Here is a 71,941-nt window from a genome sequence, read left to right as displayed (position 1 = left end):
TGAGGTCTTGAGAGGTGAATCGAAGCTTCTAACCTACAAAATGTATGTGTGTGCACACATCTGTACCAGCCCATACACACCTAAAAGCTATAAAGTTTTCTGTAAAAAACTTTTTTAAAAAAAGTTTTCAATGAAAAGGGAATAACAGTATTAATAATGATATGACAGTTTTAGTGCTTAGAAACAAACAAAAATTACCAGGTAACGGGGTCATTTCCTCATCAACTGAAACTGACACTGTAAAAAAGAAAAAATAAGCTTAAAAATATGCATATCCTCAAAGTCACATATTTATATTCAAAGCTGAAAATGAACCAAATATTTTTTTCTAAGTTTAGACCCTAATGCTTTTAAAAAAGTTTTTACTTTAGTTTGAGTGCCAAAATACTGTTCATTAGGTTTTATTTTATTTTTTTTGGCCATTAAGTTGCATCAAAATGTAACAAATAGTGTTATGTGCTGTTTATTTTCCAAAAATTAAATTATTGATTTACTTTAAAAACTTTTTGGCCGTGCTGTGCAGCATGTGGGATCTTATTTCCCTGACCAGGGACTGAACCTGTGCTCCCTGCATCAGAAGCATAGCGTCTTAACTGATAGTTATCAATTTATTCAATTATCAGAAAAATTTTATAAATGCTCTGAAGTTTTGAAAGGAAGAATTCAAAACATTAGATTTTTACAAGGGCTGAAAATGAAATGAAGAAAATCAAGTAAGATTCCAGAAATATTTTTAGATAAGAGAGAGACCATATCTAATATTAAAATCCCATATGAAAGTATTCAGAAGGAAGCAAGGTAGGAAGAGTAACAATGGGCTTTATGACAGCATTTGGCTATATAAACTACTATAAAACTAAGGATTAATTTAGCAACAGGCATATGATTGTTACCAGGTGATGATGTCCATTCTGTTGAAACCAGATCTGTGGCTGCCAAAAAAATTTTTTCCAGTGAAAAGAAAGCATTAACATTTGAATTCATTGAAATTTTATGCTGTAGACCACAATTTAAAAAAAAAAGACTGTTTTAAGCTGTATATAATAGAATCCACTGTGCTTATTTATCTTGTGGACTTGTGCTTGCAGGGGGTGAAACAGTGTATATGAAGTTGGTCTTTAACAAGGTAGGTTAACAACAATTCCCATTATGAGCATTTACAATGTGTCATAATTTACGACTCTAATTCTTACCATAAACATGCCAGGTAAGTATTATCACTATTTTACGGATGAGGATGTGGAGACTCAGCTTATACACCTGTCTGTGAGTGCACGTGTGTGATAAGTCACTTCAGTCGTGTCCAACTCTTTGCAACCCTATGGACTGTAGCCCGCCAGGCTCCTCCGTCCATAGAATTCTCCAGGCAAGAATACTGGAGTGGGATGCCATGCACTCCTCCAGGGGGTCATCCCCACCCAGGGATTGAATTCTGCTGTAGCAGCAGGCAGGTTCTTTACCACCAGCGCCACCTGGAAGGCCCTGTACACATGCCTGGATCACTCACAATTCAAACCTGAGAGACCCCAAAGTACACTCTTCCGACACCCCTCTGCCTTTCAGGGCATAGGATGTGGGAGTTGCACTCACTCTTGCTCTACAAGGTGAATCAGGAATGGGGGGGGGGGGGCGGGGGTGGTGGTGGTTAGTGGCTTGGAGCTTCCCCAGCCTTTCCTGTCCTCTCTCCCCACCTCTGTTAGGGAAAAAGGAAGCGTCTCTTCTTGGCTGGATTCTTCCAGAAAGCCACTCACAGAGCTACTACAAAGAGCAGAGAGATACCTGGTGAAGAAGGAGCTTCGCTTGAAGTGGAAGTCATATCTGCAAACAAAGAAGGATCAAACTCGAGTATTAGTGAAAAGGAGATGGGATGATTTTTTTCAAAAACAGTGTGGTTGAAAACAGAAGAACGTGAAAGTGAAAGGCTCAGTCGTGTCTGACTCTGCGACTCCATGGACTGTAGCCCACCAGGCTCCCCCGTCCATGGGATTTTCCAGGCAAGAATACTGGAGTGGGGTGCCATTTCCTTCTCCAGGAGATCTTCCCCACCCAGGGATTGAACCGGGTTCTCCAGGCATTTTAGGCAGACACTCCCTGAGCCACCAGGGAAGTGGTGAGTGGATAAAACCAACACTATCACAGCCCATCCCCTAGTGGGTGTGTCTGGGTGAGGGGTCAAAGCATCGCCTAAATCATAACCTGACCACGCAGCAGGCGGAGGTGTGGACCCCCAGCCCTCTTGGGCACATCCAATTAAGACCACTGTGACAAGCAGAATGTGTTCCCCGGTGGAGGGACCATTTCTGTGTGCGTGAACGAGAACATGAAGCTTAATTTCTGTGCAAAGGAGGCTGGGACTTCTGTTTACACTGGGGCTTATTCTGTAGACAAAATATTCAATGTGTATGTTCACTTCTTAAACAGAAAGAGGGGAGTTTGAACTTAGGAAATGTGACAGGCAGAAAACATTACCAGAGGGGGTGTCCACTTCTGCTGAGTCTGAGGACACATCTGCACATGAACAAAGAGAACAGGACACTTAGCAAGGAGAAAAAAGATACTTTGTGTGTCTTTTCATTGGGGTTTACTTTGTGGCCAAAATGGTCCTTAAGTGGGCTTGTTTTCTAAATAGGACAGAAGTAAGAAGCTAGTCTGGTTCATTTAAACACCAGAGAGAGCATTTACCAGATGGAGAGGTCATATCTGCTGAGGTTGAAGAGAGATCTGTAGAAAAAGAGATAAAGAAACTTACATACCAGTGGAGAAGACTCCTGGGTTTCTGTTTTTTATTGAAGCTGTGTTGGGTACAAAATATCTGTGCAACAGCCTAGTCTGATAAATGGAACTCCAAGAAGAGACACTTATGGGACACTGGAGAGTGTTTTACCTGGTGTGGAGGTCACACTGGCTGACAACGAAGCTGCAGATGAACAAAAAGAACAAGGCAGCCATAAGACAGCCATACCAGGCATGCCTGTTTCTATAAGATGCAGAAGACGTAAAAATGGCCAGTGAAGATCAGTATGACTGACTTGGCTTGTCTGCCTACTGTCTAGACAGGAGCTATAGCAGGGCATCTCCAAATCCTCTACTGCCCCAGGCCACCCCTCTATCCCCTGGGTCTCCTCTTCGCGACCCTTCCCTTCTCCCCTTGGAGGCTACCTGTTGGGTAACAGGTAACCAATGGGCAACAACCATTGGTCCAAGCTTCTCCATTGTACAGTGTTCATCTAACAAAGATTCCATAGATGGGGGACTTGCTTTTCCCTGCCTCCCCTTAAATGAGTGGGAGACCTCTGCAGACTGGAACTTTCCCTAGGTAGGCTGTCTCAAGATCTAGACTGAGGGTGAGGAGGAGTATAAAAAGTCCATTTGTCTCATACATCTCTTAGCTATATCAGTAATAAAGACCATATTTTGGTTCTGACTCTGATGCTTTATGTTATAATTACTTCAACACCTGGAGTAGTGTAGAGCATCTTCTTTATTGTCCTCCACCCAAATAAATCTCTAACACTATTTGTCAAATTATTAAGTCCAAAGTCACACGGGTGAAAATATATGGGTTATCTTCAAATCTCTTTTGATACTGGTTTCTAACATTATTTCACAGTGATAAGAGAACAGACTCCATATGAGTTCATTACCTTCAGACCATGAAATTTTTGCACCTCGTTTCGTGTTCTGGGATATGTTCTAGTGTTTTCTAGTTTACAGTCTGTGGCACCTTGAATAGAATTTCTATCCTATTTGTGTGAAAATTGTATAAATCTTAATTATGCTGAATTGCTTCATGGCTCTTTTCCTTCTAGTTTTCTGTATATTCATTCTATTAGTTTTTGAGAGTTTGATATTCAAGCTCCAACTAAAACTGTTAATTTATCTACTTAAAAATAATTGCAATATATAGTAGAACTATAAGTAACTTTGTCCTGTACTTTCCAAGTCTCCTGTAAATGTGTTATCATACTTTCATAATTTAAAAAATAAGAAAGAGGAAAAAAAACCAAAGTTACACAGTCACTCCTCAGATAATGGCATCACTCAAAGTCTAACAACATCCAAGAGGAGAGCTATTTGTTAGCCTGGTCAATTCTGCATCCCTCACTACCTTGGCATGTGGCCATCTTCACTGAATGCTGATTCAGAAGGATCAGTAAAAGCCGTGGTCTGACTCGCCACCAGCCTGACAACACCGACCTTCTGGCTGGTGTTCAGGAGAAGGTTCCTTCATGGACAGTTGACATTCGACCACCAGTCAGTCCAGCGAATGAGTCACTGCTTGTGTTTGGCTGAATTGGCTGGACTAATTTCCCCCTTGGCCCACGCAGTTAGTGTGGCCTTTTTTGAGTCAGGTCAGTGTAAACATATTTTAAAGCTTTCAAAGAATTTATCATAAACATATTTTAAAACTTTCAAAGAATTTATCAGGACATAAACAGTTATTTAATGAGCTCACTGGAAAATCAAATAATTTATAAGCAAGTAATTTATAAGAGAATAATTCAAAAGACAGACGAAGCCCGAAATTAACATCAAAATTAGTACCTGTTGAGGTGGTTACAGCAATGCTCAGAGATGCTGGAGATAAGAAAAGACAATTGATTAAAACTTTCCAAATGGCAAAAAATAGTTGTATGATAGTTAATTTTCTTCTCTCTGTCCCTGGAGCATGGAAACCATGCGTGCATGCGTGCGTGCTCAGTCACGTCCGACTCTTGTGACCCCATGGACTGTATTCTGCCAGGCCCTCAGTCCATGGAATTTTCCAGGCAAGAACACTGGAGTGAGTTGCCATTTCCTACTCCAGGGCATCTTCCCAACCCAGGGATCACAGCTGAGTCTCCTGCATTGCAGGTCAATTTTTTTTTTTAACCCACTGAGCCTTTGGGGAAGCCTACAGAAACCACAGACATCATTTATTTAATCAGTAAGTCTTGATTCATTTATCTATTCTGGTAGGCACTGTGCTAAATGCTGGAGTGGGGCAATCAACGAAACTAGGTATGGCTCCTGCTCTACAAAACTGCACTTGTGACAAGTGCTATGGAGAGCTGTGTGGTGCTATGAGAACCTGCAGCCGATGAGCTGACCTGGCCAGGGAGATCCCCTCTCTGCCTTCCTGACCCCTTGAGTCCCCAGGCCTACTGCAGGGTCTGGCCCAGATGAGGCACTCTGCTCAAAAGACAACAACAACCTGACGATACACCTCCCCCAGAGCTGTCCTAGTCTCGGCCCTGGTGGCATGACAGAGGCAACCTTGCTGTCTCATCCGTCTACATTTGCAGTGGGCAGAGGGCATTACCAGGTGAAGGAGTCACTTCTGCTGAAGTTGGAATGATGCCTGAATATGAAACACAAACAGCAAAGTTAGTCCGTGGATCAGAAAGTTCTTAATCTTTTTCTAATATACACAATCCTGCCTTTCCTATTATCTCATTAACCAGGCTTTGCTATTGGAAAAATTTAAGTGTGAGAACTAATTGTTTCCCACCCTCTTGAATAAAAGTTTAAGTACCTCAATTAAAAATACATGAGTGGTGTGTCCCCTGAACTGCTGTTTGTACACACACAACAGTCAACCAAAGTGGAAATACACACTGTAGTCATTTCTCTGTTATCAGGCATTGCTCTGAAGTTAAATGTTTATTAGGCGGTTTTAAATCTTTTCTATTCAATGATAATTGACACCTATTGCCATTTTAGTACCAAAGTCAAATTATCTGTTGTATTCTGTGTTAATTTTTTCCTATTTTGTTGTCTTCCTAACTAAAGCTTATCACTTATCCTATCTCTTCAAGAGAAACTGTACATTTCTCTGTCTCTTAAATACAGATCTTCTGTTCATTAGAATATCGGAGCCTCTGGCAAAATGACAAGAGGGATGGTATGAGTAGATACAAACTATTATATATGGGATGGATCAACAACAAGGTCCTGCTGTATAGCACAGGGAACTATCCTGTGATAAACTATAATGGAAAAGAATACAAAAATATGTTTATATGTATGTAACTGAGTTACTAGCTGTACAGCAGAAATTAACACTGTCAATAAACCTGTGAATCAACTATCCTTCAATAAATTTTTTTTTGGATGGCAAAAATAAAAACCGCACATGAGCTGTTATCAATTAAAACTCTCCTGAAAGGAAACAAGTCTCCCTGTCCTCTCAAATAGAAGATATTGGTCATATTTTAAATTGCATGATTCAGGCTCATTAAGAAGAAACCCTTGCTGTTCAAGGTTGTATTAAGGAGGTATCTCAAAGGATGTTGAGTTTAGTGGGTATTTTTGCTTCATGTTGTGATATTTAGAAAGGCTGGTGACACTGATTTTCTGAACCCTTCTGTGGCTGTCTGTTAGCATTTCCTGCCCTTACCACTGCGGCTCTTCTATGAGGTCTCCCCCTCCCAGTCTCTGCACCCCCTCCCTAATCTGTTGTCTCTCATAATACATGATCAGCGGGGAGACCAGAGAGCCAATTGTTAATGTGGATTAACAGCTGACTCTGTGGATCACTCCCAAGTGTATGCAAGCGCTTTCCTTGAATGTTGGGACCTCAACTTCGCTGTATATTTGTCTATTTCTGGATTCTAGTCTATTTTCCAAGGGATTAATTCAGCCAAGTGACCCCTGGGCCAACAGTACTCTTTAGGTAGAATTTCAACACATCAATATCTCTTAACATTAGTAAGAGGACAAATCAGCAGAAAACTTGTTACCAGTCGTAAGGACCAAATCTGAGGCTGAAACTGAGGCAGGAACTGTCAAAACAAGCACAATTTATAGAAAACTGTAATTAAATACCACTCTTTTCAATCACGTTCATTGGTAAAATTTTTAAAAGAATGACCCTGCTTACAAATTATATCATATTTGATTATGCTCTGTTACTATTTGATTCTCCTGTCCTCCTTTCCATTAAGCTAAGGGAAATAAATAGTGGGGGAGGGGATACTTGGGTCTGGGACCCAGGAGATTTGGGTTCTAGTCTCTTCTCTGTGTGTAAACAGGCATCTGACTTTGGACAAGTTCCTTTGCATCTCGAAACTTCAGAGGATGCATCTGAAAAATGGAGTCCATGGACCAGCAGCATCTGTACCATCCTGTGAGAAAGGCAGACATTTAAAACCCCACCCCACCCCTCACTCTCGCTTAAGGAACTGAATTGAAATCTGCATCTTAACAAGATCTCCAGGTGATTTATAGACACATTAAAATTTGAGAGGCACCAAGCATCCAAGTGGAGATGACTCCAGGTCCAGAAATAATTGGCACGGGCCAGGAGGAAACTAGACAGACAGCACGTGCCCATAAAGGGAAACCGTCCCCTCTCTGCCCTGGACAATCGGTGCCCTGTGAAAATTCACACTTGTATTTCCCAGCCTCTGGCTTTCCCATCAAAGCTTGAAATCTGGACTTTTATATGAAATCTCCACTTTTATATGAAATCTCCTACTTTTAAAATGTGGTATTAAAAAGAATGAAACTTTGCATAGGCAAAACTCTGTTGTCTGAAACAAAACCCATCCACAGGTCAAAACTGATCTGCCAGCTGCATCTTTGTAACTTCAGGTCTGAACAATCTCTAAGATTTCTTCCAACTCTTGTAAAGATGTTACACTGTGATGATGTCATATTGAATTTGTCCTTGGCTGAGAGATCTGGTAGCTGATTCTCGTAGATCCAACAAGGAGACATATTTGTTTCACATTCTGATTTTCCATAGAATGTCCATTTCTATCAAGTTTGGCCGAGGGCTCCGAGACTTTAAAAATAGGAATCGTGAGCTACTTACATAACTGTTTACAGTTCAGAGAATATTTGGGTTGAATTGACTTGGGTTGAGATGATATTTCTCCAGTTTGCTTGGTTGTATATTGATCAACTCAGGTCCTAAAATGATCCCCAGTGGCCACAAGAGGAAGTTTACAAAAGGACACGTGAGTTGCTCACCTAGAGAACCAGGCAGGTCCCAGGAGGTGGCAGCACACATATCCCTCAGGGATGCGACAGCAAGCTCCCATCACCAAGAGCTTGCCCAGGAGTGTGCCGCCCAATCCTCGGACAAGTGCCACCCTCCCATTCTGCAGATGATGAAACAGAGGCTCTGAGAGGGAAGGGGACTTGCCCAGTTGTCACCCAAAGGTTTAAGGCTGGAGCCAGACCATAATCCCAGGTTCTCTGGCTCCAAATTCTATAATGCTGCATTTCTACTCAAACCCGGAAGATCTCAGCAGTCAAAGAAGTTTGAGAAATGTTGGATACAGCCGAATTTAAAGAAGATCCCTTATGGTAGGGCTTGTCAGAGCTTTAACATTTTAATAGACTGAATCCTCAAGAGAGGGGTATTATATTTCCCCAACTTATTATGGGCTTCCCTTGTGGCTCAGCTGGTAAAGAATCTGCCTGCAGTGCAGGACCTGGGTTCCATCCTTGGGTTGGGAAGATCCCCTGGAGAAGGGAAAGGCTACCCACTCCAGTATTCTGGCCTGGAGAATTGCATGGACTGTATAGTCCATGGGGTCGCAAAGAGTCGGACACGACTGAATGACTTTCACTTTCACTTTCAACTTATTTAGCCATGCAAATGCTTTTTTTTTTTTTTTTTGACTGCACAGCAAGTGGGATCTTAGTTCCTGGACCAGGGATCGAATCCTCGTCTACTACAGCAGAAGCGCAGAGTCTTAACCACTGGACCACCAGGGAAGTCCCGTAAATGCTTTTAACAGATTCGCCTGTCACTGGATTGGTGTGCTATGCTCATGGGAGTTGTGGGACTCGATTATTTCCTGAAAATGCAGATTAGAGGTATATTTTTTTGCCTGAGATGCCTGAAGCCCTGTGAGCTAAAAATTAACTCACTGAATTTCCAAATGTGTGAACACTGTTGTGAATACGAACAAAGCTCCTGACTTCTCTACTGTGGCACCAAGGACTGAAAAGCACGTTGAACACAGTGCCTTATGTACCAAAAGTATATAATCAGTATCTGTCCAATTCACTCCTACATTACTCAAGAAATATATGAGTACTTTATGTTAGTTTGATATGAGCTTGATGTTTATCTTCATATGAGGTATAACCTTTAACCCTAACCATATGCAAGGCAGTCTATATAAATATGATTTATATCAAGCAAGCAAGAAAATAAAATTACCAGGTGAGGTGATCATTTCTGTGGCTGATGCTGAAATGATAAAAACAAACCAGAGACCAAAATAAGACAAAATCCAAACAAAAATCCCACCCACGTATAAGAAATTTGGAAGATACTGTTTTATTAGGTTGGCCACAAAGTGCGTTTGGGTTTTCTGGTTCCAGCTTATGGAAAACCCTAAATGCACTTTATGACTGACCGAATATTTTAAAGATTTGTACCTCAGATATGCAAATTAGATACAAAATGACCTGAAATGTGACATCAAAGATAAAGCCTGCTGGGATGAGACTGGAACAGAGACAGGGATGCATGCGGCAGGAAGTGGGAAGCAAACATTTATTGTTGTGGGAACAGTGTGATCTCCCTGGATGGATCAGAAAGCCTGTTTCCTGGATGCAGGGAAGAGAAAACATTTCCTAGAATTGCAAAGTACTAGGAACCTTCCTGGGCTTCCAGGGTGGCTCAGTGGCTAAAGAATCCACATGCAAAGCAGGAGATACAGGGGACACAGTTTTGATCCCTGGGTCAGGAAGATCCCCTGGGGAAGGGGACGGCAACCCACTCCAGTATTCCTGCCTGGAGAATCCCATATACAGAGAAGCCTGGTGGGTTACAGTCCACGGGGTTGCAAAAGAGTCGGACATGACTGAAGCAACTGAGCACGCACACACAGGAACCTTCCTAATCCTGACTTTAGGTTTCTAACATTGGTTTCTCATCTTCATCCAACAAACTAGCTTATAACACAGTACTAAGTTGTCTAAGTGTTAGGAGAAAGTGGGTGTTTAACACAATAAAGGGGATTATGAGCCCCGATTCAGTGTTCATTTTTTCTTGTTAATGATCTATCATGGCTGAAACACAGACGTGACCTTGAAGCCTCGCACTGGAGTGTAAGCACCCGAGGCAGGATGGCTGTCTGCTGCTCTCGTTACTATATCCACCTGAGTCGTGTCTGGTGAATATAAAGCGCTCAGTGCCCAGTGCTCAGTCACGTCTGACTCTTTGCGACCCCATGGACTGCAGCCCACCAGGCTCCTCTATCCATGGAATTCTCCAGGCAAGAATACTGGAATGGGTTGCCATCCCCTTCTCCAGGGGATCTTCCCAATTCAGGGATCGAACCCACATCACTTACATCTGCTGCATTGGCAGGGAGATTCTTTACCACCAGCACTACCTGGGAAGCCCAAAGTGCTCAGTAAATATCTGTTAAATAAATGGATGGATGAACTAAATCCTATTTTTTTGGTCCTTGCTCTATGAAAATAAGAGAAGCTGGGCAGTGGGTATTTGCATTTCACCTGATTTCCTTTTCTATTTTACATTTTTTGGCGGTCTCGTATAGTACATAATTGGGCCGAATTAACAGAAGAAGAAAGGGAAACTATCTCAAATCATTGGGGCCAAAAGAAATAGCGTTGATGCTTTCACAAGCGGCATAGGTGAGAGGAATCTGGTTTTGTTCATGGAATTTCCCAACACAGCACTACTAAGTCAGCTTTAAAGCTCACAACAGATCATTTCAAGACACAGGAAGTACAATGAATTACCCCAGTGGGTGGATGACAGAGGGGACCTGGCAATTCCTTGAAGATGGGAGAGACTGGACTCTAAAGTGAACTCAAGGGTGTTGACTCAGCATTGGGTAGATCAGCAAATGAAGAGAGGCTAGGAATGACCCAGAGGCCTGCTGAACAATATTGAGAAGGGTCCTTGACCTTGTGTTTGGGGGACCCTGATGGGACTCAAGCTTCCCCATAAGTTGTTTGCCTGCCCTGGAGCCCCAAACACTGTGGGGCTGGCCTGCTTGGCAGATGAAGCTCTGCTGCTTGGGGAGGATGCTGGGTCTCAAGGTAGGCCTGGTACCTGCACAGATGGCCCCGGCATAGCCTCGTGGGGTCCACAGTCGTGGATAGACAGGCCGAGGTGCCAGCACTGGCCCAGGTGGGCCTATTGCCGGTGCATGGCACATGGTCCAGGGAGATGGGGCCGAAGCCATCACCAAACAGACTGCTCCTCGGGGCTGCCAGCCCAGCTGCCGGCACAGCACCTGGGTGGCCGGCAGGTCCCGGGGTCGTCACACACTGTCCCCCAGGTGCCGTGGTGGTGGATCTCCACGCGGCCCTCACACCTGCTCCTGCCACTGGCCAGCCTCACCACGGGCAGATCTACAGGGGCCCAGAGCCCGGCCGCCTTGAGAAGCTTCCCTCCCTTCTCAAATGAGAGGGCTTTCCATCTAGAGAATCCACCCCAGTTTGCGGGCGCTTTACAAACATTGATGGGAATGACATGTACGGAAGAAAGAAAAGGACTGCTTTTCTGTATCTGAAATTTAGCACAGACTCTGCAGTGCTATCCTCATTGGGCAGTTTCTTTATGGGAACACAAGTGACCTTGCTGGCTTTGTAGCAGGCGTAGTATGTGTATGCGTGCACGTGCAGTCACGTCCAACTCTTTGTGACCCCACAGACTGTAGCCCACCAGGCTCCTCTGTCCATGGACTTCCCAGGCAAGAACACTGGAGCGGGTTGCCAGTTCCTTCTCCAGGGGATCTTCTCGCCCCAGGGTGGAATTTGCATCTCCTGAGTCTCCTGCACTTCAGGCAGATTCTTTACCACTGAGCCATCAGGAAACCGCCTTGAAGGAGACACACACACACCTAAAAATAACCTTCTGGGAATTTCCCTGGTGGTCCAGGGGCTAAGACTCCATGCTCCCTATGCAGGGGATCAGGGTTCAATCCCTGGTCTAGGAATTAGATCCCACACACCACAGGTAAGGCATGATATGGCCAAGTAAATAAATTATAAAGAAAGAAGAATAACCAGCCTTCATCCTCTCTGGGGTGTCATTTCTCATGTTGTTTCTCTCAAAACTAAACACAGTTCAGCTGAAGGCTTAGGATTCAGACTTTGCTTTTCTAGCCCTGATCTCTCAAAGTATATTATGAAATTTTCAGGACAAAATTATTTTCACTTTTCTTGAATTTGAAAACTATATTCATTGGAGAATGATGGAGGAAGTCAGAGGTCAGGAGAATAAGCAGCAGAAGAGATGGTGTCATTGCGCAAGAAGGTAAAGGATTTGGTCAAGTGACACTGAGCCCTGAATTAAAAGCAGGTGAAGTCGATCCTCAGATTCTGAGTCCCAGAGTCTGGGGCTGGTTGGTGGGCTCCCTCTTTGAGAAGGACCCACCAGAGCTCTGTGTGGGTCAGGGCCTTAACAAGGCCTTTCCTTGACTGAGGGCAGGTGGGTTATTTGTTCTCCCTGAAAAGGTCCCTACATGAGGAACACCCACCTTCCTTTAATGAGCAGATTTCACCCATACAGGACTATGAAAATAATGTTGGCTACATTTCTATTGACCACTAATGGCAGGACCCCAGTCTTAGAAAAAAGGATACAAAATATAAGAATGGAAACAGTACCTATTGGTTGGTAAACATGTGACTCTTCCCCAGGAGTTGAAGTAACTATAGAGATAAAAAAGAAAATAGGTCACCATGAGGACATTTCAAACAAGCACAGTGAAATTTCATATTTTTCTAAGTGAAGTGAGTTAGTCGCTCAGTTGTGGCCAACACAACGTGCCACGCTCCTCTGTCCGTGGGATTCTCCCGCAAGACTACTGGAGTGGGTAGCCATTCCCTTCTCCAGGGGACCTTCCTGACGCAGGGATCAAACCCAGGTCTCCTGAATTGCAGGAAGATTCTTTATTGTCTGAGCCACCAGGGAAGCCCATGTTTTTCTCAGGTACCATCCTAATCACACACATGAGTTTGCTTTTAAACCATCCCTTCTAATCTCTCATCAAATAGTTGCTATTTAAAACACGATAGTTCGTAAATGTGTACACATCATTCTGGTTAGGAATAAGGAAACAGCAGAGATAAGAATGATGCTATCCCTGATAGGCATCCTTGATAGCTCAGTTGGTAAAGAATCCGCCTGCAATGCAGGAGACCCCAGTGTGATTCCTGGATTGTGAAGATCCTCTGGAGAAGGGATAGGCTACCTACTCCAGTATTGTTTGGCTTTCCTGGTGACTCAGTTGGTAAAGAATCCACCTACAATGCAGGAGACCTGGGTTCGATCCCTGGGTTGGGAAGATCTTCTGGAGAAGGGAAACACTACCCACTCCAGTATTCTGGCCTGGAGAATTTCGTGGACTCTATATAGTTCATGGGGTTGCAAAGAGTCGGGCATGACTGAGCGACTTTCACTTTCACTTTGGAATCATGCAGATATGGCCCCCTAGGATGGGGGCGTCTTGTTAGTGCCACAGAATTCAGGGGCAGCATCCCGGGCCCCAGGTAGGGGTGCTCCCAGGGGAGGAGCCACTTCTTCCCAGGCCCACCTGCCCCCAGACCTTCCTGTCTCTGGCCCCCACGGCCTCTGCAGCATGAGCCACCATTCTGGGTCAAGAACTAGTGTCTCAGAATCTCACCGAAATGCAGCTCTCACATGCAGAAGCAATGACGTATCAGCATGCTAACACCCAGGACAGCCTCTCCTCTGGGTACAAAGCAGGGCCCCCACGGGACTGGGGGCAGCTTCACATTCTGGGAGAGTGGAAAGGTCAGGAGCTCAGAGCATCATGGTTAAGGAAGGTTAAGACTGGGAAGGAAGACCAGCGTGGGGATCCTGCACCAGATGGCTAGTCACCAATCAGCAAGTAAAATGGATGTGAGTGCACGAGTACCTGGATTCCCAGCAGCTGCAGAATCTGCAGAGATAAAGGAAACAGGAGGATGGATTAATAGAAGCCAGGGTGGTGGAGTGGTTCAAAGATCACGGTCTCAGTTAGCATGCTGCTCAACAGGCCTGGTAAACAACTGTCCTGAAGCATCCAGGGCTGCGCCTCTGGGTTTTCACAGCCAGCTGTGGGCTGTTTCACTTGGCTAAAATCTCTGAGTTAGTGATTCTGACAGAGTTTGCCTTGGCAACCAAAATACCACTGCCAACAATAAAATAATTAAAGTTTTTGCACATTTTTTTGTGTGTGCGTGTGTTTAGTCACTAAGTTAGGTCCAACTCTTTGCGACCGACTGAACTATAGCCCGCCAGGCTCCTCTCCCCATGAGATTTCTCAGGCAAGAATACCGAAATGGCTTGCCATTTCCTCCTGCTGGGGATCTTCTGGACCCAGGAATCTAACCCAGATCTCTTGCATTGGCAGGGGGATTCTTTCTGTACATTGACAATGTGTCATATGCTTGACTATGTATTCTACATGGAATATTTCACTTAATCCACCCATCAGCTTTATGAAATAAGTACTATTAATTTTTTTTTATTTTACAACTGATTAATCTTTGCAGACACTCAAGCTGGATGGTGTCCTCCCATGTGTTAAACAGCTGGCATATTTTTCAGAGTTAGAATAGAAATCTGCCATCTGGAGTACAGCGAAAGGTTGAAGGCATGGAGGAATTCCAGACTCAATGTGCCAATTCCAGTCTTGGCTGGGGCAGCCCCATGCCTGGCCCAGAAGACACCTGTGCTCACCTGAGCAGACGACACCAGCATCTTCATGGTGCCCGCAGTTGTGGGTGAACCAGCCGCTGTGAGGGCACTGCGCCAGGGAGGACTCACTGCCCGTGCATTTGACATCGTCCAAGAGAATGCTCCCTTCTCCGGGGCTGAATCTGGCCCCCGGGAGGGCAGACACGGCCCGGCCACAGCCAAGCTGCCTGCAGACCACGTGGGCATCCTCGATGGACCAGCTGTCATCACACACAGTGCCCCAGGTGTTGGCATGGCAGACTTCCACTCGGCCCTCACACCGGCTTGACCCATCAGCCAGCCGCAGGCCCAGACCTTGGTGGACAATCCAAACAATGACCTCCATCAAGGCTCGTCCAGAGAGGCCACTGGAAGAGTCAGTATCTCTTGGAAATTGGGCACTGACCATGGATGATAACAAATCTACTCCCCACCTCCATTTTAAGTTCGCCCTGGGTATTACTTTGTGTTTTTTCAGCATTACAGCTGGCTAAGAAATGGTTTTGCTTCTTAGCCAGCTGCTCCAGAGCCCTGCCTCCTGACATAGCTGCCCCTTCTTGCTGTGACGTCTTGGTTTATGGCACTCAGAGGGTTTGTTGGATTTTTCATGAGAAGCTATCAGGCACACACTAATTGGTGTGTGTGTGTGTGTGAGAGAGAGATTCTCTGAGAGCCTTGTACACACTGATCAAGTGACAAGAACAATAATTTGCATCTACATTATCCCCAGGATCGGGTGTCACCACGTGCAGTGATGCTCTGGGAAGTATAAAGGGCAGTCGTCGCAGGCTGTTCCCCACAGTCAAAGGGCGGTGTTACAAAAAAGAGTAGAGGCTGGATATGCTCAGAACACAGCTGAGGGGAGCTCACAGCAGGACTGGGTGGAGATGTGGGGTCAGCCAGGTACTCCCATTCCAGCCTTTCTGGGTGCTGGCTTCCACTCCGGTTCCCACAAGCCATCCTGCATCTCACAGCCTCTTTCCTCTCCCTTTCCAATCACAGATTTTCTAGGTGAACCTGGACTTCATCAGCCCTTCCTTCAACAGTAGCCATGTGTACGGCCTGAGGCTGCGGAGGAAGGTGCTTTCTGAAGGGACATTTTCTCCCATGGTAATGCTGGAGCTTTTCTGACCTAAAACTGTGAAAGGGAAGGCAGTTGAAGAAAGTGGGAAAGATTACCTGTTGATGTGGGCACCTCTGTTGGCACTGGAAAAGATGCTAAGGACAGACAGAACATGAAAGAAAAAATTATACAACAGCCTCTTTAAGTGTCAAACATATTTGACTCTCAGTCAGAGCTTGAGGGGCAGGGCTCCCTTACTTGTAGATTACCTAGTTTCTAACTTGATTCGCTTCCCAAGTCCTTTCTCTGTGGGGAGAACACACCAACTGGTGTGTCTGGAAGGGTACAAGCCAGCTCACACAAGCTCAAGAAAATAAAAGCATGGAGTAGGGGGGTTGATAGATGAACAAACAGTAGGTATATTTTAAAGTCAACAAGCATCCTTTGGGGATCACTGCTCTTCAGTATAACCTACTCTAGTGCTCATTAAAGGCTAGGGTTCGCTTTTTTTTTTCTAACTCTTCTCAGCATATTTTATTTTATTCTTAAAGACTATGGAAAAGGAGCTGACCTAATTCAAAATGTGACAATGTCTGGGCCAATCAGAGTCAGGGACTTAAGGAGTGGTGATTTGGGCTCCTTCATGTACAGTTCTGTCAAGCAGAAGGCAATATTCAGAGGCAACACCCTGCAGGGTGGTGGAAGGGAGAGGGTGAGAAGACAGGAAGATGGAAGTGGGGTTAAGGAGATAGCTGACGTCTGACTGGTGAGCCCCACACAGCAAGCACCCCCCTACTCTACGTAGAGAGATCCAGTGAACCCCAGCCTGGCTTTACGATACCAATGCTATGATCTTCCTTCTCATCCTTAGCCAGAGGAGGAAACCGAGGCATGGAGAGGTTCAGGGATTTGCTCAAGGTCCCACTGCTGGTGAAGGTGGAGCCAGGGCAACAGACCCAGGTCATCTGGTCCTTGAATCACAACCCTGTCTCCCATGGTGACTTTGCCAAGGCAAGTTATAGCCACTTAGTTCAGAACAACTGCAGGTACCTGAAGTTGCGTGGCCCACAGCCGCTGACGGTGTTGAGTAAGGCAGGGAGGCTACAAGAGATGTAAATCAAGAGACATGTAAATCAGATTACATCCCTTGATTCTTCTTAAACCCAAGGGGGTAGATTTGCTTGTTTGCAGCAATAAGGTGTATGTCTTGTCTGGGGAAGAAACTGCATCCCATCTGGGCATCTGAGAATGGCCCTGAGTTGCCATGGCTACAACGTCCAAATGTCCTACTTGATTTCTGTCCCATTGCCAGAAACTGCAGCATCATTTTTGTGGATTTTGGTGGTGGGTGGGCGGGTAGCAAACAGAGGCCACAGGGATGGTTGGCTTGTGTGGAGCATCGATCTTGCCAGTTGGTTTGGTTTTGTAATTCTTCCTGGGTGTGGGCTTGCCTCCCAGACTAAACGTCAGTCTGCAAAGGGCAGAACCATGTTTGTCTCAAGGACATACACTGGCAAGGTCAGCACTGGGAAGGAGCAGACGAGCCCCAGAGTGGGTGGTGGAGCTGGGACAGGCCCCTCTGCGACCCCCCTCTGCCACCTCCTGGGTACCCAGGGCTCTTGCTCCAAACCTTCCTGCCCTGTAGGTCCCCAGCCTTGTCCTCTGATGCTACAGCTCCTGCTTTGCTGAGAGCACTGATTCTGCTCTTCACTTCTCTCCTCCTCTCAGAACCTTTCAGGCCTTTCACCCTCTGCTTGTTCTTTCCTCCTGTCTCAAGCAGTTGCTGCCAGTCTAGCTGATGAACCAGTCTGCCTTTTGCCAGCCAAAGCCAGAAGGATGTGGAGATAAAGGGGGGCTTTTGACTCCAAGTACTGAATTTATCTGCAGAGGCTCAGCTGGGATACAACTGAGGAGTAAGGATGCTGGGTGAGGAGCTGGGCTTCCAGCTCTGTGACTTTCAGAGCATCCCTGGTTACCTGTGAAACTGGTGGGGGTGAGGGTCTGAACCAAAGAGACCATTCCCAAGGCATCACTCATCGCTGGTGGGAGGCCAGAAAATCTGAGGTTTTACGACTTCTATTTTCAGAGTCATGCATTCATTGAATTAAAATATAAAAGCTTACATTTAGTTCTGTTCCGCTTAAGGATATTTTCAGATGTAGGTGGTTGTGAATTGGTTAGATAGTTCACTATTTATTTTTAACCATTTTAACTTTGTTTTATTGCTGCTGTATTTATTCTTATGCATTTTCTATTCATGGCAAGTTATCCTGACCCTCCATATGGTGGTAATATAAGTTTTTCTTGCAAAGCGAATTCACTTGAGTGAAAAGAATAGAGCTGATATAAAGAAAAGCATTAAGAAAACTCGACTGTGGGTATATCACATGAAATGCCAGGCTGGATGAATCACAAGCTGGAATCAAGATTCCTGGGAGAAATATCAACAACCTCAGATAGCAGATGATACCACTCTAATGGCAGAAAGTGAAGAGGAACTAAAGAGCCTCTTTATAGGGGTGAAGAGGAGAGGGAAAAAGCTGGTTTGAAACTCAACATTCAAAAAACTAAGATCATGGCATCTGCCCATCACCTTATGGCAAATAGAAGGGGAAGAAATGCAAACAGTGGCAGATTTTCTTTTTGGGGTTCCAAAATCACTGCAGACTGCAACTGCAGCCATGAAATTGAGACTCTTGCTCTCGGAAGAAAAGCTATGACAAACCTAGACAGCGTATTGAAAAACAGAGACATCACTTTCCCAAGATCTGTATAGTCAAAGCTCTGTTTTTTCAGTAGTTATGTGTGGATGTGGTGAGAGCTGGACCATAAAGAAGGCCGAGCACAAAGGAATTGATGCTTTTGAATTGTGGTGCTGGAGAAGACTATTGTGAGTCCCTTGGACTACAAGGAGACCAAACCAGTCAATGTGAAAGGAAATCAATCACCAATATTCATCGGAAGGACTGATGCTGAAGTTGAAGCTCCAACACTTTGGCCACCTGATCCAAAGAGCTGACTCAGCAGAAAAGACCCCAGTGCTGGGAAAGACTGAAGGCAAAAGGAGAAGGGGGTGGCAGAGGATAGGATGGTTAGGTACATCACCGACTCAATGGATATGAATTTAAGCAAACTCCAGGAGATAGTGGAGTACAGAGAAGCCTGTTGTGCTACAGTCCACGGGGTCATAAAGAGTCAGACATGACTTAGTGACTACAACAACAAGAACCATGGGTAGTGGGTGCATACGACGGGGACCATGCAGGGCTGAAGCTTGGGAAACAGGGACCATCCAGGACTTCCTCACGGCTCTAAGTACACTTGGGTGAAGACTCATGCAGCAGGAATGTCATTTCGCCCACCCCAGGCCCCAGCATCAGGCCCACCTGAGCAGATGACGCCAGCATCCTCATGGTGGCCACAGTTGTGGGAGAACCAGCCGCCATGCAGACACTGCCACAGCCTGGCTTCAGTCCCCACGCATTTCACATCATCCAGGGCAATGGGGCCCAGGCCTCGGCCGAATCTAGCCCTCCCAGGGGCTGACACTGCTCCGCCACAGCTCAGCTGCCGGCACACCACCTCGGCGTCCTGCAGGTCCCAGCTGTCGTCACACACGGTCCCCCAGCTGCCGTTGAAGTGCAGCTCCACGCGGCCCTCGCAGGGCTGGCTGCCATCGACCAGCCTGATCACCGCGTCTAGGAAACAGACACACCTGGGTCACTGCTCTGCCTGCGAGGAGGTTCTGTGCCTCTCCTCCGAGCTGACAAGCTTCCTGGGGCTCCCTTCTCATTCTAGTATGGGACTGAGGTGGGTTAAGGAGCCTACAAAGGTACTTTGGGTTTCATCATTCAGGTCAACGTGATTTGGGGTGGTGTATGCTTTTTTGAGGGCTTCCCAGGTGGCTCAGTGGTAAAGAAACCTGCCTACTATGCAGGACACACAGGTTGGATCCCTGGGTTGGGAAGATCCCCTGGAGGAGGAAACGGCAACCCACTCCAGTACTTTTGACAGAAATCCCATGGACAAAGGAGCTTGGCAGGCTACAGTCTATGAGTTTGCAAAAGAGTTGGACACAACTTAGTGACGAAACAAAGCAACAACAACATGCTTTTTAAAGCTCTTTCCCAGACAGGACTGCCTGCTCACAGAGACCAAAGGAGGTCCCCAAGCTCCCTGTGTGATGTGGGGAGCACAAAGCTTGGGGACCCTGGCTGCTGCTGCCCTAGTCAGGACCCACATCGTCTAGGCAGGCATTCTGAGTGCGAAGGCTCGAGGACAGCATCAGCCACGCCCCCTCTCACCTGGGGTCACGTGCTCTATCATCAGAAGATGTATGTGGACATGTGGTTTCATGGAAGCACTGGGCATTCAACCACTTTCTCTAGCCAGATCTGGAGGGTAAACTAAGGCACTTGGGACCCCTTTCCCCAATCACAGAGTCAGTCATCCGCCCTTCCTGTCATTGCCAAGCAGGGCCGGGGGCTAAGATAATCTGAGAACCTACCAGTGTTGTTCTCATCTTGCAGAAGAGCCTCGTAGGATGCAGAAAAGCCAACATTGCTGACAATGGCGTCGCTTTGGAAGACCACGGTCAGGCGATTTGCCGAGGAGGTAAATACCAGGGTTGTGCCAGAACAGAACCTCCCCAGCGAAAAAGGTTCACTTTGTGGGCCATCGAAGATTTCAATGAAGTCATACGGGCAGTTGTAAAAGTTTTCCAATCTGTGAAGTCATGACAGCGTTCAGATCTAGCCACAGACTTTCCCCCAGGAGGCACCACCTAGACTGTTCTAGGAAGGGCTCTAGAAGAGCTGCCTGAAACCTACGTCTCTTCAAACAGGATGGAGGAAGCCATAACCCCATTGGTGCCAGCAGTGCATATCTTCCCAACTCTAAAAATCTTCTAATTTTTTGAAGTTTTCATTCAATTGTATTTTCTGAATATGCATTACAAGCATAAAAAATACAGTTTAAGTGGTAATGGTGGGCACATGGTTAAAAGCAACTTTTCTTCCAGCTCTGACTAGTTCCCTTCCCACAAGCAGCTCCAATGAACAGTTTCTATTTGTTTCCTTCCAGAGATGGTCTATGCATAATGTCAGTCCCTATGCTACTGGCCATGATCTTACAGATCATTCCATAGCAATACACCCTACGTGTGAGACAGCAATCAAGATTGCTGGGAGAAATACCAGTGACCTCAGACATGCAGATGACACTACCTTTATGGCAGAAAGCAAAAAGGAACTAAAGAGCCTCTTGATGAAAGTGAAAGAGGAGAGTGAAAAAGCTGGCTTAAAATCCAGTCTCATCACTTCATGTCAAATAGATATGGAAACAATGGAAACAGTGGCAGACTTTATTTTCTTTGGCTCCAAAATCACTGCAGATGGTAACTGTAGCCATGAAATTAAAAGGCACTTGCTCCTTGGAAGAAAAGCTATGACCAACCTACACAGCATATTAAAAAGCAGAGACATTACTTTGCCAACAAAGGTCTGTCTAGTCAAAGCTATGATTTTTCCACTAGTCATGAATAGATGTGAGAGTTGGACCATAAAGAAAGCTGAGCACTGAAGAATTGATGCTTTTGAACTGCGGCATTGGAGAAGATTCTTGAGAGTTCCTCGGACTGCAAGGAGATCCAACCAGTCCATCCTAAAGGAAATCAACCCTGAATAAACATTGGAAGGACTGAGGATGAAGCTGAAGCTCCAGTACTTTCGCTACCTGATGTGAAGAACTGATTCATTGGGAAAGACCCTGTTGCTGTGAAAGACTGAAGGAAGGAAGAGAAGGGGATGACAGAGGATGAAATGGTTGGATGGTATCATCAACTAGATGGACGTGAGTTTGGGTAAACTCCGGGAGTCGACGATGGACAGGGAGGCCTGGTGTGCTGCAGTCCATGGGGTCGCAAAGAGTCGGACATGACTAAACTGAACTGTGTGACAGCAATAGATAGATGTACCAAAATCTATTTAACTGACCCCCTACTGGTGGGCAATAAAACTGCTTCTGACCTAGTGCTACTATAAGAATGCAACCAAGATTTTTCTCAGTGCACATGAGATTTTATCTGTGGACCAATTTCCTTGAACTGGAATTGCTGGGTTAAAAGATCTACATGTTTAAATTTTGATCTGGGGACTTCCCTGGTGGTCTAGCAGTTAGGAATCCACCTGCCAAAGCAAGGGACACGAGTTTGATCCCTGGTCTGGGAAGACCTCACAAACTGAGGGGCAACTAAACCCGTGCACCAGAACTACTTGAGCCCGCGTGCCCCAGAGCCTGTGCTCCACAGCAAAAGAAGCCTCCACTGTGAGAAGCCTGCATGTTGCAACGAAGAGTAGCCCCCACTCACTGCAGCTGGAGGAAAGCCCACACAGCGACGAAGATCCAGCACCACCAAAAAGAACAAATAAATAAAATTTAAAAAGCTTTTTTGATCAGTATTACTGGATGGGTCTCCAAGGCCTCCCTTACTCTTGAGAACTAAATATGAAAGCTGACTTTTTTGGCGAGAGTGGGGAGTGGGTGGTGGTGGTAGCAGGCAGTGTAATCGAGTAAAGAGGAGAGCGGAAGCAGGAGCTATTTACTCACTTTATCACTTCGAAGGTAAGTCTGACACGCGCCCTGCTATCCACTTGTATGTCCCAGGCACACACCACATTTGTGGGGTATTTTTTCGGATACCAAGGGCTGGAGAATGAGCCCGAATTACTTGTCAGCAAACCGCCACAATGGATATTTTCATCTGCAAGAAACAGTGAAGAAACCCCATCAGAAGGAGGCACCAACCTCTGCTGGTGTTTTTAGAGGGATCAAGAGGGGATAGGAACAGAATAAGAACTTCCAGAGCTGCTTTTGCTTGTAACTATTTTTTAAAAATAGCTTTGGAGGCTCTTGGAGTTTCCCAAGTTGCTCTTTGTTAGATAAGATCATTACCTGTGTCCTCTCAAGCTTATTGTGTGTGTGTGTGTGTGTGTGTGTGTGTGTGTTTTCTTTGCCATATGTACAGTATGTGGGATCTTAACTCCCTGACCAGGTATTGAACCCGGATTGGAAGCGTGGAGTCTTCACCACTGAACCGCCAGGAAAGTCCCAAATTTATACTGTTTTTGTGAGGAGAAATGATCAGGACATAAGGCCGAGAGGGCTTTATGAACCCATATACACTGACAAGTCTGAGCACATGTTTTAATGAAAAGGGAGCAAAGACGATGCAAGCCAAAGGCTCCCTGTTCAATGCAATGTGACTCTGTGCTCACAGAACAGCTGTGTTAGGGGACCCTTTGTTGTGTTATGTCCAAACCCCAGCTGAAGTCAAGACCACAGTTACTTAAAGCATCCACTTTGTGGCTGAAATACTGTCTTTGAAGTGGCTTTTCTAAAGGGTTTTCTGTGCTGGAGCTTCTCATATGTAAAAGGAAGCAAGAGCATTCATTCGGTTGCTTCAAATCCTACAACTGAAAACAAAACAGACATTAAGTCACGAGAAACTTTAAATACAGCTGAAGTACCTGTAGGGGAGCTGTCATCAGTCGAGCCTGTGAACATACAGAGAAAAAAATGATACTGTAAGCAAGGACTTTTATTCAGAAAACTCCTTTTAAGTACTCAAAAATATCCATGTGCAGATCTGTGACTGCTCGTGCGGAAGCGGACAGAGATACGCCTTTGCTATGAGAGGCTGGGTGTCTGGACAACAAGTATGCAGACAAGTGTAGCTTGATACAACTTGTCGAGGGCTGACCCTGGGTTTCTGTTTCCTTGCTCTGCACATAACTATTGCATGATCACCAATGCAGGCAGTTACCAACCCCACCCCTACGGTGACTCCACGCCACTGCATGCAAACACCGATTCAGGAAATCCCAGTGACCAGGGACTACATTTCTGGTGAATCTGAATTTTCCTCCCCTCCTACCTGTCTCTCCTCTCACCCTCTGATGCCTCCCACCCCCAAGCCCCACCATTTTGCCAACGCTGATGGACTGCCTTGCTCTTGTTAATTAACAAGAAATAATTTAATCAGATGGTGTCCCAATTACAGGATGAAAAAGTAGCTAGGATTCACTCATACCAGAGACCTGTCAATGGGTTAAAATGTTTGGAAGTTGGTCCTGCTTTGGGGTTGCCATCAATGTCTTTTCCAAGACAGAATAAGAGATGGATTAAGACAGTCACACAAAGGAAATCAGGCTTTTTAAATTTTTTATTTGCCTGTTTTTTTTTTTTAATCAAATGCATTCTGTTCTGGGCAGCTAGGAGTGTAGCACTAAATCCATCAGGGTCTTGGAAAAGACCCTGATGCTGGGAAAGATTGAAGGTGGAAGGAGGAGAAGGGGGCAGAGGATGAGACAGTTAGATAGCATCACTGACTCACTGGACACGTTGCTGTTGTTCAGTTGCCAGGTTGCGTCCAGCTCTTTGACTCCATAGACTGCAGCCTGCCAGGCTTCTCTGTCCTTCACCATCTCCCGGAGCTTGCTCAAACTTATTTCCATTGAGTCAGTGATGCCATCCAACCATCTCATCTTCTGTCGTCCCCTTCTTCCCCCACCTCCATTCTTTCCCAGCATCAGGGTCTTTTCCAAAACCCTGGTAATATAACCCTCTATGCAACCAATGAAGCTTTCTTTAAAAAATATGAGTGATCTATGACGATTATTTATTTTTTTGCCATGCAGCAGGTGGGATCTTAGTTCCCTAACTAGGGATCAAGCTCATACCCCTTGCACTGGAAGCCTGGAGACTTAACCACTGGACCCCAAGCAAAGCTCCTCACCACAGGTTTTAAGGTGGGACTTTGAGCATTTTCTGGCTTCCCTTGTGGCTCAGCTGGTAAAGAATCTACTTGCAGTGTGGGAGACCTGGGTTTGATCCCTGGGTTGGGAAGAACCCCTGAAGAAGGGAAAGACTACCTACTCCAGTATTCCGGGCCGGAGAATTCCATGGGCTAATATATAGTCCAAGGGGTCACAAAGAGTCAGACACGACTGAGTGACTTTCACTTCACTTGAGCATTTTACAAGCACAACGATTCAAGAGAATCTCTTCAGCAAATTGACTTAAAAAGACGGCTTGTAGCCCACAGCTCCGATTACTCCCAAGTCACCCCTCTTCCCAGAGGCTCGAGGGGTGACTCCCCTCCACCAAGGTGTGCTGTGTCCCGGGGGCTCACCTGAGCAGACAACGCCCGCATCCTCGTGGTGCCCGCAGTTGTGGGAGAACCAGCCGCTGTGGGGGCACTGCCACACCTTGGCCTCATTCCCCGCGCACTGCACGTTGTCCAGGATGATGTGGCCGGTGCCTCCACCAAAGTAGCTCTGCTTCGGGGCCAACAAGGCCTCGCCGCAGCCAAGCTGCTGGCACACGACCCTGGCGTCCGTCAGGTCCCAGCTGTTGTCACACACGGTGCCCCAGGTGCCGTTGTAGGAGACCTCCACCCGACCCTCACATCTGTGACTGCCATTCCCCAGCCTCAGGGACTCACCTGGGGATGGGAAAGCAGAGTCTCCTGAGCTGTGGGGCTGTGCCCCATCTCTCTGGAACCTTCTGTCCAAGAGAGGATCTCTGACATTCTCCTATGGGCACCTTTCTGCATAGCCAGCTGCTGCACTCTAGAGAGGGAGACCCTATGTCTTGATGTGCTAGGAATTGTTCAGTCACTAAGCTGCCTCCAGCTGTTTGTGACCTCTTGGACTGCAGCACACCTGACTCCTCCACTATCTTCTAAAGGTTGCTCAGATTCATGTTCATTGAGTTGGTGATGCTATCTAATGATCTCGTCCTCTGCCACCCCCCTCTTTTGACTTCAGTCTTTCCCAGCACCAGTCTTTTCCAATGAGTCAGCTCTTCGCATCAGGTGGCCAAAGTACTGGAGCTTCCACTTCTGTATCAGTCCTTCCAGTGAATATTCAGGACTGACCTCCTTTAGGATGGACTGGTTGGATCTCCTTGCTGTCCAAGGGCCTTTCAAGCATCTTCTCCAGCACCACAATTCAAAAGCATCAATTCTTCTGCACTCAGCCTTCTTTATGGTCCAACCCTCACATCCATACATGAATACTGGAAAAACCAGTACTTTGTCTCTACAGACGGACCTTTGTTGGCAAAGTGATGTCTCTGCTTTTTAATAGGCTGTCTAGGTTTGTCATCGCTTCCTGGTTTATGACTGGGGTAGGTCAGTTAGTGCCTGTTGAATCTGCCTGCAATGTGGGAGACCTGGGTTGGATGCCTGGGTGGAGAAGATCCCCTGGAGAAGGAAATGGCAACCCACCCAGGTATTCTTGCCTGGAGAATGCCATAGGCAGAGGAGCCTGGTGGGCTACATACAGTCCACGGGGACACAAAGAGTCGAAGACGACTGAGCGACCAACACTACTACTGGCAATTGTTTCCGAGTCCCTTTTATACTCTCCGAAGTCCCCTGACGGAGGGAAAAGTGGCACAGCATCTGCCGAGAGCTCTGTAATCGTCTTCCTATCTTGTGTAGGAAGTGGTCTGGATGGTGGTTTCTGCATTGAACTCGGCTGGAAACAGGTGGGCTGGCAGTTGAAGTTTGAGATGGTTTTCTCCTAGAAGGATCTGCTTTATTGCATTTCTGCTTCCTTTGGAGAAGGAGGAGGCTGTTGTCATGCGCCCTCCCTCAACACGCACGGCCCTGGTAAGACGTGAGACTCGGCTCTCTGTCTCTTTAGGGGGACATCTTGGTGGAGGAAGACGACAGTGAGGGGCAGAGCAGGGGGAGGGGTGACCTGGGGGCTGTCAGTGTCAGAGTGCTGTCACTCAGATGTCAGTAATGCGGGTGGAACCCACAGGTCAGATCCTTTCTTAAAGGGAAAGGGTGCACATTAGACCGGACATCCCTCTGAAGTCTGCGTTAGGATACCCACCGCTCTCCCTTTCGTTCTGCTGGACGGCACTGTACAGGGCGTAGAACCCCATGTTCGTGATCCTGGCATCACTCCTGAACACCGTGGTCAGGATGTTTGAAGAAGAGTGGAATGTGAGCTCGGTTCCAGCACAAAATCTGCCCAAGGAGAGTGAGGCGACTTGCTGTCCATCAAACACTTCGATGAAATCGTAAGGGCACCCGTAGACATCCTCTAAGCTGAGGAGGTGAAAGCAGAGTTAAGCTCCCCAAGGAAATCTGCCAGAATGTTATACATAAAGTCAAAATTTTGCATCACATGCAGCCAGAAACTGCAGTCTCCTGCCAGTCTCCTGCATCTCCTTCTAACCACACATCTCCCTCGTGGACTTGACCCCTCTGATGCTGTCTGAGTCTGCTGCCCTCTCGGTCCCCTCCCTGTTGGGACTGGTCCAGGTCAGCCAGTCTCTTGTCTTTTCTGGTCTATTTCAGCTCCCCCACCAAGGGGGGATATGAGGAATGAATGAACTGAGGGTATTTAATATGCAAAAGAAAAGTCTTAGTAGGAACAGGATAGAAATTTTCTGAAGAGGAAGATGATCTCTTGTGTGTAGCACCAGGTGGAAAGATAAAGGTCAGAAAAGGTAATGACGATGAACAGACTGGGGTTCAGCCAGAGGAAGAGGCTATGTCCCAAACGGAGCTGGCTGAGAGTGGAGGGGTGGGGTCTTCATGTGTGGGTCACCCCAGCTGGGGCTCCCTCCATGATGGCGTCAGGGATGCTCATGGGGTCTTCTCCAACTGCATGGGAAGCTGAGCTTAGTGATTACAACTCCTTAAGTGATACTGGAGCCTATTATACAGAGTGAAGTAAGTCAGAAAGAGAAACACCAATACAGTATATTAACAGATATATATGGGATTTAGAAAGATGGTAACAACAGTTGGACTATAAAGAAAGCTGAGCGCCGAAGAATTGATGCTTTTGAACTGTGGTGTTGGAGAAGACTCTTGAGAGCCCCTTGGACAGCAAGGAGATTCAACCAGTCCATCCTAAACGAAATCAGTCCTGGGTATTCATCGGAGGGACTGATAGTGAAGCTGAAACTCGAATACTTTGGCCACCTGATGTGAATAACTGACTCATTTTGAAAAGACCCTGATGCTGGGAAAGATTGAAGGCGGGAGGAAAAGGGGCTGACAGAGGACGAGATGGTTGGATGGCATCACCGACTCAATGGACATGAGTTTGCATAAACTCCGGGAGTTGGTGATGGACAGGGAAGCCTGGCATGCTGCAGTCCATGGGGTTGCAAAGAGTCGGACATGACTGAGCAACCGAACTAAACTGAACTGAACGATGACTATATTCGAGACAGCAAAAGAGACACAGATGTATAGAACAGACTTTCGGACACTGTGGGAGAAGGCGAGGGTAGGATGGCTTGAGAGAATAGCATTGAAACATGTATATTATCACATGTGAAACAGATCACCAGTCCAAGTTTGATGCATGAAACAGGGCACTCAAAGCCGGTGCACTGGGATGACCCAGAGGGATGGGATGGGGAGGGAGGTGGGAGGGGGTTTGGGATGGGGGACACAGGTACACCCATGGCTGATTCATGTCAATGTATGGCAAAAACCACCACAATATTGTAAAGTAATTAGCCTCCAATTAAAATAAACAAATTAATTTAAAAAATAAAATACAATCTGAAAAAAAAATAAAAAAATAACTCCTTAAGCTCAGATGACCAGACCAGTTTTCACCTAACATGTGAAGGGATTTGTCAGATGGTGCTGTAGGCAGAAGGTTTGTGTCCCCTCAAAATTCATTTGTTGAAACTTAACCCTCAATAGTAATAGTCTTAGGAGGTAGGGCCTTTGGGCAGTGACTAGGTTGTTAGGGCAGAGCCTTCATGATGGGATTAGTGCCCTCATAAAGAGGCTGAGAAAGCTCCAGGTCCCCTCCCTCAACTGAAGTCATAGTGAAATCCAGCCATCTGTGAGCCTGGAAGCAGGCCCTCGCCAGACACTGAGCCTGCTGGTGTACTTATCTTGGACTTGCCAGCCTGCACAACTGTGAGAAACAAACTTCTGTTGCTTATTAAGACACCCAGTCTATTATATTTTTGTTCGTCATGTCACGTCATCTAGTTACTCAATGGTGTCCAACTTATGCAACTTCACGATCCACCAGGCTCCTCTGTCCATGGGATTCTCCAGGCAAGAATTGCCAGTCTCTTCTCCAGGGGATCTTCCTGACCTAGGAATCGCAGCTGGGTCTCCCACATTGCAGGCAGATTCTTTACCATCTGAGCCACCAGGGAAGCCCAAAAGATAGATAGGTCCCACAGAGATTTGAACTCTGATCACTGGATTCGAAGTCCACAGTGCTAACCATTACACCATGGGGCCGCCACAGGAAATAAACTTCTGTTGTTTATTAAGACACCCAGTCTATTAAATTTTTGTTATAGCAGCTAATGAGTCAGGCACTTGGAAAGGCAACCTCTTGGGGAAAGCACGATTCAAATCCAAACCGGCCCTTGAAACAGAGAAAGACACAACTGCTTACTTCAGGGTGGGGATCGTCAGCTCTACGCGGTACTTCTCAGCCAGGTGGATCACCCAGACACACTCCACGTCAGTGGGGTAGTTGGTTGGGTACCGGGGACTGGAGAAGGATCCTGACAGACTTGAAATGACACCCCCACAGGAGCTACTTCCTCCTGTGAAAACAGGATGAGGAGACCCATGGCTGGAGTCTTCAAACAGGTACCTTACCTTTTCCCAGGTATGGAACCCAGAATCCCACCAAGCTCAAGAGTGAATCACAAAATGGGAAGGGATCATGCTGGTGTAGACATAGCCGTGGCTGGAGTGTGGTCGAACCCCCAAGGGGTGAGGGTGAGGGTGGAGGAAAGATGTGTGATGGGTAGGCAGGACCCTAAGATTGTAGGTGAGGCTGGAAATGGATTGGATATATACATGGCAGCTGCGGGGTGTCAAGGACACTTCATTAATCCTGTCCCAGCTTCCTGTCATGCAAATCAGCTCAACTGAGATGCAGACAATCCACCCATTTGGGAGGGCTCCATCCCCCGCTTCCTCTCCCTCATGCAACCAGGACAGCGGATGTCTATTCTACTTTTATGAATTATCACCACAATTCTAATTCATAAAAGCAGAAAAAATGGTTGGATGGCATCACTGACTCAAGGGACATGAGTTTGAGCAAACTCCAGGAGATAGTGAAGGACAGGGAAGCCTGGCATGCTGCAGTCCATTGGATCGAAGAGTCAGACATGACTTAGCAACTGAACAACAATCATCATTCTGTCCTTTAGGGGTTATACTTTCAATGCAAGAGTGTTACCTGGTAGGACAGGCGCTTGGGGAACAGCAGCTGCAAAAATCAAAACCAAAGAAAATCAGGAAAGAGATTCGCCCGATGACATCACCTTCTACTTAAGTGCAAATGAACGAAGGTGCTACTAGTCTTGAGTCTCAATACATGGTGTGGACACACTCATTCCTCTTAGCTCCCCGACTGAGATGTAGCTACTCCCCTTCTCTTGGTGATTCACCAAGAAATCACAGACAACGCAGTCATGTGATTTGTTTTCTCTTCTGCGCTGGGCCCACCAACCCAAGGGCTGTCCTGAGAGTGACCAGTCATGAGGCATCACTCACAGTCACAGCACCAGGCTCGTGAGCATGCCATTGTCCCTGCAGACATTTATCAGGTGCCAAAATACCAAGGGACAAAACCTGGGAAGCTGAGAGCCGTGGTGGGGAAAGGCAGGTTGGACAAGGAGTCCAGGGAAGTAAGACGTGCCCCTTCCCACGGACCCACCTCTGCAACCCACACCAGAAGGCCTACAAGGGATGGTGTCTTCCACCTGGGATGCACTCGGGACCTGGACTGGAGGAAAAGAGGCCCCCACCAAGTATCCCTCCACGTGCGCCATAGCGGCGCCAGCCAAGGATTGGGGCAGTTGCTGGCCACCGTGCCTGGCCCCCAAACACTGTGAGGTGCACCCCTGGCCTTCCCCAACCCAGACTCCCACGGAGGGCACAGGGTGGCAGCAGTCACTGGGTAAAGCTGGGAGGAGGCTGGATGGGGCCCAGGGTGCCAGTGATCAGGGAAGCTGGCAGCTAAGAACTTGTTCTGCAGAGGCAGGCATGTGCCAGAGGCTCTGACAGCTGAAATCTCCAGTGTTGGGGGCTGCAGATCACATGGATTTTGAGTAGTTTACCTGAAGAAGGAGTACCTTCCTCTATCCCTGCTGTGTTGGCTAAGCCAGGAGGCCCACAGAGGAGCCGTAACCGTTTTTGCTTCTCACGCCCGATCTGCTCTTGACCCACTGGGAGAGTTTGACATTCAGTGTGTCTTTCTTTGCCTGCATACCTTGATTCTCTAACTCGTGTTCTTGAGAGGTAGACCTTCCCACCTCCTCTACTCCACATCAACCCTCTGCTTGGCTACTGCGATGGGACATCCTCTTTCAGTCCCTCCTGCCCCTCCCTGATCTGCCGTCCAGAGAGGAGAGTGTCGGATGCTATTTCCTTTGGGCAACATGAGTCTCAGCTTCTCATACAAGCCGCTGGCTCTCAGCCTTGGCCACACACTGGAATTACACAGGAAGTTTTAAATATCACCAATGACTGGGTGAGACCCAGAGGTTCTGATGTGACTGGTCTGGGGTGCAGCTTCAGTATCATAAAATTTTAAAGCTCCCTGGGTGATTCCATAGTCTAGGTCACTGTCCACCTCTGTTGGGATGCTGAAACAGGTTGTGCATGTTAGTTGCTTGGTTGTGTCTGATTCTTTGCGACCTCAAGGACTGTAGGCCCCCAGGCTCCTCTCTCCATGGAATTCTCCAGGCAAGAATACTGGAGTGGGCTGCCATTCCCTTCTCCAGGGGATCTTCCAGATCCAGGGATCGAACCTAGATCTCCCTGAAAGAGGTTATATTTCTTATTTACTTTGCAGAGATATTGGAAATGCAGGGTCAGACCTACCTGGGGGTGCAGGAGTCATGTCTGGAGCCCAGTCCCCTGCATCTGCATGCACTGAAAAAGATAGATTTAGGAAATCTGTGTTAAATTATATCAGGACAAGTGGTGATTTTCCGCAGGTCCCAAGCAGGCAGGTTTCCTGTTACACAAGCAAGAAAGGGCGTGTTTGGTAAACAGCTCCAGACCCTAGAGGAGCTGCAGAAAACACGCCTTGACAATTATGCGGCCCTTGAGGGTGCGTTCCCAAGAGAGCCCAGTTCTTGGCATTCTCTGTCAGCCTGGCTGAAGGGACACCTTCTGCCAGGTCACCAGCCCTGCTCTGCACACACCTTCTTCCATCCCTGAGCTGCTGAAAGATCAGAAAAAACCTGCCCCTGGAAGAGAGAGCCAGGTAGCTGAGCAGACGACGCCAGCATTCTCATGGTGACCACAGCTGGGGTCTGACCAGCCGGAACTGGGGCACTGGCCAAGGCGGCTCTGGCTCTCGCTCCCCGAACTCTGCAGGTTGTCCAGGAGGATGTCTCCAGAGCCCAGGCTGAAGTGGGCCTTTCCTGGGGGCAGCGATGGCCCGACCCCACCCCAGCTGCCAGCACATGACCCCTGCTTCATTCAGGTCCCACAGTTCGTCACACACAGTGCTCCAGGCTCCCTGGTGCAGGATTTCCATACGTCCGGAGCACCGTTCAGAACCATCCACCAGCTGCAGCTCTGGCTCATCTTCCAAACAAAGCAAGATTTTACCTTTGAGTTTAGGTAGTTTTAAATAGGAAGGATTTCTAGCTCCCATATTTGCAGCTAGGTCAAATAAATGCAAGAATGAAGCCTTATTAAGGCTGTCTCAAGTCTGTAATACATGAGAGAGGTGGGTTTAGATTCCAGCTCTCCTGCTCCCTAGTTGTATAACCTTTGACAAATTATCTCCCTGGGCCTCAGTTTCCTCATCTGTAAAATGGGGTGCCAAGTCAACAACAGCATGCACACGAAGCACAGCGCTCAGCCCCGATACACCTTGGGTCCTACAGATCTTGCCCTGTGCTTCTGTGGGTCACAAAGCTGGGTTCCTGGGGCAATGGGCTCCTGGCTGCTTCTCTGGGCAGGTCCTGGACAAGTGTTTGGATAAGCGTAGATTTAATCCCCTGAAGGCACCTGGCCACAAGGGAGTCTATGACTCCATAAAGCCCAAAGGGACTGGCTTTTTCTGAGTTGACAGGCTGTGTCCTGCTGGAATCACCTGCTGTCCCCTGGCGACACCTGGGGACATTCTTCCCTTACTGTGCTCACAGGCTTGCCTTCTTTCAGTTTCTTTGACATGTCCAACTCTTTCCTCCCTGAGAGCCTGCGCATTGCTCTTCTCTCTGCCGAGAATGCCCCTTTATAGTCACTCCTCACATATGGCCTGCTCAGCAAGGCTGTCCATCCCTTTCAGTCCACGGTAGCAGCAGCTCCATCCCACGTGGCTCTCTGTTCCCAACCTTATCACCAGCCTCACATCATCTTGTTTATCTGCTTGTCTGCTGTGTCTTGATCCTCCCCCACTCACCCATACCTGCCAGACCGTAAACTGCAGGGGGGAGGGCACTGTACTGTTGGTTGCATGGGGCTGGCACACAGTAGGACCTTAGTGAATACTATTGGATGAATAAATGATGATCCTGAGTCAATGAACCATCTGGATTTCAACTCCTGGACTTTACTTAGCCTCTCCAGGGCAAAATCTCACACATGCCTTTGGAAGGTCAAATACATAAGGAATTCCCTCATTCAAAAACACCCTCCCAGCCCCCCACCCCCCAGCCTTAAAATACAAACTGGAAATTTCTACCTGAATTCCTAGCGACCTGAGTTACTGTGGCCCCACAACTGACAGATAAGTATTTTTTGGGGTGCAAACTGGACCTGGCTCTGGAATGATGAGCTATAGGGTCTATCCATTAATGAGTCCCCATAGTCAAGGCTATGGTTTTTCCAGTGGTCAAGTATGGGATGTGAGAGTTGGACTGTGAAGAAAGCTGAGTGCCAAAGAAATTGATGCTTTTGAACTGTGGTGTTGGAGAAGACTCTTGAGAATCCCTTGGACTGCAAGGAGATCAAACCAGTCCATTCTGAAGGAGATCAGTCCTAGGTGTTCACTGGAAGGAATGATGCTAAAGCTGAAACTCCAATACTTTGGCCACCTCATGCGAAGGGTTGACTCATTGGAAAAGACTCTGATGCTGGGAGGGATTGGGGGCAAGAGGAGAAGGGGACAACAGAGGATGAGATGGCTGGATGGCATCGCTGACTCAATGGACATGAGTTTGAGTGAACTCCAGGAGTTGGTGATGGACAGGGAGGCCTGGCGTGCTGAGATTCATGGGGTCAAAAAGAGTCGGACACGACTGAGCGACTGAACTGAACTGAGGCCTCTAATGTGGTGAGTCTAGGGTTCAAAAAAGGCAAGATGTAAAGTGAGCCATCTGGTGGAGGGAGGAGGATTCTTGGAAGACAGACTTTACCTTTCAGCACCCTGGACAGTAACAGGTCCAGGGTGGTGGGCTGTGATGGAGGCAGCCGTGGAGAGGAGCTGCCTGCCCGTTCACATATAGGCTGCACATGTGCTCAGTGGCTTGGTTGTGGCTGACTCTTTGCGACCCCATGGCCTTTAGCCTGCCAGGCTCCTCTGTCCGTGGGATTTTGCAGGCAAGAATACTGGAGTGGGTTGCCATTTCCTCCTCCAGGGGATCTTCCTAACTCAGGGATGGAACCTGCATCTCCTGCATAGGCAGGTGGGTTCTTTACCACTAGTGCCACCTGGGAAGCCCATCACCGCTTTATTTCAATTGCCCACGAGACCTTCTTAGTGGAAAAAGCTAGCAGTGATACAGCAGGGCCTTTCTGGCTAATTGTAGGGGAGCTTTTAAAACTGAAGCCCATGCTTCTGCTAATAGGAGAATCCCTTAAATTAGAAAACTATTATTTTTTTTTCAAGGCCAAAAGCCTACTTGAAGCTTCTTACCTGACTCTCTTCTGCCCTGGGGTATCGCATTGAACAGAGCATAAAAGCCAGTGTTGGTGATCATGGAATCACTCCGGAACACCACAGTCAGGATGTCAGAGGAGGAGAAAAACATCACAGCCGCTGAGGCACAGAACTTCCCCATGGAGAGTGAGGCGATCCTGGGGCCATCGAAGATTTCTACTGAGTCGGACGGGCATCCAAGGATATCTTCCAGTCTGGGGGAATCATAGCGGAGGCTTAGCAGCTGGTTAGGGCTTCCTAGATTTTTTTTTTTAATTGCTTACTTAGGTTTATTTTTGTTTATTTATTTTTTGGTTGGGCTATGTGACATGCTGGATCTTAGTTCCCCCAATCAGGGTTCAAATCTGTGCCCCCTGCAATGGAAGAAGATTGTTAATCACTGGGAAGTCCCAAGGCTTCCTAGATCTTAAAGCTCGAAAAGTATGACACGCACAGAATTAACTACTTGGATTATACTTTGAATCGCATATTAATACATAAAATATCAGTTAACCTTCTCAGATGCCTTATTAGCAAAACTTGTTTTATCTCTTTCTGAAGAATGTGTGAGGTTTATGGCCGCAACTCAGTAATAGAAACTTAGAAATCATACTGATTTTAGCCAATCACAACTTACACGAAACCTCGGGAGACGGTCATCCTGACTGATCAACATGTAACTGACATCACAGCCCAATTTTCCTAACTCTGTATTTCACAACATTCTTCACACCCAAATTCTTGGGGAGGAAAAACTTGATTTTGAAATAAAAACAATGTCAGCATGTGGAACAGTATTTGCACTTTGGTAATTATTCACAGGGATGTGTATGAGGGCTGATTGGTTGTTGTTGGCCCCCGCCACATGGCACATGGGATCTTATAGTTCCCCAGCCAGGGATCAAACCTGGGCCCCCTGCATTGGGAGCAGAGTCTTAACCACTGGATCACCAGGGCAGTCCTGAGGGCTGATTTTGAAGAAATGGATAACTGATAACATGATAGATTTTAGAGGTGTGGGTTCAAGCTTCTCACCTCATTATGGGCTGTATCCTTAAGGTTTCAGTTGACAAAGATAACACGTTTCTAGAATAGTCTTTGTAATAGGGCATGTCTGAGTCCATGGGCCGAGCAACAGTGGAGTGCATATGAAAGGGGGATTTTCATAGCATTTCACAGTATTGCTGTGTTTGTTGCACGGTCTGTGTCATAGTCAACAAGGAGAAGGGCTTTGCACAGACTCCCCTTAGCGTTGTACACTGGTGAAGAGCGGGGCCTTTGACATCCAATGGACCCAGAAGGTTGGCCTTTGGTGAATAACCTCTCTGAGTCTCAGCTTCTTAGTCTTTAACTGGGATGATAAGGACATCTTTATTAGGGCTATAGTGATGCTGTAATGTGACAAGGCGTACAGAATGCACAGTACAGAGCCTGAGCATGCCAAAAATGTCAGTTTTTATTTTATGAACTGACAATAAAAGAATGGCAGTGATGTAGAAGAGTCTTTTTATGTCAGAGATGAAGCATTGACTACCATCTCACTTCATTTTAAGGCGACATATAGAGGACGCAGGGCTCGTGGCTGGAGTAGTCGCCTAATGCATGTGTAGGTAAAGCTTCTTACTGCTTGCTTAAAACTCAGATTAAGAAAAAGAAAGTCTAAGAGGATAAATACTGGTACCCAGTGTACAATGAGGGCAAAGCTGAAAAGGACAATTTAAAAAAATGAATTAAAAAAAAACTCCTCATAGTAATGTTAAGTCAAATATGTGAATTAAACCACTTATTGAATTTTTCAAGGCAATATTCTTATTTAGGTAGACTCTTCTTTTAAAGGGGGCTTCCCATGTGGTGCTAGTGATAAAGAACCTGCCTGACAATGCTGGAGACCTAAGAGACACGGGTTTGATCCCTGGGTTCAGAAGACCCCCTGGAGGAGGGCTTGGCAACCCATCCCAGTATCCTTGCCCGGAGAATCCCATGGACAGAGAAGCCTGGTGGGCTATAGTCCATGGGGTCACAAAGAGTCGGACATGACTGAGGTGACTTAGCATGCATACACTTCTTCTAAAGAGTTGTTTCCTTACTTCAGAGTTGGAATCATGAGTTCTATGCGGAACTTCTTATCCACATGGATCTCCCACACACACTGGATGTCTGTTGGGTAGTTTTCCGGATACAGTGGACTGGAAAATGAGCCAGAGAGACTAGAAATGACCCCTCCACAAGAGTTCCTTTCTCCTGAAACAGCAAGAAAAAGGATGTCAGGATATGTCCCCATGGCATCACTTCTGTCATCCCACTAAGGACCTGGTGGAGTCAGGCTGTAGTCTGAATAAATAGATCTGTAGCCTAAGCATCTTCTGGGAAGGACAGCCTATTCAGTCTAATTGTGATGGGTCAGAATGCATTCGAGAAGGAAATGGCAACCCACTCCAGTATTCTTGCCTGGAGAATCCCAGGGACAGAGGAGCCTGGTGGGCTGCTGTCTATGGGGTCACACAGGGTTGGACACGACTGAAGCGACTTAGCAGCAGCAGCAGCAACAGAACGCACTGATGCGAGAGCTCCCCACCCTCCTCCCTCTGTCATCCAATGGGGAAAATATTATCTCTGTCCTGTTGACTCTTTCTAAAGTGGAAGGTCTCATTTGCTGGGAGATAGGTGGAGCTGATCAGCTTGAGGGTTTGGGAAAGAGAGGCAGAGACAGAGGTGGAGCTGTACGTGGTGGGGAAGGGGTGACTTTGAGGATCTGAGGGTCTGAGGAACTGAAGACAAAGGCAATGGGGGTGGTGTGGACTGTTCTGGGAGAGTGTGACTGGGACATCCCTTTAACTACTTTTTCACCAGTTTTTCTGGGTAGGTTGCCTTTCCTTCATCTCAATATCTACTCCGACTGGAGCTTATAGGTTTTGGACTTTAAAGAATTAAACAAGTGAAATCTAACTCTTCCATTCTGGTTGTCATATTAATATAACTATATTATTTAATATAATAAATTTATACACACACACAAACATATAAATTTGAAACAGCACACCACATGAAAAAAGCAGAAAGCTTAGAATCATCAAATTATTTTAGAGGAAATTTGAAAGCATAACATTTTATTAATCTTGCACCCAAACTATGAAGATGCTGAGCTTTCTTCTTTCTTCCCTGAGCACCTTGCAATCATCCTGGAATCTCACAGATTCCTGGTCTTTCCCACAATGGAGGATGGGAAGTGGTGAGGGACACAGGCAGCCCAGGGAGCTGGTGTGGACTGCTGTTTGTCGGTTACAAATGTCAGACTGACACTGAAACCCCCTGGGACTGGGTTTCCTGAAGCCTCTACATATTACTTTGCCAACAAAGGTCCATCTAGTCAAGGCTATGGTTTTTCCAGTGGTCATGCACGGAGGTGAGAGTTGGAATATAAAGAAAGCTGAGCGCTGAAGAATTGATGCTTTTGAACTGTGGTATTGGAGAAGACTCTTGAGAGTCCCTTGGACTGCAAGGAGATCCAACCAGTCCATCCTAAGGGAGATCAGTCCTGGGTGTTCATTGGAAGGACTGATGTTGAAGCTGAAACTCCAATACTTTGGCCACCTGATGGGAAGAGCTGACTCATTTGAAAAGACCCTGAATGCTGGGAAAGATTGAAGGCAGGAGGAGAAGGGGACGACAGAGGATGAGACATGGCTGGATGGCATCACCGACTCAATGGACATGAGTTTGGGTAAACTCCGGGAGTTGGTGATGGACAGGGAGGCCTGGTGTGCTGCAGTCCATGGGGTCACAAAGAGCTGGACACGACTGAGCGACTGAAATGAACTGAACTGCACTGCACACGGCGGGTGGTGATGGGCTGGTACCCTTCGTGGGCGCCTATTACAGGACTGTGCCCACAGGAGGCGGGCTGAGATGGGCAGATGGACTGAGCCACGTTTTCTTTGAGTCCCTTGTCCCCCTCCTGCCTACTCTGATCTGGGCAGATCCACACGCCCCTTCCCAGCTGCTGCTTTTTTAGTTAAAAAATCAGTGTTTCCAGGCATTGGCCATACTAATGCCACGCCCCTCAGCAAGGTGAGAACAGAGGGGATCCTCAGGCTGAGTCCTGGCCGCCCCACCTGATCGTGGGAGGGGCTGTGGCGGGTGTAGCTGAGGCAGCAGAGGCAGCCCCTCACCCACGCTAAGCCAGCCTTTGTGCCCTATCCAGGGCACACCGCCTAGCATTTCGTCTGATGGTTCTTTTGAAAGGGAGTAACCATGTCAGTTTAAAACAAGCAACTACCTGTTACATGATCCTGAGATGCTGTGGAAAGACCTAGAAGGGGAAAAAAAAGGGGATAATGCTGACATCAGGGGAATTAGTCTCATCTGCAAGTTAGCAAAATGTAAAGGGTTTCCTTAGAAATGTCCGTGTACTTAGGGCAAACAGAGAAAAGTGTGAAGGTGCTGACTGAATGTTCTCTACGGTCCTGGGGCAGGCTGAGGAAGGCTGCAGGTTTTCCAACATGCCTCTGGTCATGGGGTGGGGTCTGGTCCCCTCCCTGGAGCCTGGGTGGTCTCTGTGGAAGCTCTGGCCAGCAGAATATGGCAGAAGCTGCGCTGTGCCATAAGAGACTGGCAGCTTGCACTTCCTGTCTCTGGGAACACAGGCTTGCTCACGGCACCCTGAGCCAGCCTGAGCCACTCTGTAAGAAGTCTGATTCCCCTGCTGGAGAGGCCCTGTAAAGAGGCCCTGTAAAGAGGCCCTGAGACCACCTGGAGAGGAAGCAGGCCCTTGGCTGAGTCCCCACCAGGCCCCCAGGCATGAGAGTGCATCTGTCCTGGACTCTCCAGACCAGCCACTGGGTGGACCTGCTCTACACTGCGTGGAGCAGAAGGCTCTCCCAGCCAAGAACTGCCCCAGTTCCTGACCCACCAAACCATGGCTTATAATTCAGTGGTTGCTGCTTTAAACCACTACATTTTAGAGCAGCAAGAGAGGGCCAGATGGCTCCTTTCATGCAATACAGTGGCACTGGTTTAGACGCTAAGTCGTGTCTGACTCTTGCAACCCCATGGACTGTAGCCCACCAGGATCCTCTATCCATGGGATTTTTCAGGCAAGAATACTGGAGTGGGGTGCCATTTCCTACTCCAGGGGATCTTCCCGACCTAGGGATCGAACCTGAGTCTCCTGTATTGCAAGCGGATTCTTTACTGCTGAGCCATCATTCACGCAGTATGGTCTTCCCCATTTCACCATCAATCCATGTAATTTTCAGTTTAGCTGAATTACATAAATGGGAAAACTATAGATGAGGCTTAATTTGAATATCCACTGCCCTTGACCCCAGCACTGGCCCTTTAACTTTGGATGGCCTTTCTCCTCTTACTCACGACCCCAACACACAAAGCTGGTCTCCCTCCAAGAATACTCAGAACACATTCAGGTCATCTTCAGGCAGATGACCGAGTCAGATGCTCCTGTTAATGACATGTGCCCTGCGGTGTTTTCTGAGGCTGTGCACGGACAGGATTCAAAGGGTGAGAGATGGGGTTTAAAATTCCAGTTTTACTACTTTCTAACCGAGTTATCCTGGGAAGGCTTCTTGATCTTCCAGTCCTCAATTGTAGGGATTAAATAAACGAGTTTATTCAGAAACCCTAGCATCAGGCCTGCTGCTATGTAGATGCTTAGGAATGTCTGTTGCAATGAAACGAAATGCCTTTTCACTACCTTCAGCATCATTTCAGAATCATCACATCATGTGGTGTTTGACTTTTCCAATCTTCAGTTTTTATTATAGAAGAATATCATTCAATCATTAACTTAAAAAACTGTTTGAAAACAAGCAAAAGATTCCCGATATGTACTTTGGGGTCAGACTGATTAGTATCAAAGCTTAGTCCCCACATTAACTTGTTGAATGATCCTAGGAAAATCACTTAACCTCTCTGCATCTCAAATTACTCTTTCTGTAAAAGAATATTTAAAATGCATTTTTGCAGGTTTCCCCGGTGGCTCAGATGGTTAAGAATCTGCCTGCAATACAGGAGAACTGGGTTCAGTCTCCGGGTCAGGAAGATCCTCTGCAGAAGGGAATGCCTACCCATTCCAGTATTCTTGCCTGGAGAATTCCATGGACAGAGGAGCCTGGTGGGCTACAGTCCATGGGACTGCAAAGAGTCAGACATGACTGAGAGATTAACAGTTTCACTTCCTGAAGATAAAAGTAGTAGCCTGAGCTAAACATCTCCCGTTTTGTGTTAGTTTTTGCCTGGTCTTTGTGTAGTTGGGGCCAATGAACGGATGTGGTATATTAGATTGGTGGTCAAGAGCCTTGACACCTGTGGTTCAAGTCCAATGGCTACACCTTGGTACATTACTAATTTTCTGTATCTCAGTTTACCTATCTTGAAAAATGGGAATAATCAAACAACTTACTTTAAGAGGTTATTGGGCAGATTAAATAAGTTACACAGGCCCCAAAACAGTGCCTGAAAGCATTTATAAGTATTCAATGTTATTATTATTATAAAGTTGCCTGAACAACAAAAAAAAATATGGACATACCTGGAGGTGTGGGAGGAGGCAGGTCTTTTGAATCTGAATGCACAAAAAAAGACAACAGGTCACTCTCTTTAGTGAATCCAAAGTTTGGAGGAGGTAGGGTAACAAGGGGGCCGGTGGGGAGGAAGTGGGGAGGACCCTGGTCTTTTTGGGCCCAGGACTTAGAGCGCTGCTCCTGGGACATTCCAGTCAGCCTCCGGCAGGGTCCTTGGCCCCAGAGGGTGGGGTAGAGCATCTGGGTCAACTCTACCCTTCCCCGGTCACCAGGGCTGGATTACCCGTGGCCCCTCTTATGCAGGATCACCCGGATCATCTGTTAAAATGCAGATTCCAGCATCCCTTCCCAAACCTAGTTGATCACAATCTCTAGGTGTGGGGTGGGGTCCAGGATTCAGCAAGGTGGGGCTGTGGGGTGCCAGTTCACACTAACATTCAAGGCCTTCCATGTGCAACCGGGGGGTGCCCAGGGCAGGGCGTGTGCCTGAGCCCAGTGCCTGGCACACAGTGGGCACTCGTGGATTGGCTGACAACAGAATGAGCAGACGGATGGTTGGATGGGTGGTTGAAAAATTCCACCTGGGATGCATAGTTTCACTATGTCTTCAACCATAACATCTGAAATTATAGCCCGAGAGGGGAGAGGCTACCTGAGCAGATGACCCCAGCGTCCTCGTGGTGGCCACAGTTGTGCTCCGACCAGCCCGAGTGGGCACACTGGCCCAGGTAGTGCTCCACCCCAGCGCATTGCAGGTTGTCCAGGAAGATGTCTCCAGAGCCTGGGCCGAAGTGGGCCTTCCCGAGGGCGGACATGGCCCGACCACACCCCAGCTGCCGGCACACGACCTCGGCTTCGTTCAGGTCCCACAGGTCGTCGCACACGGTGCCCCAGGCCCCCCGGTGCAGGACCTCCACGCGTCCTGAGCAGCGTCCTGAGCCGCCCACCAGCCGCAGCTCCGGCCAGTCCCCTGCAGACAGAGGGGCCTGTGAGTCCCCAGGAGACCGCTGGAGGCCCACTGGCCCCAGGCCTCGGAGGCCAGCGGGACGATGCGGGTGTGCAGGGATGCCCCTGTCTTGACCGTGGGGCCTGTTCCTCACATCTCTCACGTGTGTCTGAGTTGCATGCAGACTGTGGGGCCTTCAGTCAGTGTAATGTCATTTCAACAGTGTTCGAAGTGAAACTGACTGCCTTTCATGTTAAGCTCTGATGATACAGATGCAAATCAAAGAGGTATGTCTCCTGCCTCAGGAAGCCTGCAGTCTATCTGTTAGTTAAACACAGACACAAGTTTAATACTTTCTTACACCAGTACAAGGCCGTGAAAAGAAAGACCAAGGTGCGCTCAAGAGAGTGATGGGGTGTGGCTGCAAGACTCCTCTTAAAACACTGAGGACCCGGTCAAGGACAGACTCAGGGAAATGCCTTTGAGTAAGGGGAAAACTTTGGCAAAAAGACCTTGAAGTGCCATTTCATGCCTGCACATATGTGTCTCTAACCCACACACATAGAGACATCATCACCTGTAACAATATTGAAAGGAGTATTTCCAAATAACACTTTTAAATGGCATCTTAAAGCCATGAAAATATCAGCAGCTTAGACAAAGAATGAACTGAGCCCAGCAATAAATCACAAAGAGCTGATATTCAAGTCCCATCAAAAGAAAGGCATCAGGGAAAGAGACACAGATGTGTATAACAGACTTTTGGACTGAGAGGGAGAGGGAGAGGGTGGGATGATTGGGAGAATGACATTCTAACAGGTATACTATCATGTAAGAATTGAATCGCCAGTCTATGTCTGACGCAGGATGCAGCATGCTTGGGGCTGGTGCATGGGGATGACCCAGAGAGATGTTATGGGGAGGGAGGTGGGAGGGGGGTTCATGTTTGGGAACGCATGTAAGAATTAAAGATTTTAAAATTAAAAAAAAAAAAAAGAAAGGCGTGACCTACCTGAGCTGTTAGATGAGTCTCCTGCCTCTGTTTATGTAGAGAAAAAATATGTCAGTCTTTTTCTCAAATCCTGACTTTTATAACCAACAGCAAAGATTTTCCTTACATCCTTATAAATGATTATTCATCTGATATGGGAAAAAATGAGTCCCTGTAAATATCACAGTATTGGGAGAAACAGATTCAGCTATAGACATAGGAGGTTTCTTGCTGGTTGTGGGTTGGTTACTGTGTTATAAGAAAATGATCAGATGGATGTGCACATTTGGATGATATGACCTAGACTCCTGATTTTGAGGCAGATGAGTTTCACACTGGGGGCATCTCATGGTAGCTCAGATGGTAAATAATCTGCCTTCAGTTCAGGAGACATGGGTTCAATCCATGGGTCGGGAAGATTCCCTGGAGAAGGGAATGGCAACCCACTCCAGTATCCTTGCTTAGAGAATCCCATGGACAGAGGAACCTGGCAGGCTACAGTCCACAGGATCACAAAGAGTCGAACACAGCTGAGCGCCTAACACTCCACACTTCAGATTTGGACAGTCATTCCCCAGGGCATTGAACCTTAGGAATAAAAACACCCCATGAGGCTGTGACTGGGTTGGACGTGCCACAGATAATAAGACACCTCCAAGTAAGCAGATGGGTGAGTGAACGCTCCAGCAAACAAGACAGTGTTTTAAAATATGCGCCTCCTAGGACTTGCCTGGTGGTCCAGTGGCTAAGACTCCACGCTCCCAGTGCAAGGGGCCAGGTTCAATTCTTAGCCAGGGAACTAGATCCCACATTCTGCAACTGAGAGTTTGCATGCCATGTCTAAAGATCCAGCACATTCCAAGGAAGACTTCAGACCCCTAGTGCCATGACTAAGACCTGGCACAGTCAAATAAATACAAATAATTTAAAAAAAGATGTGCCCCCAATTAAACCACCGGATGCAAAGAGCTGACTCATTGGAAAAGCCCCGCTGCTGGGGAAGACTGAAGGCAAAAAGAGAAGAGGGCAGCAGAGGATGAGATGGTTAGACAGCACTACTGACTCAGTGGACATGAATTCGGGAGAGTGAAGGACAGGGAAGCCTGGCGTGCTGCAGTCCACGGGGTTGCAAAGAATCGTACATGACTCAGTGACGGAACGACAACAACCAGTTAAAAGTCCCAGACACCAACTCCGTCTCATGGGGCATGTCTATGAACAACTCCGTCTCATGGGGCATGTCTATGAACAAGGGCTCTTTCAAGTTCTAGTTACCAAATCTCTCGAATCACACCGGGTATTACAGCTGCTGGTTTACAGAGATTATCTCGCTATTGGAAAGGGCTATTACTAGACCTTCCAGAGGTGATTAACTCACTTCTAGCTGTTCACACCTAAAGATATATATATATATATATTTTTTTTTAATGTGGACCATTTTTTAAGTCTTTATTGAATTTGTTACAATATCGCTTCTGTTTTATGTGTTGTTTTTTTGGCCACAAGGCATGTGGGATCGGAGCTCCCTCACTAGGGATTGAACCCTCCCCGTTTGACCTGGAAGGTGAAGTCTTAACCTCTAGACCGCTGTGGGAGTCTCTATCCCAAAGTACTTTGAAAAGCTGTCACAAGGCAATTAAAATCAGCCATTTTAGTTTACTGATTCTCTGGTGTTAGACGACTGAGTGAGGAAAATGGTGTAAAAACTGCCCAAAATGCAGCCCTTTGTCAGGTACTGATACTCTGCAGGTGCTATCCAAAAGACAGCTTGAAGGAGCCCTTTCAGCAATCCTGCCAGAAAGCAAGCAGTCTCCTCATTTTACAGATGAAGAAACTGAGGCTTCAAGAACTTAAAAGTTGCTCAGATGCTGTCTGAGTGTCATCACCAGCTCAGAGATCCAGACTCAAGTCTGCCCAGCTCTGCAGTCTTCCTTAGACTTACCACATTGGCTGCCCCTTTAAACAAAGACCTTTACAAATACTCCTTAAAAATCCCCATAATTAATCATGTTTTTTTCATATGTCTGTATGCAGTAAGGTACACGTTCCTTTGGTAATTCTTACCCTCAAATTAGAAAATTTTAAGATTTTATTCTGGGAATCAGTTAAAATCTTATTTGTTCAACCAACTTAGAAGGGATAAGTGAAGTGAAGTGAAGTCGTTTAGTTGTGTCCAACACTTTGCGACCCCATGGACTATATAGTCCATGGAATTCTCCAGGCCAGAATACTGGAGTGAGTAGCTGTTCCCTTCTCCAGGGTATCTTCCCAACCCAGGGATCCAACCCAGGTCTCCTGCATTGCAGGTAGATTCTTTACCAGCTGAGCCACAGGGAAGCCCTAAAGGGATAAAGCAAACATCAAATGCTATATGTTTGAGGATCTTGTCTTCAACCCTGGTGGTGGCGGTTTAGTTTCTAAGTCCTGTCCAACTCTTGCAACCCCATGGACTGTGGCCTCCAGGTCCATGGGATTTCCCGGGCAGGAATACTGGAGTGGGTTGCTGGCTCCTTCTCCAGGAGACTGTCCCAACCCAGGGATTGATCCTGCATCTCGTGCTTGGCAGGCAGGTTCTTAAGCACAGAGCCACCAGGGAAGCCCGTCTTTGTCCCTGGCTGACTCTGAATTCTATCAGGGTGGTCCTGAGGCACTTGGGTGGTGACCGGCGGGAGGAGGAGAGGCTACCTGAGCAGATGACCCCAGCGTCCTCGTGGTGGCCACAGTTGTGCTCCGACCAGCCCGAGTGGGCACACTGGCCCAGGTAGCGCTCCGCCCCGGCGCATTGCAGGTTATCCAGGAAGATGTCTCCAGAGCCCGGGCCGAAGTGGGCCTTCCCGAGGGCGGACACGGCCCGACCACACCCCAGCTGCCGGCACACGACCTCGGCTTCGTTCAGGTCCCACAGGTCGTCGCACACGGTGCCCCAGGCCCCCCGGTGCAGGACCTCCACGCGTCCTGAGCAGCGTCCTGAGCCGCCCACCAGCCGCAGCTCCGGCCAGTCCCCTGCAGACAGAGACTGGGTGAGCCTAGCCTCCTGGGCACATGCTCACTCCTCTGAGGCTAGCTGAGCTCCTCACCCCACACGACTGCTCGGGATGGAGAACTCAGTAAAAGGTCAGTCAACTAGTCATGAAAGTAAAAAAAAAAATGTCATTAAAGTGACACTAAAGTCACTAAAACTGTCAAAACAACATTTAGCCTGAAACATGCATTAAATGAACATCTATTGGGCCAGAGCTATATGCCAACCTGTGTTGGCTAAATGCAGAAAAACAGAATAACTTGCGCAGGGATTTGTGATTTTTCTGAAGTGCTTTTGTGTGTGTATATGTGTTTGTGTGTCCAGCTACAACTTCATAGTAACTCAGGAAGATAAGCCACTTTTATCTCTGAGGACACTGATGGCTGGAGAAGCAAAGTGCACGCATGCATGCTAAGTTGCTTCTGTCGTGTCCCGCTCTTTGTGACACCATGGACTACAGCCTGTCTGGCTTCTCTGTCCATGGGATTTTCCAGATGAGGAGACTGGAGTGGGTTGCCGTTTCCTTCTCCAGGGGATCCTCCTGATCCAGAGATCAAACCTGCAGCTCCTACGGCTCCTGCTTTGCAGGCAGATTCTTTACGGGTAAGCCACTGAGGAAGCCCAGAGAAGCAAAGTGACTTAGCCTAAATCCCATGTCCGGTCAGTAGCTGATCGCAACTCGTTCTCCTGATTCCGAAGTTCACTATTTTTCTTCTCTCTGCTATTCTAGCTCACTGCCCCTGGAATGCGTCTGGCACTCTACTCACTTGGAATAAGTGTATTAGTGATACAGGTGTGAGGATAACAATGAGCAGGACAGGCCGTAAAAAGAAACGGCAGAAACCCACTGGAGGGTGCTTATAAGTTCCTTGGACTTTGATGACTCCGAAAAGTGCTGAAAAAATGAATTCTGCTCATCCTAGGATCCTAGAGCCAAAAGATCCCAAGAGCTGTGAATGGCCCTGCAAAGTCTGCACAGGGTCAGCCGGCAAATATTTGCAAGTAGACGAACCACTTGCAGTCGGTCCAGCCTCTGCCTACGAAGCAGCTATAGATGAAGACATAAACACAGCCACCCAGAGGCAAGGACAATGGGTGTGTGCGTGTGTTCCATGGCTTACCTGGTCTTGCTGTTACCATTCTGTGTGTTGCTGTTGGGATCGCTGTGGATACAAGAAGACACCCTTGAGTAAAACGGGAGGATGCAGACAAGTCTGAGTTTAGTCTCCACTAAATGCCAAAATTCTGGCTGATTCATTTTTCCTATCGTCCATATACTCTGTGACCTCCGAAGCAAATTCTCCTTACAGGTGAGTCTCGATGTCGGCAGGGCTGTGAGATCCAGCGGAAGTGATATTCCCTCCTCTGCCCAGCCATGGAAATCTGGCATTTACATTGTGCCATTTTGTGTTAAAATACATTCGCCATCAGGGCTCTTCTGGGGAAAACAGCTCTTTCTTCTGTAAGCTTCTGCTTTAGGTTTTTGTTATTAACTTTCCCTGCACGTGGAGTGTCTGATTAGACGCCTTTCATTGTCTTTGATAAAAACAAGGAATTAAGGAAATCAAGTGGATAATTTATCAATATACAGTACCCAGTGGTTAATGTGTGTAACTTAGTTCTACTAACTGTCTTCATACTTGCGTAACTTGTGTAGACAGACTCTCTCAAATAAGGTGGATTTATAAAGGAAATTAGGCAACATGTATAAGAGAGGGCAGACTATGACAGTAAAATCACCAGGAGCAGGGACAAGGGAATAAACACGAACATGGAATGAAGATTCAATAATGCCAGGAAAGGTGACTCACTGATTAGATGTGGGGTCTGTGAAACAGCGTCTGCAAATACAAGAGGATCATCATCAGCAATTGTTAAATGCCAATCCCAGTGACTTCCCCTGGCCCACCTTGTGCCCCAGAGTATCTCCTTTGTGTTTAACAGCATGTTCCCCGAGCTCACTCAGTGAGACCCCCTGGCACTTGCTAAGATTACAGAGATTTATGAGCAGCTTCCTGGACACAGAGGATGCTGGAACTCTTCACCAGTTCAGACTCTTTCCTCTTTGTGGTAAACAGTACAGGACCCATCGCAGCATGTCCTCGGGACAACTCCTCTGTCCACGGGATTCTCCAGGCAAGAATGCTGGAGTGAGTGGCCGTGCCCTTCTCCAGGGGATCTTCCCGACCCAGGGACTGAACTCTCATCTCTTACATCTTCTGCACTGGCAGGTGGGTTCTTTACCACTAGCGCCACCATGCTTTATTTGTCCTTGAATTATGCCATGTGTTTGTCTTGAAGTCCTTCTAGGTTGTACATGAGACTCCCTTAGGCTGGGATCACACCTTCTTCTGTAGACACCCACCTAGTACTCACAGTAACTTCAGCAGTGGCTTCCTAGTGGGCTGCCTGCCATCAGATGGTTACATGAGAAAGAACAGCCCGTGATGAGGCTGCCAATTACTGAGTGTTTATCACGTGCATCACTGTGCAGAGGGCTCTACTTGGCATCTTTTCCGGGAACGCTCACAGCAAACCTAAGAAGTAAGGCTCTCTTCTCCCCGTTACACAGGGACAGGACCAAGGCATGGAGAGGCTGAGTCTCTTGCCCAAAATCCCAGAGTCCCTAGACAGACAGCCCAGCTCCAGATCGTTTTCCCTTAACCACCCTTTCTTACCTTTGGCTTCAGAGTAATAATATGCTGCAAAGTTTTTCCCTATGTTGTTGCAGCTTCGGTAGTACACGAGCGTCAGTGAGCTGGAGGATGACGAGTAGGTGAGATAGGTTCCAGAGCAGGTCTTCCCCAGGGACTTTGCTGAGGATGGAGGGCCGTCCAGGATTTCAAAATACTCATTGGTGCAGTCTAAGCTGGGGAAGCAAGCACCATGGGAGCTTTAGTCTCTCCCTCAGCAGATCTCAGAGGTCTGCTGTGAGGCAGACTATTCTGCTGCTATCAAGAGGCTGGGGCAAGATCAAAAGGCTGTCATCATTCGAACATAGTGTGCGTGTGTGTGTGTGTGTGTATGTGTGTGTGTGTATGTGTGTGTGTGTATGTGAAGTCCCTCAGTCATGTCCGACTCTTTGCCACCCCATGAACTGTAGCCTGCCAGGCTTCTCTGTCCACGGAATTCTCCTGGCAAGAACACTGGAGTGGGTGGCCATTCCCTTTTCCAGGGGATCTTCCCAACCCAGGGATCGAGCCCAGGTCTTCTGCACTGCAGGCAGATTCTTTACTGCCTGAGTCACCAGGGTGGGCCCAAACATAGTAGATTCCTTTTACCCCATTTTTTCTGAGAGCCATTACCCTTGGGAATGGGATTTTAACTAGAAGAGGGGAGAGAAGCCTGGAATCGTAGGTATAACCCTGATGAGGCCTTGAGTACCCTGAGGCCACAGGTACCTTGAAACCTGGGCCCAAGGGCAGGGCCAGCCAGTGGGCAGCCACTAGGACATGGCTCCAGGGTCCAAACAACCTGCGTCCGGGCTTTCAGCAGCCGGCCTGCCTGAGAGGGAGGTGCACTACCAAATCGGCTCAGCCGGCTTTGTGGAAGTCATCTGATTTTGTTGTTCCTTATTGTGAAGTTTTGTACAGAACGCAGGAATCAAAAAACCGTTTTCACATCTCAGCCTGATGAGATGTCTCTTCCAAGTCATATTTTGATGAAGCAAAAGTCGAGAGCAATAAATAATTTTTTTCTGAAGGTTAGTTTCCATAAACATTCACCTATGAATGATAACAACCTTGACAGTTTACAATATTAAAACTTAAATTTTCCTGTTTTATTAGGTCTGAGGGTTCCATGGAATCTGTATCTTCAACCATCAAGCTGAAATACATACACTCATACTATCAAGCTTTCTTTCTCACACCCCGTCACACACACACACATACCCCTATACAAAGTATACAAGGTGAATTTCATTATAACTACAAATTCATGGGCACAAAAATCAATCATATTCTAACAAACATGTGGAAATCAAAATTATAAAACAGTATTATCTACAATCACTCCAAAAAGAAAAAAGGAACACCAACATATACATTTAACAACACATGTACAAGACCTGCTTGCTAAAAACGGTTTTTGCTAAAAAATTTTTGCTAATACAAAAATTAATGGATATCCCTGATGCAAAGAGCCAACTCATTAGAAAAGACCCTGATACTGGGAAAGACTGAAGACAGGAGAATAAGGGGATGACAGAGGATGAAATGGCTGGATGGCCTCACCAACTCAGTGGACATGAGTTTGAGCAAGCTCCAGGAGTTGGTGACAGACAGGGAAGCCTGCAGTCCATGGGGTCGCAAAGAGACAGACATAATTGAACAAAAACAGCAAAAATACAAAAAATCACGGCAAATGCTGGCTAGGATATGGAGAAATTATATCTGTCATATGTTGTTGGAAGGAATGCAAAATGGCAGTCACTCTGGAAAATAGTTTGACATGTTCTTTAATGTACATACTACACTACTTAGCAGTTGATTCTCAATCATCAATCCCAGAGAAATGAAAACTTAAGTTCATTCAAAAACCTGTGTATGAGTGCTCACAGAAGCTTTAGATATAATAGAGGGGCTGGGAACAGCCTGAACGTCCTTCACTGGAAGAAATGGTTATACAAACTCTGGTTTCCACACAATGGAACCCTTCTCAGCAATGACAAGATACAAACTCTTGATACAGACAACAGCCTGGATGGAGCTCAAGGGCCTTAAGCAGAGTGAGAAAAGTGAATCTCAAAAGAATACTGTATGACTCCATAGACTGAAGGGTCTCAAAATGTCAAACCTACGTAGAACTGGAGAATAGTTTGATGGCTGCCAGGGCAGGGGTGGCTGTAAACACGCAGGACAAAGTAGTTACCCCCTTGTGGTCGGCAAACACACACTCTGCTTCTAGATCATGGGTCCCTGATCTCCAACACCTAATGCTTAATGATCTGACGTGGTGTTACATAATAATAAAAATAAAGTACACAATAAATAAAATGCATGTGAATCATTCTGAAACCATCCCACGCCATCTGTGGAAAAACTGTCTTCTATGAAGCTGATCCCTCATGCTCAAAAGGTAGGGGATCGCTGCTCTAGATTGTAGTGGTGGTCTCATGGACCTATGCATGCGTGCGAGTGTGCTAAGTCACTTTAGTTGTGTCTGACACTTTGCGACACTGTGGAATGTAGCCCGCCAGGCTCCTCTGTCTATGGGATTCTCCAGGCAAAAATACTGCAGTGGCTTGCCAGACCGTCCTCCAGGGGATCTTCCCGACTCAGGGACTGATCCCACGTCTCCTGCGGTTCCTGCACTGCCAGCAGATTCTTTACTGCTGAGCCACGGGGGAAACCCAGAGGACCTAGACATGGACATGGACATGGGATACAACTGCACAGAACTACACACACACGTAAGTGCACGTGAAAAACGGTGAAAACTGATATGTCTATATTCCAGCTAACAGCATTATACTAATATCAGATTTGTGTTTTTGATACTATTCTACAGGTATATAAGATGTCACCAATGGAGAAAGAAGCGTGAAGGGGACATGGAACTCTGTTATTTTTCTAGCTTCTTATGTGTTTGTTCAGTTCAGTCACTCCAGTCGTGTCCGACTCTTTGTGACCCCATGAATCGCAGCACACCAGGCCTCCCTGTCCATTACCAACTCCCGGAGTTCACCCAAACTCGTGTGCATCAAGTCGGTGATTCCATCCAGCCATCTCATCCTCTGTTGTCCCCTTCTTCTCCTGCCCCAAATCCCTCCCAGCATCAGTCTTTTCCAATGAATCAACTCTTCACATGAGGTAGCCAAAGTATTGGAGTTTCAGCCTCAGCATCAGTCCTTCCAATAAACACCCAGGAGTGGTCTCTTTTAGGATGGACTGGTTGGATCTCCTTGCAGTCCAAGGGACTCTCAAGAGTCTTTTCCAACGGTTAGTTCAAAATAGAAACTTAAAAAGAAAGACTCTTTTAATTACAGGAATCAACCAAAGAAATAAATGCTTGGGATCTTACACCACATGGTGCAGTTAAGGAAAGTCCTTCTGACTTACTTAAGGTATGGAAATGCCAGTCGTATGTGGTCAGATGCGTTGGCTCTGATTTCCCACACACACGTTATGTTGTCATGCATTTCGTTCCGAGGGGGATTCCTGATGGCTCCAGATGAGTTAGTAATGATTCTGCCACACTGAGATTTTCCTAAAAGCAGAGAGATATTTCAGAATTTCAGTTTTTTTCATTGTTCAGTTCACTATAGTTGACATTCTTTTTTCTTTCATTTTTTTTTTCCCCTTGAAAGGTTTCATGGGTCATTGCTTTGTTGGGTACATCGTAGGATGTAGCAGAGGTATAAACCAGTCAAAAAATTCTTGTAAACTTAGGAATTAGGACATGACATTAGGTCTGAAGTTTGCAGTATCTCTTGATCCAAGAGAATTTTGCCTCTGACATGTGCGTTCTGGGTAGGGCAGTTATCCAGAATCTGCCTGAACCTTTCCCTTGGTTACTCCCCAGTGCTGGGGAAACGGAGCAGGACTCTATGGTCCTTGCCTGCCCATCCCCCATGTACTCCGCCTGCCTTTTGTCTGCGGAAAAGCTTTAGCCAAAGACTAAGTTTAATCAGAGAAGGGAGAACTTGCAGAAACAAAGGAGACCAGTCAAAGGAGAGCAATTCATAGCAATGCAGTCAGTGAGCAAAGCCACAGACCTTTAGTTCCTCCTCAAGGGCTGCAGGTAATATTCTGAGCCCTATCCTGTGAGCTGTCTTATAGATACTGAAACCCCCACCAGGTGGAGAGGTTAACTATGTGATGAGCAGAGTGTACCCATGACAGAAGCTGCCGCAGTTCTGAGAACTGGCCTCAGAGGAAACGGAAACAAACTGACCCCCGAAACTGAAAATTAACTGTACCTAATTAATTTGTCCAGTTCATCTAGTCAAGGCTATGGTTTTTTCCAGTAGTCATGTATGGATGTGAGAGTTGGACTTTAAAGAAAGCTGAGCACCAAAGAATTGATGCTTTTGAACTGTGGTGCTGGAGAAGACTCTTGAGAGTCCCTCTGGAGAGTCCCTGCAAGGAGATCCAACCAGTCCATCCAAAAGGAGATCAGTCCTGGGTGTTCATTCGAAGGACTGATGTTGAAGCTGAAACTCCAACACTTTGGCTACCTGATGAGCAGAACTGACTTATTGGAAAAGACCCTGATGCTGGGAAAGATTGAAAGCACAAGCAGAAGGGGATGACAGAGGATGAGATGGTTGGATGGCATCACTGACTCAATGGACACGAATTGAGTAAACTCCAGGAGTTGCTGATGGACAGGGAGGCCTGGAGTGCTGCAGTCGATGGGGTCACAAAGAGTCGGACACGACTGAGCCACTGAACTGAACTGAACTGAATTAATTTGTAACTGTATCAAGATGACGCTGTGTTGCTTCTGCATGTAGCCCCCTCCCTCAGCCTATAAAAGCTCTTGCCCCCCTGAATGTCGGGGAAAGGGGAGTCAGCCTTTGGACAGTGCCACTCCCCCAGTCCCCAACTGCCGGCATCCAAGATAAGGCAAACTTTCCTTTCCACCAACTTTGTCTTTCTTGGCTTCTGAGCAGTAAGCAGCCAGACCCCAGTTTCGGTTACACTGTGTCCTACATCCTATAGCTTTGATTTTTATCATGTCATCAGTAATAATGAATAAACTATTTTATTTTCACAATTAAGGTCAAGCTCACGTGGAGCTTCTATATATGAAGATGGCAGTGTTCTACCCACTAGCACTTGTAATTGATTGAAATTAGACCACTGAAAATCCACTAAGCGGAAAGAAGTTGCCCTGAGTCATCCAGCCTCTCCAACTCTGACTTTTTTCTGTGTTCATCTGTCCACTCACTGTCCATTTGATTCTCCACCTGCTTGTCTGTTTGTCTATCCATCTGTCCACTATTTAGTTCAAAATGAAAGGTGGCAGCTGCAGCAGCAGCTTTCTCCATCAGATTACCTGGTTGTATAAGAAGCAGACCTACACTCAGCTGGCTCCTCCCAGAAGGACCAGCCAGGCCCTCCAGGCATTACGTTATTCTAACCCTTCAACTCCAGGTGGTGCTAAGAAAAGCTTATCCTGAGCTTCTGAAAGCCCAGGATACTGGCCAAACCAGAGAAACCAAAAAAGGAAGATGAAAAAGAAAGAACAGAGAAGGACAGAGTCAGAGAAGGAGAGAGGGCAGAGAAGGTGCCCACTGTGGTGAAAGCCCTCTGAAATGATGCCCTGGGGCAGTGCCCTGGCAATGTGGCTGTGCTGATGGCCCCATGTCTGTAATGCATGTGTGGTGTCCATGCTGGGAGGCTGGCCACACTTGATCATTTGGACTACCTTCTTGAACTAATAGAAATGGAACTGGAACCTTCATTATTGGACAAGTCACTCAGAATGCAGGCTCAGAGGGGTGACTTAGACAGGGCAGTAGTATTTTGCTCAATTTCCTCGAAAAATCACTTTAGGGCCTGAGCTAGATGACGATGATCAGGGCAGCCAAGAACAACCTGGTCTCACCTGCAGCCTCCGTCTCCGCCATGACATCCAAAGGGGGACCTGTCAAACACAAAGGACGTCATCAAACACAATGGGGCCATCGGCTGGCACCGAGGGTGACACAAACCACAAGGAGCAGCCAAGGAGCCGGGAAGAGACACATCATCAGGGCCCCTCCCCGAGCTCCTGAGCCAGTCTCTGGGGGTGAAGCAGAGCATGCAGGGGGTGGTCACGTGCAGGAGGGAAGACGCACTGATCCAGATCTTTCAGACTTGGATGCATTCATTCTCTTGTCATGTTATCCTAGCGCTTTATCTCCAAGAGGTGCTAAGAAAAGCTTAATGGAGCTTCTGAAAGCCCAAGATACCAGCCCAAGAGGAGAGGGACAAAACAAACGAAAAAAGGAAGATGAAAAAGAAAGGACAGAGAAGGATACGGAGAAGCGGAGAATGTAAATGAGATATTTTTTAATTGGGGAATTTGAGAAAACTAAAGATGGGACATTCTGGCTCCTGTGGCCAATTTCCGTGACCCCAGTGTGGGGAGTTATGAGGCTTCAATGCAAGTACAGGAAGAGGCACTGACTGACTGCTTCCTTTGACCTGTGCTGCTCAGAGACGGTGGGTCAGGACCTAAGGTCACTGTGGCTCCTTGCTGTCCCCAACATCTCTCTAGCCAGCAACACCTGGCCTAGAACTTCCTATTGGAGACTCTCTCTGAGGACTAATCCATTCCCACCTCCTGAGGCTGACAGTCCAGGAGGGGATGTGACTGAAGTTTCATCAGACCTTGTCCACTCAGCTCTGGTCATGACTCACCCTTTGGCCAGGAGCTGGCCAAGGGCAAGGCATTAAGGGACTGGAGGTTTGATGAAGGAGAAGGGGCACAGGTGTGGAAAACTCAGTACTGATGCTGAGAGCAGGTGGGAAAACCAACAACAAGGAAGCAGTGTGGGGTCAAAATGCCCAGCATCAGAGAGAGAGCCAAGGAGAGGGTAGAAATTAAACTGAGCCTTGACTTGGGCCAAGTCTGGCCCATCAGCCTTCTGCTGCCCATGGGTAGAAAGTGTCCATAACTGCCTCTCTCATCTCAACCACTCCCGACTCGCATCTCACTGCCAGCCCCTCACAACCCCAAAGCGCTGTGCAGAAGTTTAAGAAATTTTGAATCTGCTTCCTGAGCGTGAAATGCACAGTGAATTGAAGAGGTAGAAGGTGAGTTGGGACCAAATGACTTCCAAGGGCTCTTCCTCTCTCCCAGTGGACAGTCAGCGACTCCACATCTCTAGCCGCTCTATGGGCTTAGAGTACAGAACCCATTCAATTTCCTGCAGAATTGCCCCCCACCAGGTTTTGAGAAATCGCACATGTGAACACCACCTTCCCCACCTGGTAGCAAGGCCACTGAGTATTCAGCATCTGTAAGTGGGAGAGATGAAAACATCTGCTGTCAGTGAAAAACATCCTGCTTTCTTTTCTTTTCTTTTCTCAAAATTTGGGCTGCACTGGTTCTTTGTTGCAGGCTGTCTAATCACAGTCCTCAGGCTTAGTTGCTCTGTGGCCTGTGGGATCTTAGCTCCCCAACCTGGGATCGAACCCAAGTTCCCCACACTGGAAGGAGCATTTTTAACCACTGCACTGCCAGGGAAGTTCCTGTCCTGCTTTACTCTCAACTGTGATTTTCTTACACTGTCCCTAGGAAAGGACTTTCTCGAAAGGGCCCAGCTGGGCTCTGCCTGGGAAGGGAGTGGGGTTACCTGAACAGACCACGCCAGCATCCTCCCCGTGCCCGCAGTTGTGGGCAAACCAGCCAGTGTGGGAGCACTCGTCCAGGCGCTCTTCATGCCCCTTGCACTGCATGTTGTCCAGGAGGATCTTCCCGGAACCTTCCCCAAAGTGGGCCTCGCCCGGGGCCTCCATGGCCCAGCCGCAGCCCAGCTGCCGGCAGACAACGTTTGCTTCCGGCAGGTCCCAGAGGTCGTCACACACTGTTCCCCAGGCACCCTGGTAGAAAACCTCCACGCGGCCGGTGCAGCTCCCGTGGCCGCCCGCCAGCCGCACGGGGGCCCAGCCTCCTGGGGGAGGAAAGGGGTCTCAGGGTGCTGGCCACTCCCTCTGCCTGTTGAGGACCAGACTGCCCTCTGCCACCTTCGCTCTCCTTTCTTTCCGTGGCTTTGTACCCACACCCTTCATGCTGCCACGAGGGTCCCTTGCCAATGTGCATTTCTAAGGCGTCTGATGACATCCATCTTTAAAGGCCTGACACTGAATCCTAAGTCGTATTTGCAGGAAGCGGACCCCGATCAGATGAAAACTGCTGACTGCAAGCATGTAGACTTCAGATCAATTGAAACCAGAATGTTGATGAAGCTCAAAATTTCACTTTGATGCCAACCAATCTGAGAACTGATGCCAAGCTAATCACACCCAGGTTAAGACTGTTCACCTTCTAGCCTCGCTCTCTGCACTCTCTGCAGTGTGACCCTCCCACTCCTCCCAGGAGGCTGAGTATTTTCCTAGTCCTCAGCCCCCGGGGCTTGTGGCCTGAGATCTGCTTGGGTCAATAGCCTGTGGCAGAGGTAATGGTTTGGAGCTATAAGGCCTCATGACAGGCTCCGGAGAAGCTCGGAGACAGCTGTATGAATAAGCCTGGGTGGCCTGCTGGGCAATGAAAGGCGTGTGACCGTGTCACCTCTGTCCCATCCAAAGACACAAGACAAGAAGGAACGGCCTTACCTGGAGGCGCCGAAGCAGGTGGGTTTTGGGCCAACGATATTGCCGGTGACGTGGGAAGTAGGTTCTCATCGGCTGTTGATGGGGGAAAAAGGAAGGAGTGACGTGAGGGAAGAGTCAGAACATTGCGAGAAGGTGAACAGCTACTCCAAGGGGCAGCTGCCTCCCATCAGGATTCAGCAGGAATAATGATGATGCTGCTAAGGTCAGTGACCTCACATCCCCGAGATCCCCATTTCGGATGAAACATGGCGTTACTGCCTGTTGACAAACTGACACGGGCCACATGGCCGCTTTGCAAAAGGAAAGACAGTTAGCCCCAAGTGGCCTGCTGCATGCGGGCTATTAGGGGGCCGTCACCTCTTTCTTGGTTACCCTTGCCCCAGGGGCATAGTGACTTCACCTAAACAGCAAATCCTTGGGGGAGAGGGCAGGGAGGAGGGTAGCAGGTCTGAAATGCTCGAGGGAACCTCTGGAGCCAAGGGAACTATTGTGTATTTCAACTGCAGTGGTGATTGCACAACCGTGTCCAATCACCAAAGTTCATCAAACTGGACCTTAACAGGGGTGAACCTTTGGCACATAAATAAAACCTTAATAAAAGGTAAGTTGATGAATGATTGATGGATTGATAAATTTATCATAGAATCCAGGCAGGAGTTAACCATTATATTCCTCAAACATTTCTGTATATCTGAAATTTTTCATAACAAAATGTTAGAGGGTAAGGTGTCTCTCAATTTCTATTGTAAGACTTACATCTCTGTTTTTTGACAACCATCTTTTGCTTTCCCACTGGTGTACACTTAATTCAGCTAACCTATGTGGCTACTTCTTCTCTCCTTGTTAGTCACAGAACATCAAAAGCATAGAATTTTAGGGAGCATGGCATCCAATTTGCCTGTTCTAATGACATGGAGACTGAAATTTGGTTAAGTCGCTCAGTCGTGTCTGACTCTTTGCGACCCTATGGACTGTAGCCTGCCAGGCTCCTCAGTCCATGGGATTTTCCAGGCAAGGATACTGGAGTGGGGTGCCATTTCTTCCTCCAGGGGATCTTCCTGACCCAGGGACTGACCCTGGGTCTCCCCCACTGCAGGCAGATTCTTTACCGTATGAGCCACCAGGGAAGCCCATGGTTATTCAGCTGAAGAGAAACCAGTTGGGATCAGATTCCAACAGCTCAGGGCCTTCTGATCCCCACATGCCCTCCTTTAGGTGGGCACATGACCAGAGGAAGGAGCCATGGCTGTGCGAGTGCCTTCGAGGTGCCTGGAATCTTTAGGTATCGTCTAATACATGACCTGGGCCTTCCCTGGAGGCTCAGTGATAGAGAATCCATCTGTCAATGCAGGAGACACAGGTTCGATCTCTGGGTTGGGAAGGTCCATTTGAGTAGGAAATGGCAACCCATTCCAGTATTCTTGTCTGGGAAATCCCATGGACAGAGGAGCCTGGTGGGCTACAGTCCCTGGGGTCACAAGAGTCAGAGACGACTGAGGAACTGAGCACACTCTGTCCATGACCTCACTCTGTATTCTCTGTATTACCCCCACTTTAATGAAGGGGAATGGAGATGAACTGGGAAGGAGAGATGACGTGTCTTGGCTGTGGTCGTCTAACTGAGGGGGTCATATGTCATGCTGTCTTTCCCATTAGGGAGGAAACCCCATGAAAGAAGGGTCCAGGGCTTTGACCACTGCAGGGCCCCCGTGCTTCACTGGCACAGAGTCTGCCACATGGTTGAATGAACAGATGAGTGAAAGAATGAAGCTGCAGATCAAACCAGGATCTGACTCTAAGCCTCATGACCTTCTCACATCATGCAGAGTCTGGTAGAAGACGTAGCACGGGCCCTACCTGTAGGCGGAGCAGCTGTGGAATCAGCACCTGTAACATGGAGAGAGACTATGTGTGTTACCACGTCTTAATGGGAGAACGTTCACTGTGAACATCCTACAAGTAGAGAGGGGTGGGCGGAAGAGAGGCAGAGACTCTGCCCGTGAGGAGCCTGGCATTTCCTGGGGATTTGGGACACAAGGCCAGGCAGCAGACCTAGGCTGTCCCAGGACATCTTCAGGGACCACTGCTCCCTGGGGGCCTCAGGAGGTGACAAGGGTGGCTCCAGGTGGGCAGGTGCAGCCTGAGAGCTCATCATTCATTGGGACATTATTCAGGTCACCAGTGGGGCAGAATCAGGAAAGACTGGGGGCAGAGAGCCAGCCAGAGGGACACATAGTTCTGGGGAGGTCACCAGGCCCAGATGTGGAAGGCCTGGCATACCAGCTGACAACTTGGTCCATCACCCTGAAGTCACACGCACAAACGTTAATGAGGACCCACAGGGGTAAGATAAACAAGGGACTTGAGTGGTGGGAGTTGTGTGCACAGGAAAGTTGTTCAGTGTCCAGAGGCGCAGGGCTTTCTGCCCTGTCCAGAAACCTGACTGTCCAGTCAGTTAATGGAACAAGAGAGTTTGCTGCTTTGAACCTGATGCACCTCTACTTTTATTTTTGCCACAGAATGTAAGAATTTGGATTTTTATGCCGAACATTCTGATTTGGCTAAATTCAGGGTCATGGGGTCGCAAAGAGTTAGACATGACTGAGCGACTAAACTGAAGTTCAGCTTAGAGTTTTCAAACCTAACCAGCCACTTCTGAGCTGAGATCCAGCCTATAAGTCATATTCAACAATCACTGCAGCTAAGGGGGTGGTTGGGTGGCTGAACAACCTGGGAAGGAGCCAGGCTGCCTGCCTGGTCCACTGACATTCTGAGACTGGGCTGTGGGGTGTGTGTGTGCCACTGGGGTGTGTGTGTGTGTGTGTGTAGGGGTGGGTAGGGAGACCACAGGAGCAGCCCTCCAGGCAGGGACTGACAGCAGCCGCTCACCTGTGCAGACAACGCTGGCATCCTCCAGGTGCCCGCAGTTGTGCCCAGCCTCGCCCCCGTGTACACACTGCCCCATTGCATGTTGTCCAGCGCAATCTTCCCAGAACCTGCCCCAAAGTGGGCCCTCGTGGGGGCCGCCACAGCCTGGCCACACTCCAGCTGGCGGCACACGACGGCAGCCTCAGCCAGGTCCCAGAGGTCGTCACACACGGTGCCCCACGTGTCCTGGACCAGAACTTCCACGCGGCCTGAGCATCTCCCTGGACCACCCACCAGCCTCACAGCCACCCAGGCCTCGGGGGAGGAACAAGGAGGAGAGGCATTGGGACCTAGCTCTCTGTGGTCAGGGAGGTTTCCTCTACTGAGGTACATGGGTAGGCGCTAATAAACTATTCAGAAATGGTGTTTCTGGGTCATATAATCCTTATCACCAAGAGTAAGAGAATAGGCTTTGCAGCTTTCTTTACTTTATTTGGCTTTTCTATTTGCTTTCATTGGGAGGACTTGTCTTCTATGAATCAGCCCAACAGAGCAGGGAGTGCATAGTCCCAGGTCATCTTTAAAGGACTTGTTCATTGATTACTGGGCTTCCCTGGTGGCTCAGACGGTTAAAAATCCACCTGCAACGCAGGAGACGTGGGTTCAGTCCCTGGCTTGGGAAGATCCCCTGGAGAAGGGAATGGCTACCCACTGCAGTATTCTTGCCTGGAGAATTCCATGGACAGAGGAGCCTGGAAGGCTATATAGTTCATGGGGTCCCAAAGAATCAGACAGGACTGAGCAACTCACATGCCTTGATTACCTGGTGATGCTATTCACACAGGAGATGCACTTGTAGAAATGTCAGCTCAGCAAGTAGAGGCAGTGGGGCAGCTCCCATCAATAGTGAAAAGCTACTTCTTTTTGAGCAATTGTCTGACTAGTTATAAAAAAGGATGCTTGTTTTTTTCCAAATGGATTCCTAGGCTTGTTTCATGCGTGTAGTTTAGGGATCTCACCGCAGGGGCACAACTGAGCTCCCAGAACAATGACATAATTTCTCTGCTCCAAAGCTTGGCCCTGACTCCACTTTGTCTTATAATTCAACTGTAAGATGGAAACAACATCCTCCCAGCTATGTGTCAAAAATCAAAAAGACTGAAAAAAGTAGAAGTGTGAGTTGCTCAGTCGTGTCCAACTCTCTGCAACCCTATGGACTGTAGCCCACCAGGCTTCTCTGTCATGAAATTCTCCAGACAAGAAAAGATTGTACTAGACCATGTTTGGGGAAATATGCCAAGAATGGTTGTATGGAGGGTTTATCAGCTCATGTGAAGGCCCAGTTGAGGAGATCAATTTTGCCCAAATGAAACAGTGATGAGAAAAATGGAAAATCTGAATTAATAATTAACATTGTATCTATCATATCCTTTATTATAATAAATTCTCTTTGTAGACAGCTTAATAATATACTTAACATTTCCATATAATTTTCTCAAATAGTCTTGGCATGAGCAATTAGTCCTTATTCATACCTTCTCCTTGTCTGGCTAGCTTTGATTCAGGTCACTATGAAAAACACAGTGAAATCAACACGATCCTTGTAGTTAACAGGTCTGGGTGAATCCAGCCTTTGCCACTTATGACTGTGTGACTAGTTATTTTAGCAGTGACATCTGTTCACTGTGTTCTCTGGGTCTCTGTTTATTTTCTTGTGAAATGCTGGGAATAGCAGCTTGCTTTATGATTACTGAAGGACACACTTAATTCTGCACATGGTATACACTAGTTTCTCAGAAAATGCTAAGTGCAAGACTGGCCAAGTCACAGAAAGGCATTACCTGCTGGCGGGAGAGTGGAGTGAAGACTGGGAGGGCCCGTTGTGGGTATGGTAGCTGACAGGCCAGCACCTGCAAACAGGTACAAACAGGAACATCACTCGTAATCAGGAGCCTCCTAATCCCATGTTGGGAAAGAAAATCTTTGCAATGAAAACATTCTGAAAAGTCAGACTCAGATACAAGGCACTGGGTCCTCCACCGGTTCCCCCACAAACAAAATTCTAGGCAGGGAAGACCTCCTCTCCCCCATCTTTAAGCTCAGTTATCCAGTCTCTAAGATGAGGGTTTAGAATATTCCCCATGGTCGGCACATCCGTGCTGTCTCCATGAGTTTATTTTGGGATCTCTTTGCTGCCATCTCTTTTTTCCCTTTTAGGAAATAACCAGCTGCGTTCTATCATGGAGACGCAGCATTCATATCAATGAATGGACTTCTCCAGCTCTCCCTAGGTGTTTGGCAAACCTGCCTAGACTGCGTGGTACCCAAGCAATGTGAGACAAACGTGGCATCTTTGAGCAGCTCTTGTACCTCGTTTTGTCTCATAAAACATCAATCCAAGCAAACCTTCTTCAGTTCAGTTCAGTTCAGTCACTCAGTCATGTCCAACTCTTTGCGACCCCATGAATTGCAGCACGCCAGGCCTCCCTGTCCATCACCAACTCCCACAGTTCACTCAGACTCACGTCCATCGAGTCAGTGATGCCATCCAGCCATCTCATCCTTGGTCGTCCCCTTCTCCTCCTGCCCCCAATCCCTCCCAGCATCAGAGTCTTTTCCAATGAGTCAACTCTTAGCATGAGGTGGCCAAAGTACTGGAGTTTCAGCTTTAGCATCATTCCTTCCAAAGAAATCCCAGGGCTGATCTCCTTCAGAATGGACTGGTTGGATCTCCTTGCTGTCCAAGGGACTCTCAAGAGTCTTCTCCGACACCACAGTTCAAAAGCATCAATTCTTTGGCACTCAGCTTTCTTCACAGTCCTGCCGTCTAATTATGGGGTCAGTTGGACCAAATCAGTGTTTAAAATGTCAAATGGCAATTAACCCAACAAACTGAATGTTCAGTGTAAAGAACTGATTTCTGGTTTCAATTTTAACTGGTTGCTGACGGAGTTGGCTTCAGCCTTCAGTAATGACCTGCAGGTGCTGAAGGCTGCTGCCAGAGAAGACGGTGACCCAGACAAGTCAGATGTGGGGGGAGAGGTGCCCACACGGGCTGCCTCAGCACCAGGAGCTCTGCTGCCTTCTGCATTCTTGTGGCCTCTGTGAACATCAATTGGAGGGAGCTCGCCTGGCTATTACCACCTGACAGGTGTACAAATATCATCTGCTTTTAATAATACCTTTAAGTCCTTTGGACCCTTTTCAAATCGGCTAACAGTAGATTCAGCTCCTAAATCAGTGGGATACAATATGGATTTCCCATAAATAACTGAAAGGAAAGGAACATTCAAGAATTTTAGGTGATGGATGAGCATCCCAAATACCCTGCCCTTTTTTGTTCTTATCAGCAGTCCTTGCACAGTAAATAGGAAGTGGGTAACTGCTATTCCCTTAAGCATCTTTTGTTGTCAGTCAATAACTCACGTCTGACTCTTGGTGACTCCATGGGCTATACCACGCCAGGTTCCTCTGTCCTTCTCTATCTTCTGTAGTTTGCTCAAACTCATGTTCATTGAGTTGGTGGTGATATCCAACCATCTCATTCTCTGCCTGCCCTCTTCTCCTTTTGCCTTCAATCCTTCCCAGCATCAGGGTCTTTTCCAGTGAGTCAGCTCTTTGCATCAGGTGGCCAAAGTATTCAAGCTTCAGCTTCAGCATCAGTCCCTCCAATGAATATTTGGGGTTGATTTCCTTTAGGATTGACTTGTTTGTACTTACTATAGTAAGTATCTTTACAATACTTCTGGAAGATTAATAGAGCTGAAAGCAAATACAGCAGGCACAGAGGACCTACCTGTGAGTGTGTGCACAGAGGAAGCATCTTCAGACTCAGCGACAGGAGTCAGGGCTGGTGGATCGTCGGCACCTGACAGTTGAAAGACATCAGTGTGGTTTATTATGAACAGCTTATTATGAACAACAGGTGTGAATAGGGGCTGAGATGTCCGAAGGGGCATAAAAGCAGTGACATCCTGGGAGATGCCAGCTGCTCACCTATGCAGATGACACTGGCGTCCTCCCAGTGCCCGCAATTATGCCCGGCCTCGCCCCCGTGTACGCACTGCCCCAGGTGGCTCTTGCTGCCCACACACTTCATGTTGTCCAGCGCGACCTTCCCAGAACCTGCCCCAAAGTGAGCCCCCGTGGGGGCCGCCACAGCCTGGCCACACTCCAGCTAGCGGCACATGATGGCAGCCTCGGTCAGGTCCCAGAGGTTGTCATACACGGTCCCCCATGCATCCTGGACGACCAGAACTTCCACGCAGCCTGAACATCTCCCTGGACCACCCACCAGCCTCACAGCCACCCAGGGCCCTGGGGAGGAAAACGGAGGAGAGGCACTTGGGGTCTGCCCTCTCATCTCTGGAAGGCTCCCTTTATCCTTTTTAATCTCCAGGTGGTCACATCCCTATTTTACAACCAGGCAAGATCACACAGTCCTCAGCCAGCCAGACAGCAAGAAGAGCCAGAATAATCTTCAATTTCAAGTCCCCTCAGGAAGACTTTATCCCCCCTTTTCCAACAGGTGAAGCTCTCTCTGAGAAACTGCCTGAATTCCTAGATTCTCCCAACAAGAACCTGTGTTATTTCCCCTACCATGGACAGCAATAGAAATCAGAGATTTCAGTGTATCTAGTGAAACAAGACGGAGAAGGCAATGGGACCCCCTCCAGTCCTCTTGCCTGGAAAATCCCATGGACAGAGGAGCCTGGTGGGCTGTAGACCATGGGATCGCAAAGAGTCGGACACGACTGAGCGACTTCACTTTCACTTTTCACTTTCATGCATTGGAGAAGGAAATGGCAACCCACTCCAGTGTTCTTGCCTGGAGAATCCCAGGGACAGGGGAGCCTGGTGGGCTGCTGTCTATGGGGTCACACAGAGTCAGACACGACTGAAGTGACTCAGCAGCAGCAGTGAAACAAGAAACAAGACCGTCTGCAGGCTGATCACAGCTAAATAGACTCCTGGCCACGCAGGACTACTCTAGTCTCAGAGCTAGTTGGTCCTTTTGCCCCCTAGGTCTTTGTTAATGGCTTTACTATGTCAAGGATGCTGAGGACAGGAACTAATACCTGTTGTTTGGGAGTTTAGTGCCAGAGTCTCCAAGAGTCACTAACTTAACCACTCCTCTCTGACTCCCTACAACAACCCCACAGGGTAAGGGATGGGTTCCCATTTTACGGATGAAGAAACAGACTCAGAAAGGTGGAGAAAATTGCTCTGAATCCCATAGCCTGTCAGTGGGCTGTCTTCACCCTAACTGTGCCTGTGGTTTCCCTCCAGCTTGGAGGAATGCCTCTCCCACAAGATCCATGAGCCCTTGATTTCTCAGGAATTGCTTCTTGTACCTGCAGGTGTCAAGGTCTCGGTGTCCAGTCTGTGTGAAGGCTCCAAGGAGCTGTCAGCTGGAAGGGACAGCAAAGCTAGGTCACCATCTGTCAGCAGAATGAAAAGAATAAAGTAGACACATTCCTGGAAGGGCTCACGATAAGACCCTTCTGAAGTATTTTTTGGTCTTTAAAGGAAACCTTTTTGTTTGTCTTTTAATTAATATTTTTTTTTGGCCACACCATGCAGCATGTGGGATCTTAGTTCCCTAATCAGGGATTGAACCCCTAATGAGGGATTGAACCCCACATCCCCTGAAGTGGAAGCACAGAGTCTTAACCACTGGAGCACCAGGGAAGTTTGCCTTCTGAAGTTTTTTCTTTTCTTTTGATTCATCCAAGTCAGTCACCATCACCGTCAAACAAGATTGTTTAATTTTTTCAGTCATCTCTTCTATATTGTTCATGGCAAACTTAACCTTAAATCTTCGGCTCAGTAGAAACAAATCTTTAAAAAAACAGATGATGAGTATATGAACATCATATTTAAGAAAACCTAGAGGAAATGAAGGCAGCTTCTACAATTATGCTGTATGGCAACATTTATTTTAAAATATTTGATACAAAGAGAGAAAGCGAGCCTGCGTTTCAAAGACTTGTAACTCAGAGCTAGAATAAGTGTCTAAGTAACTGTAATAAGAAGTGGATTATGAGCAATGTCAACAGAAAAGACACAAGCACAGAGGAGGTGTGTCTTTGTGGAGACCAGCGGAGGCTACCTGGGGAAAAGGAGCAGCCCAGCCACAGTCGGACTTTAACAGGTAGAGGGGGAAGTGGGGAACCTCGATTCTGACAGCACAGGTATTAGAGGACAGTGACTTCAAATTTAGGGAGATGAGGTGCTCTGCTATTTTAATTTGATTAGAATATTCTGGCAGCATATGCGTTAATCCCAAATATCTGGACTTCACATGTTCCTTACTGTATTAGGCAGAAAACTTCCAAACATGGTACATCAAAACAAAGGGATCTGGGACTAGTGTATTTCATAGGCATGGCAACCCATGACTTCTTGTGGGAATTTTATAAGGTTAATTATACTGGATGGCTCCTAGACATCCTGTTGGCTTCCCTGATGGCTCACTGGTAAAGAATCTGCCTGCCAAGCAGGAGACCTGAGTTTGAGCCCTGGGTCTGGAAGATCCCCTGGAGGAAGAAATGGCAACCCACTCCAATATGTTGCCTGGAGAATTCCATGGACAGAGGAGCCTGGCGGGCTGCAGTCCATGGGGAAGCAAGAGAGTTGGATATGACTGAGAGACTGGACAGACATCCTGTAGCGAAGAAACCTGTCTAATTTGGTTAATGCAATGTTTCCTAAATTCATGAGACCACAGAGTGTGTGTGTGTGCGCGCATATGTGTGACTCACCTTAACATCTTGTTGAAATAGTGGTTCTGGGAGCACAATCGCAGAAACATCTTTATTTGACTACCTCAAAGATCCTGGTAGAGGCTGGAGCCTCCTAGCAATGTTTGTTATTAAATTTCCATTTTTGTTCTTATTTTTAGAAATGTGAAGTAACTTGTAAACTAGAATACACAATATAAAGTTTTGTTGTGAACTCAAGTTATATTTTGTACACCTGTTGCTATTTGCTCTTCCCGAGAGGTGATGGGGGCAATTGTTAGGTCAGCAGCTGCAGTAAAAAGAAAACACCAACCAGAGACGAACACACAAGACACATGAAGAGAAACAGAACGAAAGCTGAGTGAAAGCAGAGCTGGCTCGCCCCCACACCATGTCCAGCATCTCTGTGAAACGGAAGAAGCCAGTTCTAAGGGCTTAGTGAATGTTCAGCTTAGAGACGTGTTTGCTCTGATCTGAGATCTAACTCTTGTTTAGCACACACTTAGGTACAAATGAACACCAGTTTCCTGGAAATAAGATCTGATAACAGACAGAAGTGAGGTTTACAAACTAAGAAGTGAATACATTTTTAAAATTTACCATAATTTTCCCAATTCAATAAATACTTGGTTATCTGGGGGAAAATAAACTCACTAGCCACATAAATAAATATGAAAATAGAAAAAAGTTTAAATGCTTTTTATAGTAGCACCCAAAACCAAGGGATTCTTATGGATAAGTCTGATAAGTATGTATAAAATTTGTACATGGAAAAATGCAAACTACTAATGAGATAAAGACTTCAGTAAATGAAGAGACACAATGTATAGATGGCTGAGAAGACTTGATATAGTTAAGATGCCAATTTCCTCCAGCTTTATATGTAGAATCAATCCTAATTAAAAATCCCAGCAGACATTTTTTGTGTAAATTGGTAAGTTGATTCTAAAATACTATATTTGTGAAAGGCAAAAAGCCTAGGTTGGCCAAAATAATTTTGAAAGAGAAGAGAAAAGAAAAGCATTGGAGTACTCACGCTACAAGACTTCAAGACTTACTCTAAAAAGAAAACTTACTCGAAAGCCACAGTGATCAAGACACTGTGTTACAGGTGTACCAACAGTCACATAAATCAGTAGAAGAGTTTAGAAATAGACCATATATTAATGGCTCTTTTATTTTTGACAAAAGTGCCAAGGTACTTCAGTGGAGTTAGGAGAGTCTTTTCAACAAATGGAGTTGGAATGATTAGACATCTCTATGAAAAAAAATCCTTTGAGCCATAATTTAAACCATATTAAACTATGGACAAAAATGGATCATAGAGTTAAATGAAAAACCTAAAACTAAGAAACTCCTAGAAGAAAAGAGAAAATTTGTGAGACCTTTGGTTAAGTGAAGATTCCTTAGATGAAACACAAACATGAAAGAAAAAGATTTCGATAAACTGGACTTCATTAAAATTTAAATTTTCTGCTCTTCAAAAAACACCATTAAGAAACTGAAAAGATGTCACAGACTGAGAAAAAAATATTTGCAAAATACATATCTGAAAAGATACTTGTTTCCAGAATGTATGATGACCTCTCTGAGAACACAGTAAGATAAACAATCCAGTTTAAAATAAAAAGAATAAAATAAAAGAATGACAGGTTTCAGCAGACGCTTCACCAAAGAAGAGATGCAAATAAGCACATGAAAAAGCTAGGATCATTTCTCATAGGGAAAGGCAAATTAAAACCACAAAGAGATATCACTATCTCATTAGCGTAGAGACTATAATGACCAAACAAAACCCAGAAAATCCAAAGTATTCCCAAGGACACGGAGCAACTGTCACCTCAAGTGTTGCTGGTGGGAAAGCAAATGGTACACTCAACTTGTATGTGAATGCTTTCGCAGCTTGATTAATAATAGTAAAAAACTGGAAATAAATTCAGTATCCATCAAGTGGTAAATAGTGAAATGAATTTTGGTGTATTTATGCTGTGGAATACTACTCAGCAGTAAAAGAGAATGGATATCTGATACATGGAACTCTATGGATGAATCTCAAAAGTATCGTGCTAAGTAAGGAAGCCCAACACAAAAAGCAGCACATTGTCTTAATTCAATACATAATATTCTGGGAACGGCAGGCCCATGGGCACAGAAATCATATCTGTCATTACCAGAATCTGGGGGTCAGGAGAGGGGACTGATTGCAAGGGGCATGCTGCTGCTGCTGCTGCTGAGTCACTTCAGTCGTGTCTGACTCTGTGCGACCCCGTAGATGGCAGCCCACCAGGCTCCTCCATTCCTGCGATACTCCCAGCAAGAATACTGGAGTGGGCTGCCATTTCCTTCTCCAATGCATGCATGCATGCTAAGTCGCTTCGGTCGTGTCCGACTCTGTGCGACCCCACGGACAGCAGCCCACCAGGCGCCTCTGTCCATGGAATTCTCTAGGCAAGAATACTGGAGTGGGCTGCCATTTCCTTCTCCACAAGGGGCATAAGAGAACCCTTTAATGGAATGTTTTATATCTTAATGGTGGTAATGGTTACACAGTTCTAACGATTTATCAAAATTCTCTGCACTACAAGGGTTTTTACTCTAGGTAAATTGTATCTTAATAAGCCTAACTGAAAGAAAATCAGTCCTGAATATTCATTGGAAGGATTGATGCTGAAGCTGAGGCTCCAATACTTTGGTCACCTGATGTGAAGAACTGACTCACTGGAAAAGACCCCAATGCTGGGAAAGATTGAAGGCAGGAGGAGAAGGGGACGACAGAGGATGAAATGGTTGGATGGCATCACTGACATGAGTTTGAGCAAGCTCCGGGAGTTGATGATGACAGGGCAGCCTAGCATGCTGCAGTCCATGGGGTTGCAAAGAGTTGGACACGACTGAGCAACTGAACTGAACTGAATTCTGACTGCAGGCCAGCTATAGAATGTTGGGAGCCTGTGGGCAGGGAAGCCAGTTAGGAGGAGTCTGAGTTCATCCAGGCAGGAAGAGGTGACGAGTATCTGGATGAGAACAGAGGAGGCTATGAATGCAACCTCAGGCTCCTAGCTATAAACGAAGAATGAATCAGCCATAGGGATGCTTATTCTCATAACATTAGATATTCAAATATTTTGCAGATATCTTAATAATTTACTTAAAAATTCTTGTTTCGATGCTTAATGTTGGCTATGCACATTAGTCAGAGACAAGTCATTAATCATTAGTTATAAGTGTGCAAAGTCACTTCAGTCATGTCCAGCTCTTTGTGACCCTATGGACTGACTGCCAGGCTTCTCTGTCTTTGCGATTCTCTAGGCAAGAATACTGGAGTGAGCTGTCATGCCCTCCTCTGGGGGATCACCCCGATCCAGGGGTCAAACCCACGTCTCTTTTCTCTTGCATTGGCGGGCAGGTTCTTTACCACTATCGCCCCCTGGGAAGCCCAATGTTGACTATACAACCATAAAAGCATATAAACTAAAAACAACCAGGGAAGTGATTCACAAATAAAGTTCAACTTACCGGACAGACTAGTATTTGCTGGTGATGGTGATGATGGTGGTGTTGGTAATGATGATGCTGATATGGATGGCAATGATGGGAGTGCTGATGGTGATGACGTTGCTGATGGTGATGACGTTGCTGATGGTGATGAGGCTAACAGTGCGGATGGTGACGGTAGTGAGGATGATGGCCAAGGTGATGAGGATGGCAACGAGGGTGATGAAGATGATGATTCTGCTCCTAATCATTAGGATAAGAAAGATTCCTTACTTTCAGACAGTGGTTCTCAAAGCGTGATCGGCAGACCAGCAGCATAACCATCCTGAACGTGTTGGAAATGCAAATTCTCACACCCCACCCTACTGAATCAGAAACTCTGGGGGTGTGGCCCAGCAATCTGGCTCTTAACAAACCCTCTGGGTGGTTCTGATGCACATTAAAGTTTTTTAAAAAAACAACAACTGCTGCTTTAGGATAAAAAGGAGTGATGGAAATGGCCCCATGGTTTTTTCCCAGTGACTAAAGTACTCTAAAATCACATAAATGTACATTTTTAACTGGTGTAGTTTCTTTGCCTATTAGGGAGGATCAGGTCTTACAGACTCCAGGGGGATAAATTTCTGATCTAATCACTCCAGAAAATAGATGGTCACTTTCTTTCAAAAAAGGGATTGTGATGACTAGTGGGCATAGTCATAGAAAACGATTACATCCTAAAAAAGTCAATGACCATTTTTTAAAAGATTTTTTTTGATGTGGACCATTTTAAAAGTCTTTATTATTTCTGTTTTATGATTTTTTTTTTGGCGGGGGGCAGACTATGAGGCATGTAAGATATTAGCTCATTGACCAGGGACCAACTCTGCACTCCTTGCATTGGAAGATGAAGCCTCAACCACTGGACCACCAGGGGCAGTCCCAATGACCATTAGTTTATACTCCTTCAGTGGCCCCAGACACCTGCAATGGCCTGGTAACTTAGCTCTGACGGGGGAAGATTACTGCACCGGGTGACAGGGTAGTTGGCTAGCTTCTAAGTCCCTTTTTTGCTGGTATTCCATTTCAGTGTTGAGCTGTCCACCAAGCCACCCCTAAAGAGTGCCTGGGATCTGCCCTCTAGCAGCTGCACAGAAGAGAGGCCGAGCAGCCCAGGATGAGGCGGTTTCCTAGAGGAGAGCATGAGCACAGGAGAGCCAGGTCAGTGCTGCACGTCCGTGAGTTCCGTCTATATGGCGCACTGAACTAGGCACTGGGAAAGCTTTTAGGCTTCAAGCGATATGGACCAAGCAAACCAGCCTCCATTAACTGCTTTAACGCATGATTTAACACGGTCATTTTCATCCCATTTCTGTCTCACAGGATAAGTATTAGCCAGATAGGATTAGGGGTCAAACCAGCCAATCCTAAAGGAAATCAACCTTG

At 47.0% G+C, this 71,941-nt stretch overlaps 2 protein-coding genes and 1 non-coding gene across 3 annotated transcripts in view; all 3 read right to left on the bottom strand.

Moving 5' to 3' along the window:
- Positions 1-15,017, bottom strand: part of LOC138427655 (scavenger receptor cysteine-rich domain-containing protein DMBT1) — a 26,011-nt gene extending 10,994 nt beyond the window's left edge. Inside the window, exon 1 of the mRNA XM_069567429.1 lies at positions 14,675-15,017. Within this exon, the coding sequence (XP_069423530.1) occupies positions 14,675-15,017 (343 nt within the window). The remainder of the gene's footprint in view (positions 1-14,674) is intronic.
- Positions 15,018-28,965: 13,948 nt separating this feature from the next.
- On the bottom strand, positions 28,966-29,037 carry TRNAR-UCG (transfer RNA arginine (anticodon UCG)). Its single transcript has one exon. It is a non-coding gene; the product is annotated as a tRNA-Arg (tRNA).
- Positions 29,038-29,193: 156 nt separating this feature from the next.
- LOC138427654 (putative DMBT1-like protein) lies at positions 29,194-64,377 on the bottom strand. The gene is given in 20 exon segments (XM_069567428.1): positions 29,194-29,351; positions 31,648-31,668; positions 32,013-32,199; positions 32,201-32,361; positions 34,640-34,857; positions 36,730-36,883; positions 38,919-38,939; positions 39,479-39,490; positions 41,190-41,222; positions 41,834-42,167; positions 45,739-46,107; positions 53,286-53,320; positions 56,438-56,749; positions 57,212-57,242; positions 57,411-57,482; positions 59,268-59,297; positions 60,300-60,593; positions 62,120-62,145; positions 64,075-64,146; positions 64,275-64,377. Coding segments are annotated over 20 exon segments (2,643 nt in total).
- Positions 64,378-71,941: the final 7,564 nt, after the last annotated feature.

The sequence above is a fragment of the Ovis canadensis genome, chromosome 22 (genome assembly GCF_042477335.2).
Source record: "Ovis canadensis isolate MfBH-ARS-UI-01 breed Bighorn chromosome 22, ARS-UI_OviCan_v2, whole genome shotgun sequence".
In the NCBI taxonomy this organism is placed as follows: Eukaryota; Metazoa; Chordata; class Mammalia; order Artiodactyla; family Bovidae; genus Ovis; species Ovis canadensis.
The sequence above is the reverse complement of the archived record's forward strand: the minus strand, read 5'-3'. Positions and strand labels throughout refer to the sequence as shown.